Consider the following 72089-nt stretch of genomic DNA (forward strand, 5'->3'; position numbering starts at 1 on the left):
TTGATTAAGCAAGAGCAGAAGCCGATTTTAGTTCAGCCCACTAATCAGTCCTCATGCGTGTGACATGGTCACAAGGCAGCCAAATTTCATCTTAACCTACTCAGTGATGCACTTATGTTAACATGGCAGGGAAGTCATTGTTTGTTGTGCGGTCCTCAGTCATGGATTCATTAAGTAGAATGCATACGTGTCCAGAATTTTGTTCAGCACATTCATGGTGGAAGTGAGAACAAATCTAAATGAAAAAGTAGTGTTTAGAATTATGGCAAAGTCATATATTTCGTGTCATGGTGCTATATGATTTGAATGAATAAGACCCCAACGGCAGTCTGCAAAGTGGCGTCAGTGACAATCACTCCGATTGCCGTCAGCCAGGAAATGCAAATCAGTGCATGAGATGGATACATTTGTAAAATGGTATACAAATTATTTCAGTTCTTTAAACCAAGCATTGCTTCCTTGCGGTCATCACCAGACAACTGCCTCACACTTTCACACGGGCTGTGATGAGTTGGGGGTCCATCTTGAAAAGTGTGTTGAGATATATTGACCTCTTGAGGAGAGTTGCGCAACATTTAAGGTAACCAGAACCACTCTGATAATCGTAGAAATGTTCCTGTGGATTACAGTAAACACATAAAGTTAGTAATGAACATTATTTGGAGAATGCACAGTTCTTGTGAAGTATCACATCCTACAATGGCAGCAGACTAATGCCTTAGTATTCAAATTGGTTCAATTTAGGGTTGTTTTTTTGAATGAGTTGGACTGTACATAACCTGTTAGTCCACTGTTAATTCTTTCAAGGTCAAACCAGATCATATATTACACATGAATAGCGACCAAAGTCCAGTTGTGAGCATTATAACCCTTTAGTTACTCTTTAAAAGTGCTGGAGTTTAAACTTTTTTGAATACTAGGCAATCAGTAACACCAACGTCTACGCTGTTACCGAATGTCCAATCGCATGTGACGTGCTGATGAAGTCATGCTGTACTCTCCACTCTCCTCTGTGATGTTAGGCAGCTTTGCACCAAGTGGAGGAGACAACGAAGGTGACAAAGAGATGAGGAGAACGCAAGAATGTGAACAAAATGAACAAGAAGTTCAAGCAGAACAAAAGATGGGAAGAGAGAGGGAGGAAAAGATTCTCAAGAAAGATACGTATGGATCCCTTTTATCTACAGCTCTAAAGGGGCTGGGTTGTGATGGAGGAATTAAAAGAAGGGATGCCTTGAAATGCAAATGAATCTGCTGCTAATCAAAGCAATAAGATTAGCCTTCCAAATTGAGAAGAAAGGCTCCATTATCTAGGCCGAGTGTCATGTTTAATAACGTGGAACGGCATGGTAATTCACCACTGATGCAACTGGAGCCTTCCATTGTGTGCGTGTGTTTGTGTGTATGTGTGTTAGAGAATTGGGTGTGGTTTATGTGTGTGTGAGTGTAAAAGGAAGACATAAAAGATAAAACACAGTAACACGTGTCCAAGTGTACAACTGAGCGTCCGTGGCAATTTTCTGTGGGTGTGACTTGGGAAAGTTTTGTGCTCGGCTGCAATACAAAGAGATGGCAGCAGTGATTATGTGATAGTATGAGCTTAGTAATAATGTAATATCGCTCAATCTCTCTCTCTCTCTCTCTCTGTCTGACTCTCTCACACACACACACACCCCCACACACACACACATGCACACATGAACAAACACTTTATGAATCTTACAGTGGCGGTGTGGCTATGGCTAATGTTGTTTTTGGCGGCCTGTTTTAGTTTTAGCTAGTCTTTGTGTCATTCATTCATTCATTCTCTTCATTCAGTCTTTACGTGAAACCGGTCCATGTCCGTAAAAGTTTGGATATTGCTGTACCGTGCTGAAAAATATCAATGAAGTCATTGATTAATCGACTTCAACAACACTTTCATCACATTATGGTTGCCTAAAAATGATTTTTTAGTTGTTCGACCTCTACTGTACATGCAAAAGGTCACATTATATCTCAGTATTATATTATATATCATTCAAAGATCCAGTGTACCTCTTCCAGAAAGCCAACTTCTGAATTTTCTTTGTTGTTTTTGTCTTTCTGCAGCCAGCCTGAACATGTGCTAATAAGAGAGGAAGAATGCGAGAAGGCGAGAATAAGAATAGCTATTGACCACATTCAAAGAAGTAAGACTTCTGCATCACAATAAATGTCCCCTTTCTTGGGCCATGTGGGGGCATTATGGGTAAGGTATTTTTTGGGGCTACCAGGAACTTGACCAGAGTTAAAAGAAAAAAAAAAAGAAGAATGATGACTTAGGAGGTACGTTTTGAAATCAGGTGTTCTTAGTATGTTGTTTTCATCAATGTCATGTCTTCTATGCAAGACTTAAATGGAATTCATAAGAGGTCAACAGTTAACAATTTGATTATTTTGTCACTAGATTCAAAGAGGTGTTGAGTTTGTGGGCAAGAATGAAAATCTTGTTGCGGTTAAGACTGAGACACACAGGCAGCATAGTGACAGAGGATGACAAAAACATTTTTAGCAACTGTTGTATAGCATACATTTTTTTTTTTTAAATCTTAATTTATTTCTTCAAGAGCTTTGGTCTGTTCATGCAGCAACCTTTGTGCACTTTCCACACTGACAATTTAAATAATGTCAAGAGATGGAAACAATTAAAAGAAAAACAAATCAGATTCATTGATTACCGGTAATCGAAAACAAATTATTATGTCATGTCATGTCATCTTCCAAACCGCTTATCCTATATAGGGTCGCGGGGAGTTGCTGGAGCCTATCCCAGCCGTCAATGGGAGAAGGCAGACTACACCCCGAACTGGTCGCCAGCCAGTCGCAGGGCACACATAGACACTGTCACTGAGCGGGAATCGATCCCACGCTGCCCGCACACAACTCGGGCGTGTGTACCACTACACTATCAGCGGACGTACAAATTATTATTATTATTAAAATAATTGTTAGACGTATTTTTGCTTTTAGATGTATTTTTCCATTTGTATGACGGTTAAGATCTTCTTAAAAATGTTTTATGGTTTTCTAAGGGGACATATTTTGGAAAATTTGCTTTTTAAATGACTGTATACAAACAGTCTGTAGGTTGCTTGACATCCCATCCATCCATCCATTATCTGTACCGCTTCTCCTCACAAGGGTCGCGGGGCGTGCTGGAGCCTATCCCAGCTGTCTTTGGGCAGTAGGCGGGGGACACCCTGAACTGGTTGCCAGCCAATCGCAGGGCACACAGAGACAAACATCCGCACTCACAATCACACCTAGGGGCAATTTTAGAGTATCCAATCAACTTACCATGCATGTTTTTGGAATGTGGGAGGAAACCGGAGTGCCCGGAGAAAACCCACGCAGGCACGGGGAGAACATGCAAACTCCACACAGGGAGGCCGGAGCCGGGATCGAACCCACGACCTCTGAACTGTGAGGCGGACGTGCTAACCAGTCGACCACCGTGCCGCCCGCTTGACATCCCATTAAGTGTTAAACAGCCAAGTTCAACGGTTCAACTATTCAGTAACCGTGGATTGGTTGATAAAAAATAATAATAACGTAACATAACAATAACATTAAAAAAAAAACATAAAACCGTATTATAATACAGTAATCCCTCGTCACTTCACGGTTCGAGTTTTGTGGCCTCAGTGCATGGCGGGTTTTCAAAAAGTATTCGTCGAAAAATAGAAATGAAAAATGCAGCCATATCGGCAGCCATATTACAGAAAGACGCATTGTTTCAAATAGATGTGTTGACCTGGAGGCTTTGTACATACCCGCGGGCACTGATCGCAGCCTCTCGCTAGTCTTGTCCACGCTAACAAACGAACAGCACTTTTGAATAACGTTCGGTTCGGAAACTCATAATGTTATTCAAATGTGCCATTCAGTTAGCCAGAGCCAAGCCGGATAAATGGAGAGTAAACAGCTGTGTTCAGAAGCCGTGAGCGGGGGGCGCTCAGCCGCCCGGCAGGCATGACAAGGATGACGAAACATCGACAAATAAAATGTTAAAGTGTTTGTTAGTTTTGTCTTATTTGTCTTAAAACAGCTTACCTTAAAGTGAAAGTCAACCATAGCATATTTTTTTCAAGAATATGTTCCCAGCAGGCCCACTAGTTGAAACGCGGCATTCTGATTCATTTTGCGTTCGTGGAATAAGTGTTAAGCAGTAAAATGCACTCGTTTTTAGCCATCTCTGGGGGCGGCCATTTTGTCTTCTGTTGACTGAAATTGACATCACAATTGCTCACAACAACCTATCAAGGCTGACCTGTTTTCTGGATCTGAGCCGTGATTGGTCATTGCTAGCAGTTGTGATGCCATTTTCAGTCGACAGAAGACAAAATGGCCGCAGCCAGAGATGGCTAAAAAAGAGAGGATTAACACTTATGTTTCAACTAGTGGGCTTGCATAGAACATATTCCTGGAAAAAATAGTTGACTTCCTCTCTAACTAGAATACTGTGTTGCATTTTATCCAAAGGACCTTGCTGATGATATTGTGCAAAGAGAAAGTTAAGCCATGATTACTTCCGGCGACTGAGCTTTTATTTTGTTTTAAAAGAAAAAGAAAGAGAAAGAAAAAGACGACAACAAAGAAGAAGGAGGTACTGACACTTTCCCTTTGTACAACAACGATGACAAGCCTTTAAAACTTCATTACACCAAGATTCTACCTTTGGATTTTAGGATAAAAATTACTTTGACGTAGGTATTAGCTAAAGTTTCGTGACAGTTGTCCACTGCCGGGGTTGTAGCGCACCTTCCTCTCACAACCTGCAGCTTGGTATTCATTCTTCATTTGGCATTTTTAAAGTTAAATTTGTTGCATAACAAGTATTTAGAAGGGTGCGAACCTCATCGGGCGGTTGGCAAGGGCATAATAGAGGCGTAAATCCCCACAAAATAAAACTTTAATATAAATATAATATAAAAGTTAAATAACAATAATAACAATAAGTCAACCTCTACTTCACATTTTTTCACCTATTGCGGGGGGTTCTGGTCCCCATGAACCGCGATAAATGAGGGATTATTGTACTATCATGTCGAGGGAAAGCAGAGTTTTGTTGGATGTGCAGATTAGTGCTAGCTTCTGATAAGCAGCATAAACTTGACTGCTCAGTAAAGATGACGACGCCACCACATATTACTTGATGGGTGCAAATTGGTGGCTTGGTGACGAAGTGTAGCCTCCGCAAGCGAAAATACAAACCATGCTGTCTTATAGATGCTTGCGAGATCTTCGCAGTCATTTTTTTACAATTCAGAGTTCAAAATACAGCCACCTCAAGTGCCGCCCCTAATCACCATTGGTCCAGCAGTATATGGACGTGACCAATTGATTGCTCTCATTAAACAGGGCAGCCCTCTCAAAACGGGCTAATTACAGCAAGACAGAAAACATGTCAAGTGTGAGATAATTCTTTATGCTTGGTGTATTTTCATGACGACATGTCACAAACATATAAAGACTACTGTGAATGCTTTTGAGTGTGGAAAAAATGTCTCCTTTATGATGGCAATATTTACATTATGGGAAAACGATTTAAAAATCCAAACAAATCGGAGATCAGAGGCTATTGGAGTTCTCACTCATGAAGGATGTAACTAGATGAAACTTGACATCCCAATAATTCAGACATTGGCCCTACAGCAGAATTAGGATCATAATCATTTCCTTGTACTTCTTTATTATATCTTTCAACATGCAATTATCTGCAGTAATCTCTCTGTACTTTGCCCCAAAAAGCAACAACAAAGTTTGTCCACATCATAGCAGAACCAAACAGATACTCTGAAATGAAAGTGCAAAAATAGCTCATAAGGCAAGTCATCATATGTGCTAATATAGTAGTCTATCACATCTAATTTGACCGTGACAATTGATGGCTGAAAATACTTCACATGGCAGCACCTTTCACTTTGAAAGGCTGACAGGGAGAGCTGCCTCCGTTACACAGGCAACACGCCTGTATATCCATTAAAGGCAGAGACAGAAATAGGCCACAGAAGCTGCCAACAGTGAGCATTCTGTTGTTGTTATCGCTACCGTTTCTCAATCCATCCTGACAGGCCTCCTCTCCTTTGAGGAAGGAAGCAGCAGTCACTGTTAAGCATGAAGCCCTCTCTCTCTCAGGCCCGCCTCCGCCCCTCGTCCAGGGAGCCAAATTATGCCTGCATTAATATTGCATATTGCACAAGACTCACAGAGAAGCCACATGTGTATGAGCCCTTTGTCTTCACGTCAAATGAAATATGCTCGGCAATCATCAGAGGTTGAGCGCGAGCCAACGAGAGGAGGGGTGACAGCAGGAGGGGAGGGCGACAAGGGTGAAGGCTGGAGGCTTGAGGAAAGGCTACAAGGAAGGAGGAGGAGGGCTGCCTGGAGACAAGTGGGCTCTTAAGGGGTAAAATAATGGAGGATGAGATGAGAGGACGGAAGAGTGAAATAAAAGTGCCGTAAGAGACAAGGGGAGGGCAATGATGAGTCGTACAACATGGCATCGAGTGGAATAGTAGAAAAAGGTTGAAAACAGTTGAACCCATAAATGTTGGCGTGGCTCCAAAGGGGCCAAAAGGGATCCTGGACTTGTGATGATAACACATTTTAATTTTGAAAATGAAGAGCAGCCAGCTAACAGTAACGTTAGAGCTTCTGACTCACTTGTTGCTAGCGATTGTCAACAATACATGCTCAGAGGAACAATGGCCAGACTGCTGGTCAAATGACCAAATAAGGTATTAATTAATTAAATAATAAATTATGTATTATATATTGTATATTCATTAATTAATTAATTAACTTAATGATCTGCTGCTACCCACCACCTAATTTACCTGGCAACAGTCGAATAAGGGGACTAATAACAACAACAAACCTGTAATTATTAAGAAGTCTTTACAAAAAAAAATGATAAAATAGGGCACCTCAAGGCATGCTGGGTAGGTTTTCAAACTACACAAGGGCGGCATATTAGTTTGCATTCGGAGCCTCATCAATTCTCAAAGAATGCCAGGACTGAGAAACACATACATTTCAGTTTTTCCCATAGTTGAATGGCGGAGACTGACCCAAAAAGCTTCGCTGGATTGATTACGTCACCTAACTGCATCGAGCCTTGGCTGACTACTACTACTACGGCTAAACAACACATTGTTTTTCGCTCCTAAATCAGTAATCGGAGCCTCCATGATGGTGAATAAGATACACTTCTTACAAGTATCGTTCGCATGGAGGGATTATGATGAGTAATTAATAAAGGGAAAGATGAAGTCATGCTAATTGCTAGGCTAACCTAATGTTATCATGAAATCGAGGAAGGTTGAAGTTATATTGACACATTTTGACGGAAAAGTCCAACTTCCCACCTTCATCGAATGCAGCATTAACCTACTCGGATCGTCCCAGTTCCGGACTCAAAGCATTCGAGGAGAATGCCAATGACAAAGATGGCTGATTCTGATCAATTGTTTGTCGTTCTCATTCATCACAACACATTTTGCAAGATAGGTGGGTAGTTAGTTAGGTAGTTAGTTAGTTAGTTAGTTAGATAGATAGATAGATAGATAGATAGATAGATAGATAGATAGATAGATAGATAGATAGATAGATAGATAGATAGATAGATAGATTAGCAAAACTCTATACCAATGGTCAGTGTGTGTTATTTTTACAATTTACAGAACAATCTTAAGTGTTGAGAATGGCTTGCACTCTTTGACAATTTAATGTTAATGGTTGAACAAGCATACTGCCCGTAGACAGCTGGGATAGGCTCCAGGAGAGCTCCTATTGAGGATAAGCGGTACAGATAATGGATGGATGGATGGCTGCACAAAACGTGGTTTCTTTGGTATACTGGAATGTGATGTTTGTGGAAATAAAAAAGATTCTGCCCGACATCAGCAATTCTTTATCCACTACAAAAAATTACTAATATTACAGCATCTTATTGAGTCACTTCTTCTTCGATCGTGTCTGCATGACTGTAGCATTATACTGTACTGCCTACTGGTGGCCAAGGCTGGCACATCATCATCCTGGAAGGGGGAGTCCCCCTTAAGCAGCCCTTTGTCAAGGTTTCAATTTTCTTTCCTTTTTTTTTTTTGTCTTTCTTTACCTCCTGTGGGGTTAAGATCAGGGGATGTCATTAATATTTGTCAAGTGTGGACATTTGAAGCCCTTTGAGACTCTTTTGTGATTAAAGGTTATAAATAATTTGATTTGACTTGACACACCAGACGGAGCAGCACAATAAATTGGATGGCAGAAGTAAATCATGATGCACAAATGAAGTCTTTACGATCTAAGAATGTTATTACTCCGTGTTTTCATGAAGCACAATATTATGACGTGCTTTTATTTCTTAACGCAAACATGCAGTAAAGATATTTCCATTCATTTTAGTGGAAAAAGATGCTTTGAGATATGACTGTTTTGAGTTACGAGGATGGTCATGGAACTAATCAAATGTATGTCTCAAGGCACCACTGTATTTTGCACATCGAGTGCCAAGACCACACCGTTAATTCAAAAGAAATAATAGACCTCCAAAATTAAAACATCTTCAAGGGTTTATATTAGGCGCCACGAAGAGCTTCTTGCGTGTTAATCCCATGCACACTCACGCAACGCACATGCACACAAACACGCACCCATGCACGCACACTTGAGAATGAGCAACTAGCAGGTTGGCTGAGTGATTAACACTAGTTGGTCTGTGGTCGAGTGTGCTCCTGACGTACTGAGATTGCTGCAGCCTCTTGTTCACACTCATTGTATGAAACAACATAGTGGCTCACCTTCGAGCGCACTTGTCAGCCTCTTATTGCCAAACCTCTTTCACTATCGGCAATTATGTCTGCACGCATGTGTGTATGTCCTAGTTTAAAAGTGTGTATCCCATCGCCCTCTCACTGGCTCTCATGTTAGCTGTGGCAGCTTGCAAGCACTTGTCACCTCCCTCAAACCTGATTATTAATTATAGCCTGTCTGTTTCTGACCAAAACACTGCTGCCAAGGAGACAGACACAACACCATTCAATAAGAACCATCCTAGAATATAAAAAAGTTCCTCACATCAAGGTGATGGACTGTATCTTTTTCTCTATAGGCTACATGTCTGTAACATTTTAAGTGACATCATCTTCAGTTCGAGTGGTCTTGCTCTTGGTAACCTGCTTGCCGTCATATGAAAAGTAACACAACACATTATAATGAACCCCAACATCTGGCTACAAAAGCGTAAAGTGATCAAAGTGAGAGCGCCAGAAAGTCAGTCATGCCTGAGTTGCACAGAGGCACTCAGCAGTGATCAGCCTGGAGCAGCGCCTGCAGCAAGGCTCTCTTTCAATGGGCTTCTTTATGCTTGCAAGCGTGAGTGTGTGTATGTGTGCGCAAGTGCGTGTGTGCGTGTGTGTGTTGACCATTTAGACACTTGTGCTCGGATGAAGAGCATATTATACACTTTCAAGCAGCAGAAATATGGCTTGTAATGTTGCACAGGTGTGTCCTGTGAAATAATAGCACTGGCCATACAGTGTACTACACATACTGGTGCCTTATAATTCATCATTATACATTATATCACTGTCAATAATATCATACTTCCCACTTTGCACAAATTGTACAAAATACAGACGGTAGCATGAATATAACTTACCATACTCTGTTCCAACATGCAACACCATAACCAGGAGTGGAGCTAAGGCCTTGTCACTCTCTGGCCACCCCCAGACCTAGGGGAACCTTACGATATAAGTGATTTTTTTGCCATTTTCACATGGATGCAGTATTCTTAGGCCATTGATTGTTTTTTATATTAACTTCATATTTAATTAAATGTGCAATTGACCTGAATGCAAACTCTAAAATAGTCTGTTTTAAGTAATCTGAGTCATTATTTTCACACCATAGCAAGCAAACAACATTGCCGAGAAGTAATTGTATACTATCCACTTTAGCTGGGCTATACGTAGATATATATCACAAAGACGATAGAATTTTTTCATTCTACTCTCACGTCTATCATCATTTCTCATCCGCAGCAAACGGTGTGTAATACGAACATCTGAGGATGCTTTATTTGATGGCCTAAAGCTTTCACTTATCAATCTTATGCCACCCAGCTGCGACCAGTTGGCAAACTACACAACAACATAGTGAAGTGAACCATATAAGGGCGGCACGGTAGTCGACTGGTTGACATGTCCGCCTCGCGGTGCAGAGATTATGGGTTTGAATCCGGCTCCGACCTTTCTGTGTGGAGTTTGCATGTTCTCCCTGTACCTGTATGGGTTTCCTACGGGTATTCTGGTTTCCTCCCACATTCACAAAACATGCACAATAGGTTAATTGAGCACTTGTCCCTAGGTGTGATTGTGAGTGTGTTCGGGGTGTACCCTGCCTTCTGCCCGAAGACGGCTGGGATAAGCTCCCACGATCCTCGTGAGGATAAAGTGGCTCAGATCATGAATGGATCATATACATTAGGGGTCTTAAATTCTGTTCCTCGAGGGCCCATGTCCTGCCTGTTTTCCATCCCTCCCTGCTGCAACACACCTGATTCAAATGATCAGGACCATCAATCGGCTTTTCAGCAGACATTGCTGAAAAAAAGATGTGTGAACATATTTTGTTCTTATTTAAAACAGCATTTTTGTCATACATCTCTTGAAGGAAGTGCACGGTCCTCCGTGCCCCCCAGTAGCAATGATTGATTCTGAATTCTGGACCCCTCCACCCTTTAAGTTGCCCACCCCTGGTCTAAACGTAGCTACTTCTAAACAAGGGATGTATCAATTATCAACCCATATGAGAAATAAGACTGGACTGTTTAGAGGTTTGATGTGTGACCTCCCCCCAAATTAATTGGTCATTGTTGGTGGGTGCAGCTCAGCTCCTCCACTGACGATTGGACCATCTGTTTTCTTTTCAGAAACCTGAGTGCTGTTGTCAGTACCACGGCTGATATGTGTATACTTTTGAGGTCTGCAGAGTATTATATTTTCAAAATTACATAACAGCAGAGGTTGTTTTTTTTAAGAAATCAATTTAGCTTTGCTCATAAACAGGAAAATAAAGTTTACTGCTTTACACAACGCGGAGTTAAGTTAAATAAAAAATGGTTGATTCTATACAAAAAGAAAAAAAATTGTTCATTTATTATGTTGTTATATTCTTATTGTTTCATAAAATTCTTGCATCCGATTAACCTGCAACAAAACCCCCAAAATTCCTCCACCAAGTTAGAAAGTTCAAATGAAGTTTGGAATTTAAACAGAAGAATATCCAACTGTAAATTTGATAAGGACACACAAATATATCAGGATATAACTTAAAGTTTATGCCCATTACATAAAAGATTCCCCGGACAATGGATAAAAAAAACAAAGAAAACAAACAAACAAAAAAAAACAATCCTGAACAGTCACAGCATGTGACAGTGCTGCCATCTATTGGTTATCTCGCCTCGCGCATGCTCTCGTCCCTCCTTTTGTGCTTCAATTGAGTTTTAAAATTTGAGTCTTTTTAGCATTGTGGACATTACAGACACCAAAGAACATTAGCCTATAATGATGGCTGCATACACTTGACATTTTCATTCATTTACATTTGCATTCTTGTTTATTTGAAAAATTACCCTAGTACAGATACCCAGTCGTCACTGATAGTGTAGTGGTACATACGCCCGAGTAGTGTGCGAGCAGCGTGGGATCGATTCCCGCTCAGTGTGCCCTGCTACTGGCTGGCGACCAGTTCGGGGTGTAATCTGCCTTCGCCCGTTGACAGCTGGGATTAGGCTCCAGCACCTCCCCGTGACCCTGTATAGGATAAGCGGTTTGGAAGATGACACAAAAAATGAGATACCTAGGCATCTGAAAAACTATTTAAAACTTTGTTGAGCCCTTTACAATTTCATAAATATATTTCATTTGAATTGTATATTTTATTTGAATAATTTTGAATAAATTTTAGTATTTGATCAAACGTTTTTCAAATACAAAGTAAAGTGTGACACTTATAAAGCACCTTGAGTAGTACATTGATAATAAGAAATCTCAACAATGCATTCACATTCTGATCTCAATTTATTTTACGTGACCATTCTCATATAGGGGAACATGCATTCCTTAAAAGTGCACAACCGACACTGAGTTAAAACACAAAGACACTGAAGCATAATCAAACATAACTTGACCACTGGCTAAACCAAAAAGAAATCATTCAAACATCATTGTTGTCAGTGATCTTATTGCACACAATATATAAGTTTTCACAGTTGAGAAACACTTATTTCTGACTACAAATTAATTCATTCTCACCCCTGTTTTGTTGGATGTCTAAGTGTTATTGTCCAAGTTCCACAAGCATATTCAGTGCCATCTTCCTGGTTCTACAAGCACTTTCACATTCCTCTACCATTCCCCGAAAGTGACAGAAAAACATTATACAACCTGCCATACAATATATGATCCTACCATTTGTGGGAAAAAAATAACACAAACAGAATAAACACAGTATATTGTATTAGGCCTATACACTTTATGTCAAGAAAGTATTTGGTCATACTTTTTTTTTTTTTTAATTCCTAGTCATTCCCAAGTGTAAAAACAGACACCGGAAAACTTGGCATCACACATAATGTGAATAAAATACAGCTGCCTGTAATTATATTGTATAGCAGGCCAGCAGGTGGTTTCATGTGTACATGAAGCTTTGTGAAAAAAAACAAAAAACAAAAAACCATTCGGCTCAAGTGGTTCGATGCCTCTTCTCACCATTACAATTTATGGCCATAGGTGAGGGTTTGGAATGTAGACCTTCCAGTAAATCAAGACCATCACCTTTGGACTCATCTGATTCTCATTCCAACTGCTTCGCACTCAGCTACGAACTGCGTGCGGCATGACTTTAAGATCGTGGCTTGATTAATCTGACACAAACACATCATCAGCAAAAACAGAGACGTCATGCTGAGGTCATCAAACAGGAACTCTCGACACCTTGACTGTGTCTATAAATTCTGTCTGTTAACAGAAGGGCAACCTTAGCGGAATCCATAGGCACTGTCCCCGATGTCCACGCGAAGTTGCAGATGTGTGTCAACCAAGAGAGCCACACAACATCCTGACTCGGTTTATTCAACCCCAGAAATAGGAAACCGCACCTCAGTGTCCCCAATCTCTGCTTTCTCATTGGAAAATGTTTTGGTGGGATTGAGCCACATCTCCACTATACACCGTGTTGTGCACTGCTTCCCTGCCCTGAGATGCAGGCTGATGGTCAGAATTTCCTCACTGCTGTCTGGAGGTCCTTCGCTCTGGCCTCACCAAACTCCTCACAAGCCAAAGTTTTTGCCCAAAGCTGCATTCCGCTTGGCCTTCCATCAGGACCCATCAGCTGCTGCCTGAGTCCCACTGGCCAAAAAGGCATGATAAGAGCCCTCCTTCTGTTTGACGGCATGCAAAATATTACTACCTAAACTGCATCTGAATTAAAATGAGAAACTCATTTGTAAAGATTTGGGCTTTGGAACTGTAGAGTTGTGGTTTGATTAACGCTAATGTCTGCTCCTTGATTATTGTGAACGTGCACTTGAGTAAGTCACCGATGATGATGATGATGATGATGACCTAGTTCACCAATGCCAAGGCCAGCATAAGGCCTTTCACCAATTTCACCATTCCTGATACTGTACTCCTAAATAGCAGCCTATTATTGACCATTTCTCACCTAATTGTCCCTCCATCTTGTGCATACAATCAAGATCATTTTAAGTCCAATAGTTGTCCGGCCCAAAATGTTTTAAACTCCATTTGTCCATCTTTACTTTCAATTATCAATTGATCACTGATTTCTGGTTGTACCCAATCCCAATCTCAAGCAAGCAGTTGATCAACTACTTCCACAGGGTCCTTAGCAGAGATGCGTACTTTACCCTATTTTGCCGGTCCATCCTCTGTCCGCGACCCGGGCACGCTTCCCGCATCGTCCCTCTGTCCTTATTCATTAAATAATTGTCTATCCGTCCATCCTAGTCCTATGAAAGCAGTTCCGTCCTTACATTCCGTCAGTCCGCCCCCTAAAAAAAAACTCCAGAGGTTTCATAATTCATAAACATTATTTAAAGCTCATTAGCTGGCTAATTTGCTGTTCACATCCACTTACCGACTGGGAGCATCTTGTGAGTGGATTGAATTGTTTACAACTGTGTTAACCAAGATGCAGTAGTAGTTTAGCTGTGTAAACTTTTTGGGACGGTCCGTTTCTTCTCCGCTTGAAGCAGAGTAAAGTCACTCCCTCCCACATACAAACACGGTGAACACGCACTAGACAAACGGCACGTTGTGATATTTCACATTTGGTCAGTGAAATGGGTGTAATCCATGGTATTACATGTGTTGAACCACTAGAGGGCAGACTATGTCTGTGAGTACACTGTTACTGCAGAGAATGCACATGAAAAAGAAAACAAAAAGGACTCAACAGTGTTGTTACGGACAGTCACTAAAGGCGGCTCCGTGGAAACGCAGAAGAGAGCAGTGGTCTTTTTTTTTTTTTAAAGTACCCAACACAACACATAAGTCGGTACTTGACTCAGTTAGGCGTGATTACGGGGACGGACAAAAACACACTTCTGTCCTTCTGTCCGTCCTTTAAAAAAAAAAAAAAATTCTCATCCTCCGTCTCCAAAATGGGCGTCCGTCCGTGATGGACCATTCTGTCTCTGGGATGGAATGACCATCTCTGATCCTCTGTTTATGACACAGTTCTGCTCCTACAAATTTGCAGATAAGTCCGAACGTGTTTTAGTCACAAGATGCTACTGCAACAGTAAGGTGATAATCACATTAAATTTGTATTTGTATGAAGAAACATGAATATAAAACAATAAAATGGAAAACTGTAAGTCGTTTATCGGAAATGTCATAAACCTTTAATTTTCTACTACCTGCGACCCACTTTTGGGTCCCGACCCGCCGGTTGAGACTCACTGGTGCAGAAAAACTCACCACTTTATGGCTCTGCCATCAGTTTCCAATACACTGTTGGCTTATTGAGGTAGTAGGAAAGTTGTTCCTCAGTCACTACAGGTCAATCTGGCCAGTCCTTATCACTCGACTGTCTGGTACAGGTGTTAGTCCATTAAAGTCTTTCTCCTTTATTCAAGTTCAGCTTGAACTCAACTCAAATACATGCATGTAAACAAAAAATACCAGTACGTGTCACTCAAATCTATGACTAAATTACAACCATAAATAAGGCTAAATAATTAAATGAAATGCTAACGATGCCTGCCATAAAACAAAACACACAAACAGCAACTGACACTATCAATGCTAACATAGTAGTGTATAAAATCACTATCGATTTTTTTCCCCTAATTGTAACAAACCAGTTAGTCACCATGTTGAAAATGTGCACAATTTTCAAACAATTTAATTCTGTTCTAAAAATGTTTACTAATGACGGGACATTGTGATTTAGGAACATTGTTGAAGTGATCATTTGAGGATGTAAACACTTGCAGAGAAGGTGTTGAATATTGTTTCATATTTATGTTTCTTATTTATTGTGCGAAATCATCAGCGTCTTCACATTGATGAATATTGGCCTAAGAATATGATTGAAGGTTATTTGAGCAAATTTGTTATTTCAGAAGTGTGTTTGAGACCGGTACGACCCTTCGCATGAATCAGAATCCAAGAAGTAGCTGTCGGTTTCAAAAAGGTTGGTGACCCCTGCTCTCGGTGCTTCCTCTCAGAGATGTCATCAGCAAATGTGAAGGCTTCTCATACCACTTACGCACGTACACAGATAACCATCAGATTAAATTATATTTTAGCTCTAAGCGAATGGTTAAAATATGCAAGTGCGCTGCATGAATGAGTGGAATTCAGGGCAAATAGCTCACAGCATGATTCAGTTGAATGAAGAGTAGTGAAAAGTATTGTTTAATCAGACAGCTTTTTTTTGTGGGTGTAGGAGTTAAACACAAACCGTTTTAAATTTTATAAGCATTTAAACCTTGCCGGTCGAAGTTAAAACACAGACACATTTTGTGAGTGTTTAACACAAACATTTATTGCCTTTGCATCTTTAGTTTCTGACCTCGTCTTTGTTGATTTTGTATATTTGTATATTATTCATGGATGAAACAACAATGATATGCACTGTAAAAGGTTTTGCCCTTTGTGGGGATTGTTTTTAGACACGCCAGAATATAATTTGAGTTAACATATAAAACTCCTGAGATGAACTGTTGGATAGTACACTTACTCTCGCCCGTTCTTGCCTTCAATATAAAAGTCCTTTTCTCTCACACCTTACATTTCCTTTGGTCGGAGGTCTTTGATGTGAGGTAGCTATGGTAGTAAAAATGGCTGAAGAGTGCAATGAGGCTGAGAGCGTAGGCAAACACAATCAAGTTCAAGGTGTCCGGGTAGTCACAGTCGGCGAACAAGTTGTAAACGGTGTGAAGGGTTACCAGAAAAAACTGAAGCTGTAAATAGAGAGAGAAAACAAGGGTAAGGCGTGAGATCACAAAAAAAGTCACAAATCAAATCAAATCACTCACAGAGGTATAGATGGGATTCTTATCAATACAGACCAATTACATTATTTCCTGTTGGATCCCTAATGCAATCCTAGTGCAATACTGGTCTTAAAACGCTTAAGTGTGACACCTGTGCACTTGTGCAGTATTATAGTATTTTTTTTTAATTACCATATTATTTTTCAGGTGTGTGTGTGGCAGGGGGAGGAGGTATATTCATCAACATCAACATCAACATCCCCATATTGCAGTGTACACAAATGGGGTACAGGAGGGATCAAAATATGGCTTTGGGACAAAAATTACCATTTCAGATCATTTAGCTTTGCTTGTAGACCAGAAAATAATGTTTGCTGCTATACACAATGTAAAGATAACTGATCCATATATATATATATATGTATATATATATATATATATATATATATATATATATATATATATATATATATATATATATATATATATATATATGGCCCAGTCCCTATGCAATAGAATGGATTAATTTCTAATGATTGATGCAAAAATGGACATGTCCAAAATAAGCGCACCATCCAGTGGTCCTCGTGAAACACAAAAATGTCCACATATGCAGGCACAGCATTAGGTCATGAAATTGTGCAGCCAACTGTCAGTGAAGACTATTTGCGGGTCACCACTGAGGTCAGCATAATTACTGTTATATAATGGCAATGGCTCTCCACACTGACCTATATGATGTAGCCATACACAAGAGAAACAACAGCAGTCAGCATTATAAAAGACAACAGATGGTCCAGGAGTTAGTGGAGAAGCTGAGCTACAACTGTGACTACTACCAGAACAATGACCAACTAATCAGGAGTTCGTCACACATCAAGCTCCAAGACAAACAGTACACATCATTATCGAAAAGACGCTTGTTTTACATGTGGGCAGCTACTTGAGGAACTATAGACTACATTTTCTTTGTGCAACGAACTCCAAAATGATCTCAGTTTTGTGTTTACTGCTGGAGAGCTGATGCAGTTTCAACACTGTAGTGTGTAGAGCGGAGCACAGCACATGAGGACGATGAAACATTTGCTCAACGACTACATAAAAGGTGTCTTTTTATTTTAAAATTGCTTACTTTAATCAGAATCCCACATCACATTGTAGCCCAAGGCAGTGTTTCCCAACCAAGGGTGCGCGTACCCCTAGTGGTATGTGAGCAAGTTGCAGGGGGTACGTGGAAACAAGTAATAATTTATTTCAATACCCTGTGGCACATCCGTGCCAAAATCACAACAGCCGCATGGTAACTCAAGTGTCTCATTAAAGCTCAGATGACGGATGAAATGAAAGTAAAACTGCTAATATAGTGGGTATAGTTTTTAAAAAATGTTTATACGGCAGGTTAATTCTTTACTTTGATATTTTTTTATTTATATTACTTATTTATTTTCAAGAATTAAATGTTCAAATTAAGGAAAGAAATAAGATGGTTTTCATTAAATACTCAATTATGTTACATTTGATTTTTTGGAAATTCATCGACATCTGACAGTTTCCAATAGGAGCCAAAAAGGAGCAGGCGTAGGCTACTTGCCATAACTGGAAAGTAAGTACGTGTATGGACTTGTTTACCGCAGTTGAACCAAGATAGCAATTGTTTCAACAAAAGCCAACTGAATGGCTGGTGAAGTTCATGAATTTTTTTTTCATTAATGTCAGAGAAGGAGATGCTCATAACATTACATGTTATATTTAATGTTTATCAGCACTTTTTGAGGAATTTGGGGGATTTAAATGATTATTTTTTCCAATTCATTTTTGCTATGGCGGGGTCAACTGTAGAGTAAATATACGAGTTGTTTAAATAGATATATTGCTCCATCTTCTGAAGTAGTGAACGATTTTTTTTTTCAAAACTCCTGATCACAGATTGACCCCAAAAATGCTGATCGCGTACAGCCTACTTTGCATCAAGAATTCCTGTCTCTTGCATCCCGTCACACCTTTATTCTCTTTGTCAACAGTATGTTAACAATTCCTATCACACAACAATCACGCTTGTATCATCTCCCCATTGTAGACCAAACATTTTTGAAATACCACTCACACACTTTTTCTTACTTCTCACATCTCCTTCTCACAATCTGACTAAAACATAGGAGTATATTTGCCCTCCTCATATTACAAGATATCCTCAACAATTGTTATCATTTTCCGAGGTTGTATATATTTTTAAATATATTTTATTTAAAAAAAAAAAAAAAAAAACGTTTTGCAACCCTATCTAAGGCTGTTTGAAACACTCAGTCACCCCTACGACATGACCTGGGCAGGACTGTTTGACAAAAAACAATACTCATCCGAACAAATACCTACTTGAACAAGTATATATTCGAACAAATACCCATTTTGAAACTCACTCACTGAACCCTGTGACCCTTGTGGTATTTACTACAACACACACAAGAAACATAAACTGTGCTCAGGTTGCTATCCTGCTATGTTAGCCTAACAACTGTTAGCAGGTTAGCATTTTAGCTATTCTCTTTCACAACAGTACCTGACCATAGCGCACAAAGTAAAATCCTTATTGACCGGTCCTTGTACAGTATTTTCTGAACTCACAATGTTATCTTGAGATATGATAGCATATACCAACTATAAGCGTTTTAACCAGAGTCAATCAAAATTAGACCGATACAACACTTTTTGATGAGGCCAAAGTTCAAAATAGTTCTACAAACGCAACTGACAATAAATCCTTCACAAATGTGGGTTTTGGAAATCAAAATCAGCATCAGAATTTTTTTGGTTTAATATGCCATTGAGTTTACTCTATTTACTGATCTACAGCAACCAATTTTATCCAGTTAATTTAGTAGCCTACCATTGTGATGCCGCAATAAACATATGGAGCAAAGATCATAACATTTTAAAGCATACACACAAGGACATTATTACTAACCAGCTGTAGGATGGTGAGATAGGGTTTCCACCAAAGATATTTTGTCATACTTGGTCCAAATGCTGCGAGACCATAGTAGAAATACATTGCCACATGAACCAGGGAGTTGACAAGGCCACTCATGAAAGCTGTGGGCACATATGACACAAGGAGTATACATGTGTACGCTTAATATTATGTCAGCTTTGTGCAATTTTATGTACTCACATTGGCCACCTGGCGTGTACTTTAAGCCCACCCAGCAGTTCAAGATCATGGTGCTGTGATGGTAGACATGCAGGAAGGTCAGCTGCCTGTTCTTTTTCCTCAGGATGAAAAATATCTGATTTCAGGAAATAGACAATGTACCATTTGCATAAATAGACGCTGACAAAGGTTCCTTTCATTTAATTGCGGTCAATACATTTGAACCATCTGACTGTCATACTTACTGTGTCGCAGAACTCGATATATTTGGAGATGTAAAACAGCCAGCATACTCTGGCCATCTGCACAACATGGTCAGACACATGTTTTAGTTCATTAGAAATAATTTGAAAATCTGTATGTAATGAAATAACGGAAGTGGTGTGGTATTTAGGCTAGAGTATTACCCTCAAGGCTAGTGGACTGCTGCTGTAGTCAACTGGCTGGCACAGCAGACTATAATTTGCCATCCAAGAAGATACTGTAAACTGCAAAGACAGAACTTGCCTTTCAACTCACTATCACATCTTCCTTACAAAAGGACATTCAACACGTACATGTTATGTTTTTGTAAAACTTCAACATAAGCAGAAAATGGATCAACATGGGTAAAGTGACAATATATAGATTATGATATATAGTATGATATCAATAATAAAGCGGCAGAAACAAAGGTTATGCCGCAATGTCAGCGCTGTTGAATGTCATGAATGCCATGTTATCATCAGAGTTAAAGGGGACTATATAATTTGATTGACTAGTTTGTAAGTAGCCCCTTTAAATCAGTGTACAACATCTTACATTTGTACAACAGTTTAGAATATTAAAAAGCATGGCAGACGTGGTGTCAAACATTTCTCATGCATTTGCGGGTAAACTGAGAGCGGGCACACCTCCACTAGTTGTGGTAAATATTCCCCTGTAGTTTCAGCAGAACTCCTGAAGCCCAAGGTAACAAGTCAGCACATGGCTTTGGTGAGGGGTTGTGTCAGCTATGAGTGCCCTCACGTGCACGGGAATTTTTTTCACAACTCGTTAGTCACACCTTCTTTCTCTGATTGGTTGTTTTTCTTTGGGCACTGTGATTTTATCATGTGGGGAAAGTCGATTTAAAGAGATAAGTATTTCAGTTGATTAGGGTTTATTATTGTATGTCATAGAAGGAAGAGTAGAGGCTGCAGGCAGTCAATATTTTTCAGATAGCGTTAAGTTCTGTGGGCTTTCAGGGAGAGAATGAGATCCAAGAAGGGACCAAGGTTCTTAACTGTAGGAAAGGGGATGATAAAAATTTAGCCTTCCAAGACCAAATCCAAATCTGAACCTGAGCATGAACAGCGCTATTTCTTTTTTGAAATTATCATTGTAACAGTACCTCAGTAACAAACACACATTCACGTGTTTCAATGCTTTTGCACACATGAAAAGTGGTGGTTTCAAACAAAAGTTGTGAGTTGTGTTCGATCCAGATATAAATACATGCAGATGAAAGTTTAAATGTTCATCTCTTGTCCCGTATTCACCCTTATAATGTCAAACCCAATTCGTTTTGTCTACAGCAAAAATAAAGGAAGTGACCAAACTCTTTCTAATACTTTGGAGCAGGGAGTGTATTTGTTATTTGTGTCTTTTGCTCCACACCCACTGTCTGGATTTGCCTATGTGTCCATTTTTGTTGAGAATTAAGAATAAGTAGATAAAAGTTGTAACATATGAGTACCTCATAGAACATGTAGGCAGAAAGGCAGACCATAGTGAAATTGTAAACTATCAAGACAAGTTTGAGGTTGATGGGCTCCTTCCTTGCCATGAGCTTTGGCCCGGCCCAAACGATGAACAGGTAGCACATAATTATATAGCTGACAGGCACAGGGGAGTAGACCAGCAGCCAGTTTTCGATCCGCTTATCTAGACAGAGAAAAAGTACATCAAGAACATTTGCCAACAATATATTTGTGGCAAAAGGAAATTATAGTGAAAGCATACCTCCATTTTCCAGACATTCCTGGTAATATATATAGGCTTTTTGCCAAATGGTGAGCCCCTGGAAACCCTGAATTTGAATAGGAATCAAAAAGACATTATGCTACAAAGTAAGCAACCAATTAACACAATGAAATGAAGAAGTAAAAAGTAAATATTTGGAACAGGATGTCCTGTAAATATACCAGGCTACATGCTGTATTTGATATATTGTCCAAGTAGGTCTTTGGACAATGAACATAAAATGTTCTCAACACAACTGTGCTGCCATCTATTGTTTGGGTCATCTCTCACATGCTCTTTTCTCTCAGTTTGTGTTTTAAACGAAGCCTGCTCCATCAACCATATATATATATATATATATATATATATATATATTAGGGATGGGAATTTCGACTACTTTGCCCACTGACTAGTCTCAAATTTTATGTGCGACTAGTCGACTAGTTTATAAGCAAGAAAACTTGAAATTTAATACAGTGAATTCAGTTTAAAATGCAAATGTTTTGTGTTTTTACAGTAGAGTCTATTTTAGCCCAAACATTCAGGACAGTTTGTTAATTTAAATTCTATTGATGTAACAACAACTGACTGAATAAAAGTGAACAATTAAAAGAGAAATACATTTCTGATACATTTGCCAATGCAATGCATGGCATTTATTATGAATAATGTAATGAGTAATGGTACCGACTCCCAGTCCAGCAGGGTCTCATTCGCCAAATGTTAGGTGCATTATCATGCACACAGGCGACGGCTATATTTTCTAGTGCCCATGTACCCATCACACTCCGCAGGAGAGCAGCCAAGTTATCAGCTGTGTGTCTTTCCTCCAAGGCCCATGAAGCACACAGGTGCGGAGATGTCCTCCGTCCACATTCGTTATACACGTTAAATCATGTAAGATTTGATGGCAATGGACGTCCATCCGTCTGTAGTTATAGCATTGGCCACATATCTGACGCACTCAAACGCTCGTAGTATCTACTCTTTCATTTGGTTAGGGCTACTCTCGAGTTGGGGCGTTACTGTTTTGCGACTTGGCACCACGTACTTAGGCTCGATATACAGAATTCATTTTTCGAACCGTTTGCCCTCAACAAAAGAAAGCGGCAGCAAATTAGTTGGGTAATCTTTGCTGTGCGGTGAACATCGCAGCGCCTGGCTGGAACAAACGCTCTCATGCTCGTCTGCCTGGCCCCGCCGCCATCGACCTGCTGGTTCACATCGAGATTTACTTTGGATGTGGTTTCTCATCGCTCCGGGAGAGTGGTTGTAAGCGAGTTTATGCTTACAAAGCCTACAGACGAACTTGTTGTCATCTACTAATATTTCATCATAATTAATCGCATTTTTCAGTTTACTTGTAATAATCGCACCTTTGATTTATTGTAAAAAAATCCCTTGATTTTTCTGTCCCATTATTTTCTTGAATTTAAACACCCTTCATATGAATAAGAGGATTGATTTTCTTATGCAAATACTTTAGTAAAGGGAAGTCAACCCAAACATATTATTTTTCAAGAATATGCTCTATGCAAGCCCACTAGTTGAAACAAGGCATTCTGATAAATATTGCGTTTGTGGAATAAGAGTTAATCCATCTGTTTTTAACCATCACTGGGGTCGGCCATTTTGTCATGTCATGTCATGACGTTTGTCAACTGAAAATGACACCACACTGTTGCTCAGGGCTCAGGTGACGACCAATCACAGCTCACCTGTTTTCTGAAACTGAGCCATGATTGGTCATTATTTGAGCCCTCGGGGGTCATTTTCAGTCGACATAAGTGATAAAATAGCCGATCCCTGAGATGGCTAGATTTTGCTGCTTGACTCATATTCCACAAAAACAATATTAATCAGAATGCCTTGTTTCAACTAGGGGGCTTGCATAGAACATATTCTTGAAAAAAAATGTTTGGGTTGACTCCCCCTTCAATTGAAAAAACAAGCATTGGATTCAAGTCGCACAAACAGCTCCTCAGCACTTTCAAACACACACGCACACGCACACGCACGCCCCTACACACGCGTCCGTGCACGCACACACGTACGTTGGTACGGCGCATTTCCTGAGCGAAGACGAAACGATAGAGAGAGGTGAATTAGAGCGAGGCTGTTCACATCTGAATAAAGACGCAACAAAACACTGTCCTGCCATGTCGGCTCTCTTCAGCAAGGAATACGCCAGAAGAAATACATAAAGTCAAACCTATATTGTAACCCGCCATACCACGGCCTCCGAAGTTAAGGAAGAACAACTTTTAAGGGTTACACTACTATACTATTAATTGTTACTCCAGTCAATTAAGAGGCAATCGGTTCATGATTTAATTGATAACTTTCTTACTGTAAGCCATACAAAAATTGTAAAACACCTGTCCCTAACGTTCCACTGCATAATTTATACTGAATTATTATAACACAAACTGAGAAATGAAACAAAACTAACCCATAACCCTGCTATTTATGAAAAGTGGAAGAAAACCCACAGGACATCTACTACAATGAGGTGAGAGTTAAGATGTAGACCAAATATATTACCTAGAGAATTGTTCATAAAGCATACATACCGAACTATACCCTCAGCTGCCATCAAATAGTTTTTTTTTATCTATCTATCTATTTTATTGTGAGGCTTTTACTGTTAAGCAAGAGGACCTACCTCCATTCAGGCGGTGACTATTTTATTTTACTCTTCAGCTGCAGCACCAGTCAAACTCATGTTTCATTTCTAACGTCTGCATCTGTACTGTGGAAATCCAACTTGTCATTGAAGCATTTCCTGTTTTGCAACAATAACGCTGACATATTGCCTCCTAGCGACAGCTCCAGCTAGCTAGTTTTCAACTGTTCCAGTACATAATAATGCACCAATCTTACATACCTGAGACATTATGCCAGGTGCTTTCATGGGGAAGGCGTGGACATGTTTTTTCACATTAATTAGAGATGCAAAACAGTGCCACTCCCCCCTCCAAGTATCAAAATAATGTAACTTAGATATTATTATGAATTATAAATAATATTAAACATACTTGACCAATCAAAACGATTCTGAATCTGAATACCACTCATTGTCAATCCAAACTGAAGAATTTGTGGTAAAGCTCTGACCGTTTTTTTTTTTTCACAAGCCATTCAACAAAGTAAGTGTAGTACATATTTGTGAAGTAGGTGGAAGAACTTGATATGAGTCAGCAAACCGCCCATACAGGAATGTCCAGGCCCACACGGGAATCCCATTGTCGTACATGTCAGACTCATCACATCAGAATTAGGTCTTAAATTCACACTTTTTAAATTACAATTGTTCAACTTCAACTGAAATGTCAGTTACCTCAGGGGTCATTGTTTGTTCATGTTTTGGTCAGTTCTGCTACTTTGAAGCCACATCAATAATACTATGAAAATCATCTGATAGGCTATCGCCACAAAATCTGTGCAACCTGAAAGATGGAACACTATTGTTCTGTAAGGAACAGCTCTAAATGTATTTATATTTCAAAACAATTTTACTCATAGAAATAATGGAAACATTAATTCTATTCTGCCCTGTGGTCGACTTGCAAGTAATCCAGGTTATAGTCCCTCCGCAACCTTGATAATAGAAAATATATTTATTTAGAAAAAAACTAAAAGTAAGGGACCACAATATAAAATTGTGGCAACAGATTAGGCAAGCAGAACCACTGCATATCAATTTATTAGATTCCTGAGACAACTACTTCAGACACAAACTCTGTTTGTCCGCCCTCCTTCCAGGTTTGGAGAGGGGGCTCGGTGACGATGACCCAATTGGATATCGCTGAGATCTGGACAAGATCTGAGGTGGACCACCTACTTGGTGGCGCTGCTAGGAATATTTCTTCATTGGACAGAATTTCTCAGCGCAGAATTTCTCAGAGAGGGTTCGGTTTGGTGGCCTCCGTATTGCATCTCTGCTTCTTGCAGATGATGTGGTACTCTTGGCTTCTTCAAGCAGCGATCTTCAACTTCCACTGGAGTGGTTCGCAGCCAAGTGTGAAGCGGTTGGGTTAAAAATAAGCCCCTCCGAATCTGAGACAATGATCCTCAGTCGGAAAAGGGTGGAATTCCCAATTCCGGTCAGGGATGACATCCTGCCGCAAGAGCAGGAGTTCAAGTATCTTGGGGCCTTGTTCACAAGTGAGGGGAGGATGGAGCAGAAGATCAAAAGGCGGATCGGTGCAGCGTCTACAGGATAATCCGAACACTGTATGGACCCGTCGCGGTGAAGAGGAGGTTGAGCCGAAAGAATGATAATGTATACTGTATGTCTCTATCAAGGCTTTGGCAGTACACGTTTTTTATGGTCTTAAGATGAAAACGTTTTGGAAACCCTACTTTGGTTAAATCCACCAACAACTTTAGGCCTTGTGTACATTTGCTTTTAATTCCATTATAGCATGATAAAGCCTTAATGTACATTGAGATCCATGAAAGAAGAAGAAAAACACAGATTAATAATCAACAACAATGCGCAACTAATAACTTCTCTTAAAATCTCGAGATAAATAAGCCTCATAGAAAAATTACAACCTGTAGTGACGACAACGTTTTGATCCTATTTGCTTACAGCACTCTTGAGTTTTGCTGGGTAAATTACTTCAGACGCTTGAAAAGATGAATGTCCAGATGAGTGTTGAGATTGAAATACAAAATATTGAGTTATTGTCCATATTCCTTTGACTTGAATGTGCTGTTGTATGCCATCAAAATAATAAAGACAAATAAAAGGTCAAAAACCTCGATTTGAAAACAAACAAAACAGCCATGTGTCAAACAATTCCAATAGTGTTCCAAATCAAGCCAATTAGTCAGGTCAAATCAAGTCAAGTCAAGGTCTAAAGACTGTGTGCTTCCCAGGCAAAAAAAAAAACACCTCCTGCTAGGGCGGGCACTTCCTTTTAAAGGTAAAGGACCTCCTCACCTCTAGAGGGAGCACACTAAACAGAAATTATTACACAGAACAAATGAGAACTTTATGTCAAACAGAATACATAGAAATTGGCTCCTACACAACCCATTCATCTGGTATCCCAGGTTGCATTCAGAATTCGCAACTCCAATGAAGCAAATTAATTAAAGAAGTAACAACACCAACGTCATTGAAACTGCATGTGTGTGTGTTGTAAAATTAAACGTCAGCATTACTATAGGTAATTAGTCACTAATGAAGCACATGACAGACAGAAGGTTTAAACACGAAACACCACTGCAATGCACTGCATCCTCTGGTTTTGTCGTAGAAACAGCAGCTGTCATTCCGAAGCGTCTCTCCTCACACATCCGTCTCCAGCTTCCTGTAGCCAGGTTTGAGACTATAGACTTCATTAAGAGGAGCACACAGGGAGGAACGGAAGCAATTGTTCCCACACACTGGCAGAGGATACGAGCAGAGACAGCACAATCTGTCCAAAGCTTCACATCAGCCGAGCGGATCAATTTTCCGTTTATTTTCCCTATATTAACCAAAACCAAAACAACTTGTTGTCCTAATGATCATTTACAGTATGAAGACTGTGGTTTGAGGGCTGATGAGAGTGAGAGTGATGATGCTGCTGAGGGTGATGAAGATGACTGAGGCTTTGAGTTGCATTATGGTCCTGCTGATGATGTGACTGATTCCGGTGGTGATGATGATGATGATGATGACGGTCATGATGCTGAGTATGATGATGCTGGTGTATATGTATTTTTTTAGGAGTCTTTGTTATCATTTCGGAATCCTCTGTATCCACTTGATTTTTGGGTGATGCTGTGGTGTGGTTTGCCAGTGTATCATTCTTTGTGATGACACCATTCTCTGTTGTAAAATTAGCCTGGGGAAGATGGGGGGAAAAAAAACATGAACTATTGATGTGGTCTCTCAGCCGCATAATTTGGTTTTCAACTAAATAAAATGACTAAAAATATTAGAAACACTGCTCAGTATGATGCAGTGGAATTCCACACAGCTTCAAACTGTTGATACCGCTCTTCTAGAATATCTTATTAGATTTTTCAGTACTCAATGCAACACTGAACGATACTTGAAATCATTGTTTTTAATATGCACAGTACATCAACCTGTCACAACATGATGGCCATTCCTATTGTATTGGATCTTATATTGGAATGGACCAGAAGACATCATAAACACATTTGTTTCAATTATTTCACAGTTTCAATGTATTTGGTGTGTAACAATACCACATTTGCATATACTGTATGTGATCACTCACAGAGCAGTTACAGATGTTTTTATGGTAGGTGGCTCTGATGGCAGCCTCAACATAGGGGTAGTGCAGGAAGCTGTACGGCAGCACAATATGGAATGTGAGGAGACCACACCTGGGCAGGACATGAAGAGACAGAAGAATGAACTTTTGGACATTCGGAGCAAAACACTATATAAGAACATTTCATGTGTTTTTGAATCTCAAGTGTGTGGTCCAGTGAAAGACTTTCTTAGTTCTGAGCAGGCTGAGTTACCTGTCATAGATTAGGAAGTCATCTTTGTCACCCTCCAGCACCTCCCACACGTCGTTTTGAAAGGGAGTCTGCTGATAAACTGGAACATCAGGAGGCGCTTTTCTCTTCAGCTCCCAGTACATTGCTCTGGACAGAGGGTCTCGCTCATTAACTATCATGAAGGAAACCTCTGTGAAGTTGCTGCGGTTCAGCTTGTCACGCAGGCCTCGGATTCTAAAAATGGAGAAAGAGGAATGAGAGGCTCATTTTAGTTTGATTGTGAAACTACACCCCGAACTGGTCGCCACTGTCACTGAGCGGGAATCGATCCCACGCTGCCCGCACACAACTCAGGCGTGTGTACCACTACACTATCAGTGGACTCTATTGAATATTAATTGGTTCTTACTTGGAGGCCTGAGTGAGACAAAACTGTCAGCTTGCCTTCAGTAGTGCCACCACCACCACACTTCCTAGCAATGCCTGCATGGGTGCCTGTCCTTTTATATCCCAGTAGGGGGCAGGTTTGCAGATCCTGGTGCCTGCGTCCTCCCCCTCCACCAAAAGACTGGCTTGGGGGGCCAACAGCAGACCCGGCAAGGCCGCACATGTCCACAGCAGCAGGTGAGAGAACATTGTCCTCTCTGGATGTGGAAACAGATCCACCTGAGAAAGCATTTGCAGCATATTGCAGGGAATGCTGTTTCTTAACTGTGAATTGATCATCACTGATTTAGAACAGTAGCTGAAATCACACGTTTGGTTGATAGACTGCAATGGAAAGCATCATGATTGAATAATTTGAAACATTTTTTAATAATAATAACATAATTATTGTACATCATTATAAAAAGTAGGATTAGCATTTACAAAATAAATGTATTATATATATATTTTTTTAAGTCCAACCATAACAGCTCACCTCTGTTGAATCCTTGCTGTCCTTTTGACCTAAGCAGATACTTATACCTCTGCTGTTTTTGAAGCTTCTGGGGTGGACTCTTCCCCCAAAAATCAAACAAAGAGGTGGAGTAAAACACTGTCTGTAAACAGCGTAACATGTGTGTAGTTAAAGTGTTTTATCAAGTCCAAGGTCCTTGCCACTCACAAGTTTAAAAGTTACTTCTGTACAGTAAAACCTAAAAATAACAAATCCTCGTTCTGATCTTTAGCTTTGATTACCGGTATATGTGACAGACATCTAGCATACAGAAAAGTACTGAGGAGGATAATTTAACATTCATTTACTTGATGCATTAACCGCTCTATAATAACACAGATAAACAATCATTTGTTGTCTTCCTTAACTTTGATGACAGTGGAGGCAAGAGTATTGATGGAGTTTACTAGTTGTGCTTTGGAGGTGAGTCTCGACGAGTGACGACGAAAAGTGGGTCATGGACCCATTTTGTGTGGCTCGCGGACAAATAGTAAAAAATGACATGGATTCGGACTAAAAGAGACTAAGACGAAAGTCAAAGTGAACTGGACACTCGCAGGGGTTTTTGCCACAGTTTTCACTGGGACTCTGCAACTGGTTTTGCGGCAGTTCAAAATATGAATCGCATGATGTGGTGACATTGCAAATTGTAGCTCATTAAATGCATAGAATCTTTCACACAGACAAAAAAAAAAAACGATTTTGTGTTTAAAGCGAGTGAGACACAACTGCCCACCGGCCAGAACCAAGACCTAAAAATACAGCAGATTATAAACAGTACAAAAAAATTGTGTTTACAACAATACTTAAGCATATTTACAAATGTGTATGTACCCAGTGATGAAATAAGTGAAGCTGCTGGTAAACATTTTTGAGAGGTGTGCGCACGTTGCTGTCTATTTAAGTAAATGGGTCCTTCCACTTGAATGAGAGCAAGTCCCGTCTTTCAATATATCTCCCAATTTTGTCTTATCGTAGACGATGTCTTCTTTCTGTAGCAAGAGGGTCTGAGGAATGGTTCCACTGTAACTGCCAGGCCTCGAAAAACTTTAATGGAAAAGCAAACACGCAAGGTAGAACCAGGCTGTCTCGAGGTAAAACCAGTACAATGGAAAATGGGCATAATTTACTCTGTCATCAAATACAGTGTAGCTCAGCCTCTGGCAAGTCATGGTGAGCAATGTGCTTTTGGTGGAAACTCATTTTAAAGAGCTTTTGAAAAGATAAGGTGTTGTCACAGGCCTTTTAAAACAAAGAACAAGTTCTTTATTGTTCTTACTGTAACATCTAAAAAACGTGGTTGCAACTATGCAACAAAAGAAAAATGAGGGTATCAGATTAGTACCAGTGCTCTACATTTTTTTTTTTTTGCGCAAATCCAACTTTGGACTGTGAATGCGTGGAGATTGAGGCAAACTCTCCATGTGACTCAAAACTCACACAATGTGATCTTTGGAACGAAGCAAGAGGCCAAAATCAATGACAATCAGCGCCAGAAGATCAAAGCGACAAACACTGTGCAAAGAGTTGCTGTGGTTTTTTTAAAGTACTGTAAATAGTACCTACATAATAATACATTTATCCAACCCATAGTTATTTTGAGACTTGCTTGTCAGCATTAGACTTAATTGTCTGTAGTTCTGCTCAGTTAACAAAAACAACTTGTCACTATTTCAACTGTGTTAATGCTAAGTACCCACACAATCACATTTCAAATGTGCTGCAGTGGTGCTAAATCTTTGTAGGTTTTATCATTTTACTCGTCTCATACTTCATAAGCAACATCTTACAAAAACACAAGGAACAATGTATCCAGTATCTACAGTATAATGCTTGTCTTCATTAGGGTCACAGATAGCAGACTTGGATGAAAGGTGGGCAACGCCTTGGACTGGTCACCAGTCAATCGTGAGGCACGCACAGGCTAACATTTGCACTCACATTTACTGTATACCTAAGGGCAATTTAGTCTCAGCTGACCTAATGTGCATGTGCATCCATGGTTAAATTAATTTTGTCAAAATGCTTGATTGGTGGATGCCATGGATGTTAGCCTCTGTGATATTTATAGGGGACACTACAACTCACTGCAAAGTTGAGGAGGCTAGTTAAAATAAATCAATTAAAATAATGTTAAAACCTTTTCAGTAATCTTTATTTTGCGGTAAACTTTTTGCTTCCATATTTAAGTGGGTCACAGTCAGGTCTACATAGTGGGACGTGGACACAATACTCATCTTTTTGGATCCAAGCACCATAACGACAGATTTGAAATAAAACTAGCAAGGATGTGCTTAAACTTCAGACTTTCAGCTCTAAGTTGAGTGTATTCAGATCCAAATCAGGTAAATGGTACAAAAATTACAGAAATTTGCATCTATGCCTCCCAGTTTTTAAGAGACCAAATTACACTTTTTAATACTTGGCTGTAAATCCTTTGCAGTCAATTACAGCCTGAAGGTTGTAATGCAAAGACATCGCAAGAACACTGGATTTAACTGACAGGCCTTTACTGCTTCTATTTTCAGTTCCTGCTTGTTGTTGGGGCATTTTCCCTTCAGTAAGTGAAATACATGCTCAATTGGATTTAGGTCAGGTGATTGACTGTCATTTTGCAGAGCTTGGCCATCCGTCCTTGGGCCGGCCGGATCCTCCGGTCCGGCCGGATGCCCATTTTTGGGGCGGACGGGTGGGGGGTGACAAATTTTAAAAAATGGCTGGACTAAGCATGGCCGAAAGTGAATTTCAGTCCGGCTCACTAATCCAATCATGGCTCATCGTAGGAAAATAGGTGAGCTGTGATTGGTCGTTCCCTGAGAAACTGTGAAATAATTTTCAGTCGACAGAAAGTGACAAAATGTCTTCCCCCTGAGATGAATAAAAACTGGTGGATTATGCTGCCTAACTCATATTCCACTAACAAGATTAATCAGAATTCCATGTTTGGACTAGTGAAGGCGCATAGAACATTTAGTTGCAAATAATTTTAGGGGGTTGACTTCCACTTTGGAAAAAAACCTCTTGCTTTCGCAGTATGCTTCGGATCATCGCCCTTCTGCACTGTGAAACAGCGGCCAATGAGTTTTGAATTATTTGGCTGGATATGAGCAGTTAATATTGCCCAAAGCACTTCAGAATCCATCCTGATGATTTAGTCAGCAGTCACATCATCGATACATACCAGGGAACTAATTCCATTGGCAGCATACATACCCATGTCATGGCACCACGACCACCACGCTTCACTGATGAAGTGCTATATTGTGGATCATGAGCAGTTTCTTTCCTTCTCCATACTATTCTCTTCCCAACACTCTGGTACAAGTTGGATATTTGTCTCATAGCATGCTGCTGTTACTCTGCCAGTAGCTGGTGACACCAACAAGACCAGTGTGGAAACACAACTAAACCATGCTGGCCTATGTTTTTTTTTTTTTTTTTAGCAAGCTTACGATGGCTTGCATCACAGATAGTGACAGCTCGGTGGATCTCATCTTGAGCATTGATGGCAACAAATTCCAAATGCAAACAGTACACTTGAAAGGAACTCCAGACCTTCGATCTGTTCCTTCTACATGATTGTGAGGGAATAACACACACCTGGCTATAGAACATCTGAGCAGCCAGTTGTCCCATTGCTTTTGATCCCTTAAAAGTGGAAGGCACATACAGCTTGTTATAGTTCCTGTATCCTTGACCTGATTTGGATGAAAGTATCCTCACATTTAATATTGTTGGTTTCATTTCAAATCCATTGTGGTGGTGCTTGGAGCCAAAAAGATGAGAATTGTGCGATTGTCCCAGTATTTATGGAGTGTCTTGCACTTTTAAAGCGGAAGCCAACCCAAACATATTTTTTTTCAATAATATGTTCCCAGCAGGCCCACTAGTTAAAACACATCATTGATTAATTTTGCATTTGCGGAAAATAAGTTAAGCAGCAAAATACACTCGTTTTTAGCCATCTCTGGGGGCGGCCATTTTGTCTTCTGAAAATGACATCACAACTGCTCACAACGACCAATCACGGCTGAGCTGTTTTCTGAATCTGAGCCGTGATTGGTCGTTGTGAGTAGATATGTCATTTTCAGTCAACAGAAGACAACATGGCCACCCCCGGAGATGGCTAAAAACATGTGGATTAACACTTATTCCACAAACGCAATATTTATCAGAATACCCTGTTTCAACTAGTGGGCTTGCATAGAACATATTCTTGAAAAAAATATGTTTGGGTTGACTTCCGCTTTAAGTCTCTAGTCTATAAATTGTGCTTGATATTGTCAGTACCATCTGTATTTAATTTAGGTCATAGTTTCCCCGCTTTTCTAAAACCTCTTTTATGAAATTACAGTAGGTGTTCTTATGTGCACTACGCTGTTCTTGGGCAGATTTTTTGGTGCTACACTTTAGAGTTAAGAATGACATTTCTGGTAATGTTTTGTATACCGTATTTTCCGGACTATAACTCGCGTTTCCCCCCCAGTTTGGCCGGGGGTGCGATTTATACTCCGGAGTGACTTGTGTGTGAAATTATTACCTGTATATCATTCACATGTTATTTTAACCCACATAAAGAACATAAAGTTAAATCCTAAAAGCTATTAAAATGCATGAATAATTTAAATGGTTAAAATCTAATATTGTGTTAAATAAGTAATTAAAATAGTATGATAAAAAGACAATTTGACTGTCTATCAATCCATTTATACAAAATAGTGTACTGTTCCGTTAAAAGGCGCCGTGCCTGGCAGTGCATGGTCTTGCACCATCAGCCAGCCACACAGACACACGCACGCACGAGAGCGGAGGAGAAAACAGATAATTATGACCGAATACAAAAATACTTTTGGAAACTTGGAAACATTCTACATGGTCGGTGATAAATAAAATACTTATTTAATTGATCTACGACCGTTTTGGTGAGTAAAGTTATCTTACCGTAACTTTCTTGTAATGCTACATGTGTGGCTGTTAGCTAAATGTTACCATTGTAGCTCGGTGGAAATGATGTGTACTAAGCGCACAATTTTATTAATTTGATTTATATGGACACATTTATTTGCGTTACGCAACAGAGACAACTTGGATTCCGAGAGGGGGTGGAGGGGGGGGCGATTTATACTCCAGTGCGATTTATATATGTTTTTTTCTTCTGGATTATGCATTTTATGGCTGGTGCAACTTGTACTTCGGAGCGACGTATAGTCCAGAAAATACGATATGCCCCCCCCCCAAAAAATAATAAAAACTTTGGAAGCATACAAATGTACATACAAAGTATCATACCATTTAACCATACTAAAAAATATGTAAACATCTACATGCTTATATGCTATTGCAGGATTTGTTGAAGCATTTTTCTTACCGAAACAACAGCACCGTTATGCAATAATTTCTGGATTGTTGTGGTCCATCAAGTGAATTCCATTAGCTTGTACAATTCACTTGTAACAAACATTTTTTGTTCATTGAGGGCTCTTTTGGTTTTCTACACAAAAATTGTGACACGAAAACATGTAGTTTGTGTTTGGTCTGCTAGTGGTCACATGGCTCAGTCTGATGTAGGTTGAAGTTTCTTAACAAAGCTCAGCATCTTTTGCATAAAGACGTGTTAACTGCATGCTCTTGCATCTCATCTCCGTAAAGGGCACCCTTGATTAAATATTGCAAAAAATGGTGTCAAATTACAAAAAAACAAATCCTTCACTTGATGTGAGATCTCTCTTATGGTTAAAGAGTCACGCAAACAGCACAGGTCAGGACAAGACACCAAGAAGGTCTTCCTCATCATTGTCGCCAACATCTTCTGTTGGGCTATCGCAGGTGGTCATGAGTCCCAGGCCCAGCTCTGCCAGTTCCTCACAGCTCATGTCAGTCGTTACCATGATCTTGGTTTCTAGGCGGTTACACAGAGTCCGGTAGGAGGGTAACGGGTATCCCAGCTCTCTCAGGTACTCGTAGCCTTTGGTGCCCACAGCGCTTCGAATCTTTCTGGCCTTCAGGATAGTCTCCGGAGACCAGACGGCTCGGCGAGACCGTTTGGTGAGGGACAGAGCGCGGATCTGGTCCTCATACAGAAAGTTCTGGAGTCCCTTCTCAATACGGTCGAGTCTGTAGAGACGTTTCTTCATCTCCTCTGCCTGACGCACATAAAGCAATAAGTGTTGAGATTGTAAAAACATACTCATCTTTGTTTGAGTCATTATTGCACCTCCTTCATTTTTGGATCATTAAACAATCATTTCAAATAAGAACACTCAAAGATGTTTTGCTCATTTTTGTCACCTGAAAATAAGGGGGCTACAATTGTAGATCTTCATAAAGTGTCATCCAGTTACAGTACACCAAATTATCAACTGACAATATGTTAAATTGGATTTTCCACATAGAGATGCTTGCTGCCAGTCTGGAACAGATCTGAACAAAACTTTGGAAAGCAAGCTCCTGCAAATACTTTGTGACATACAACTTCAGGGTTTTTCCTGCGTTCAAAATTGCGAGGCAGCCGCCTCCAGCTGATTTGGTGCCCGCCTCCAGCCTGAGCGATTGATATTGCTCAACACAGCACGATTGATGTCTGCGGCAGCAATGTATTTTAACTGCAACGTTCGCTACGATGGAGGCGCTCGTGAGCCGCTTGCGGCTCTTTGCCCGGTTTCATGCTGTTCTTGAAGCCCCTTTTGCTCTGAACTTGCAGCGCGCCGATGTCGTGGTGTATGTGGTAGGGGCGGCACCACACAATGCTGGGCGACGCTGCGCGCACTAGGACGTCTGCCATGATGGCAAAAAATGGCATGAAAATATCAATTTTGTCTCCGCTTGATTTTCCTTTTAAAAATGAGCAAAGACTGAGCTTTCTTTTGTAATGAAAGATACATTTTATAAACCAGTGGGAAAAGCATCACTTTTAACTTCCTGGTTGGCTGCTACCTCAGCACTTCCAAATATGGGCACACTGATGCGTGTATGATAAGAATTTGTCCAAACAGAACGACTGAAGACATTACATTCAGCAAGCGAGGTATCAGGTACATGCCATCTCACGCAAGCATTTTGACGGAAATCAGATGGAGGGAAAAAAAACATTGAGTAGTGTTGCCTAGCACGTTCACTTTCAAAATGTGAGGGAAATAAAAATCTGAGCATCACAAAAATATGAAGTTCAACACAGGACATTTTAACAGTTGAATGTAATGGCAACCCCAATAAAAAAAACAAACCACAACAAAAAACCAAAACATTTATGTGCGCCCATATGTATAACGTGGCTCTTTGCAGTAACACTAACAATTGTGGCTCTAGTTTTAATAAATGAATGGTTTGTTTAACATGATAATAGTCATTCTTATGGGAACTCTTAAAGTATGTTCCGTATAAAGGAAAGTGAGTCAGTTGAATTTACAGAATACATGCACGTCATAGCGCAGGGTCAGGTTGGTACCACCTCTGCCTCAATTTGAGCTAAGAAAACCCTGAACTTGAATTAAAATGTTACTTTTTGCTCATTTTTACACAGTATTTCAAAGCTTTCCTCTAGAACACCAGACCTGATTTATATTTTTTAATAGAATCAATTTACAGTATATTCTAACATATGATCAGTGCAGTTGTTTTTTTTCAAAGTCAAACTTTTTTTCATAGTTAAGCTGGTCCTGCGATTTATACTCAGGTGTGACTCAAGAAATCCCCATTTCCTATGGCACGTTCGGAAATTCACTCTGGAGCCTTAACAGCACTCTGAGTGTGAGTGTGTGTGTGTGGGTGTGTGTGTGTGTGTGTTCAAAAAGCCACTCCCATTAATTTCTAAACACAGCCTATGTTTTACACCAGGCTAGGACTGCCATGAAACCGGCCAAAGAGGTGCCGCTCACGGTTTCATGCAGCTCCTGAAGACCTCTTCGAAAATGAGCTTAGCTGGGCGCAGCGCGCCGTCAACCCCATTATTGTGTATGTGGTGAGGGGTGGGGAGCACGGAATGGTGCGGGAAACATTCCTTGCTATTGTCCTGGTCTTGTTTCGCTGCAAAATAATGAGCCGTTCTTCGTAAAATATAATTCTACTCGGCAGTGTGGCATTTCAGCACCACCAAGTCCCAGCTTTAACTGTTCTTGGTCTCTATTTTTGTAAAATAAATGTCACCCCCAAAACAAGGCATTTTGGGACTGGTGGTACTCCGGAGTGACTTAGTCTTCGAAAAATACAGAACTCTTTATAAATAAATGGCTAGTTGTAACATGCTCTTTTTATCACTGTTGTTTATTTTAGTCAATGTTTGATGCTGATACCGCTTTCAGCAGCCTTTTATCCAAAGGCAAATTTGCCTGACAGGACCATAAAGTGTACATCTAATGTGCGGAATCTCACCAGAATTCAATTTGGAAACACTTGAAAGAATATCATACCATTATAACTTGGAATGGTGGATGTGTTAATGCAAACTGTTTAGTTGAAATTATTTATTGCTCAAGGCAGTATAGTGGGGCATTTAGTTGGCACGTCTGCTGTACAGTTACAGATTCTGAGCTCCAACTTCATTTTGGGAGTATGCAAATTCTCTGGACGCTTTGTGGATTTAATCTGGTTTTACTGCCATATTGCCAAAACACTTTTGTTTAATTGAAGACTCCAAATTGTCAACAGGTGTGAATGTGAGTATGAAGACGCGTGGTTTGTATATACTGTATGTGCTCTGCGACTGACTGGCAACCAGACCTTTTATACCCATTCTACAAGTGGCCAGTTATTTTAAGCACTTTCTCACCTCCTTCTGTAATCTTATGGTGTGCTGCATCTCTTTTTCCAGCTGTTTTTTGAGGAGGTGACATTGTGTGCAGGACTGCTGGCCCATAGCTGTTCTATCTCCATCCTCCTCTTCCAGGCCGAGCAGTGGAGTGCGTCTAGCGTAGCCATGGTCACCAACATTCAGCTCCTTCTCCACTGTGGGCAGAACATAACTATTCTATAGAGTACCATATTACCTTATTCTTCTGGTCACATGGATACATGTACTATGCATCTGATGAAATGTCCTCCCAGTAAAGAAAAGCTAAAACATAATCATTTGTCTGTGATGCCAAGACATTATTAACCAGTATTCTTAGAGGTAGAAACAGGATGTCATTCATGATATGTTTTCCTTTTTCTTGCGCATTCTGTTGCAACACTAAATAAAAAAAATTGAACAGCCATTCATGAGACAACAGCTGCCAACCTCAGCAAGGGGAGCAAACCCTAGTAGAAGAACATCAGAGAAGAAGAGTTATATCCAGAAGTGAAGTACTGGAAGTGGATTACATTTCAAGCAGTTATAGTCCAGTGGTATCCCAATACTATTGGTTAGTGTCCCAATACATCAGTGGTGGGCAATTCATTTTGCAAAGGGGCCACATGAGAAACTGGAACACTTACCGAGGGCCTAGCACCTCAACTTTGTCTATATTATTTTTCATGTATTTCAAAAGAGCATATTGTCTTCTTTCAATAAATTGCTACACGTGTAAATATGGTATGTATTGTTGCAATGAGAAAATACCTATTTTAAACAAAATGATAAGATTTATAAAAAATAAATTACATATTTACACTAAAAAATGTAACATTTTTGTGCACCAACTCATATAAGCCGTTGCTAGCCAGTTCTCCCAGATAAGTGGGAAGTACAGTGATATAAGATGATACAGTGATGATACACCCAATACGTACAGTATCTGAAACTATATTCGCGTACAGTATTATCAGGCCAAACCCTCTTGGCCCTCTTACCTCCACTGTGCAGAAAACAAGAATTATGTAGTGGCTAAAATTGGAGCTTGAAGCCTGTTTCTGCAATGCACAAGTGCAGAATGAATGGGGCAATCGGCGCCAACATCCTTTCAAATAACCAATCTCTCTTCTCTCTTTGTATTATAATATAGCATGGCAATCACGCGCAATTGTTTGTGGTTCAATAAAAAAAATAAAAAATACTGTAAATTTGATGCACACAGAGCGTAGTTTACCAGGAATAATACCAGGTGTCCCACTTATCCTAATTTAGTGAGTTGGTGTGTGTGCTAGAGACAATCAGCAGGTGTGAGAGTGTTGATGACTATAAGGTTGTTGTTTTTTACATTCATTTAATTTAGGCAATTGCATTTTTACAGTGAACCACAAGGAGGTATGCAATTGCAGTTAGAACTATACTACACACAGTGTGCCAGGATCAAAAGACAAACTATTTCAATGTAGTTGTAGATGGAGAGTAGCGTTTACCTAGCTCAGGTTTCAAGGGCAGCAGAATGAATGGAGTAGTAACTGCAGGATAAGGAGGGTCTCCAGCACTGAAGAGAGTTGGGATGGCATTGGGCTTCAATTTCTTTCCTCCAGCTGGGGACTTAGCCAACTCCTCAAACTGACTCTGCTCAAAATGGTCCTACATTATTTAGAGGATTATGCAGAAATTATAAGATAAGAAAAGATGTTGTTTATGGGGAAAAACACAACAGTGAATGCAAAGATCAAGTGTAGCTGGTTAAATAAAATACAAAATTTAGGCACACATACAGTACATGGGAAATATACGACTCATCAGATTACAAAACAGAATTTATTTATTTTTTTAATCACTATACCTCAATGTTAATTACTCTTACCGGTATTATTGTTTTTCCATCTAGATTTTGATAGATATTGTACTCACTTGACACAGTCTCGAGTGTGGAGTTGGTTCAAAGTCACGTCGGCAATTGACAACCCATTTCTTCTTCCTGACAGGGTCTTTGGGGAATCTATACAGCTGTTTCCCTATGCTGGTTGAATTGGAACAGTTAGGAGCCGAGCATCCACCCATTGTACACGGAAAAAACACCGGCGTCAATATTACTATTATTTTTTAAATTTGTTATGCTGACAGACAAGCTCCGTAGAGGTAATCATTGCTTTGTGCAAACCAAACTGCACGTTTTCATCGTAAAAAAAAAATATATATCTATCAAACGTTAGCTCAGTCACATAACGTTGCTGGTCGGCAAATTAAGATCCTAAAATCCCAAATATTCGTATCCAACTAAATGTTTCTGACTTTGTTTGAGCCAAAATGGCGACGTCCGCTTTGCCAGTTGGCCATGTGACGGCATGTGGATGTCCGCATCAAACGCCTGAAATAAACAAACAAAAAAAACAAAACACGGAACGAACTTCAAATTAAGCGGTGGACAGCATATGTATTTTTATATTATATATAGATATAATATAAAATACTATATGTTATATTGTGATGTATAAGGAATTATATTGACATCCTAGATAATATTTGAGAATAAGCCACTACCTGTGAAACAGGCGGTATGGTCAACGCTCTACGCGTCTGAAACCGTAGGACCCGTGGAGCACGTTGTGCTCGTGTTTACATGTCGATTTCTACCTTCAGTCGACATTCATTAATTGTTTGTTATGCCTGTAGGAAGAGTTATTATTACAATGTCAATACAATGCGTTATATGTATATCATTAGAAAGCAGTTTAGAATGAAACCAGTTGATAATTTGTTAAGCTACCGCAAGTAAATGCACGCACCGCAACATTCCTTTTCGTTGTCCGCTAGTTTTTACTTTTGAAAAAGTCAAAATGACATCCTCATTTGTCGTTCCCGTTATTGATGTTCAGAATGGCAATTTCAAAGAACTTTGGCCTGCTATGGTGGTGGCTATTAAAACATCTTCATTCGTTGCTGTTGATACGGTACGTGACTGATTACTACAGTAGTGCATAGTCTAAAATAAGATGAAATATTTCGTTTCGTGGTCACTTGTGGGATTTAAAGATTCAACAGATGGCCCATGCCCTAATTGTTGCAAGTTATTGTTGTAGGAGCTGAGTGGCCTTGGAAATAGAACATCATTGCTTGCAGAGTGAGTAAAAATCTTCTGACCTGTAGTAATTCATAGAAAGCTCTTTTTTTTTTTTTTTACCCTTCTTCAATATATTGTCTTGTCTATTGTGGTTAAGGTCTATAGAAGACAGGTATAAAGCCATTTGTCATGCAGCCCGCTCTCGCTCCATCCTCTCCTTGGGAATTGCCTGCTACAAGAAGTTCAGCGATAAGGTGCAACAAGATGACGTATTTTCCAATTTCTTTGAATTTTAGACATACTGTACGTGTATATCTTACATGTAAAATGCAGAACAGCACATTCTAAGTCGACTGGAGCTCTTTAGTTATGTTGAAACCTTTAAAACTTGCCCGTCTTACTTTTTATCCAGGCTGCAGACACGTACCTGGTCCAGGTGTATAACTTGACCTTGCTATGTTCAGAGGAGTACATCATAGAGCCCCAGTCAGTGCAGTTCCTCGTACAACATGGATTTGACTTCAACAAGCAGTATGCAGGAGGGATACCGTATCACAAGGGTAATGACAAGGTATGTGATGGTCTCATTTGCACTTGTTGAATTTTCGTTACGTAACTCTTCTCACCTATCATCTTGTTGTCATTCAACTACATGCGGTTGAGCCAAGCATTACCTTTGAAATTGTGGTGAGCAGCCTGAACAACACGAAATACACAACTCACATAGTGTGTTTAATTTTTTTTTTTTTTCAACCTCGTGAGGTGAAAAAGATCAAGCATGTTAGCTACTCACCTCAAGGTCTCTTGAGACGGAAAACACAAAAATCACACACCTTTAGCCAAATCATAATTATATTTCAAATGAAATGAATTGTTCAGCCTTAATTCTGAGGTTTCCTTTCTTTTTCTTTTTTTTTTTGCAAGGGAGGATCAGACAACCAGGGTGTTCATATCCGAGCCTTATTTACTGAACTACTACGTGCAAGAAAACCTCTGGTTCTCCACAATGGCCTCATTGATATTGCTTTTCTCTACCAGGTAGGAGACATTTACATTCACAATTTCATCCAGTCTTGTTTTTTGATGCTACATTCACTTGAGAGCCTCCTTAAACAAATGAGAAACAGGTAGTATATGCATGGTTGTTGCCCTAAACTCTTGGGCTGCTTTTTTCAGGATTTAATGACTACTTTTTTTTTTTTGAGCCAAAGATTTCATAATTAATTGTATCTTTTTCATTTATTTATTTATTTTTATTTTTTTCAGAATTTCTATGCGCATCTGCCAGATCGTTTAGCCACCTTCACAGCCGACCTCTCGGAGATGTTTCCTGCAGGCATCTTTGACACTAAATATGTCACAGAATTTGATCTCCGCTTCAGTGCCTCATACCTGGAGTACGCCTACAAGAAATGGTGTGTATTTTCGTACTGTATGTTTATGCTCAACAAACATCTTGCTTTGAGAAAGAAATGGAAAGGATGATATAAATGTTCTCCTCATTTGACTTTGTACCCGCGTTTCTCTGCTCCTTCCAGTAAGTTGGATAACAGTCGAAATGAGGCCTCTGATGGGACTGGTCGCCACGTCTACCTGGAGTTCTGTCAGTATGCTGGCGCCATGTCCCACTATGTGGACCACAGAATCTGTCCAACTGGGGCCCCTCATGCAATGCAGGCTGACATCTGCCAGTCCTTCTCGGTCAGTTCCACCTAAACTTTGATCACATTTATTTTAGTCTAAGTGAGTAATAAAGCTCTGGAAATGATTATTGGTTTCAAGGAAAAGGGAATCGGAATTGGTAGATTAGGCCTCTTGGCCTATATGATGAGATAGATGATTTGAGCCAAGCTGTGACCTTAGTTTTGCTTTCACTTGGCTTCCCTTCTCTATGACCTCCTTGGCACATTTATTAGTTGATTTTATAGAGTCACACATAGTCACTTGGGCTAGGCAGAGTTGCTCCCCTTGTGGGTGGGCGGCCAAGAGTATAAGAGTAGAAATCCTGCAGGAGGTGGTTTATGATAGCAGCCAGAGTAAACATTGAAGAAAGGAAATTAATTCTAAAATGCTAATGGAAGTATGAAAACACAGTTGAAGTGCAAATACCAAGAGAATTGTTTCGTAATATGTGCGAGTCCATTGTTTTGGGTTGTCGGATGTCACGTATACAACAAGCGGTGACAAAACAATAAATGGTGTGTAAATTGTATTACCTTTTGAAAATTAAAGGGATTTTATTTAGCAATTTACTATTACTTAAAGTGTGCATACATTTTTGGGGCACCCTTTATATGTATAAACACACACACATACAATATAAGCAGGAAGTACTCTCATGGGCGCTCTTCCCCAAGGAGCACAGGGAGGCATGGGTAGATGTCATAGTACACATGTACTGTGTTTTGCAACAATGCTTAACCCTATTTATAATTTCATTTTTAGAAATAGGAAGCTTGTGGTAAAAATGTAGACGAGCAGCGCACATCTCGCTGGTTCATCCAAGAGAATCAGAGCCAGCCCTGTCTTTCAATATCCCTTTTTTTGTCTTTATTTTTTGGTCTTCTCCACCAAGCCAAAACAACTGATTAGAAATAAATAGTTTACTTTGAACCCTTACTCACTGAGGTTCTACAGCCATATATGAAATGAAAGTCACTTGCTAAAAAAACAAAACATATGTTCAGTCATCATCACAGTGGGAGACTTTTATTAGCTCAAAATGGTGACCAGCCGAGACAAAACATGACATCTTGTCACCACCACAAGTTTTATGAACTCATTTAATAGTGGCTACGTTTTATTAATAATCCCTATCATGATTAAATAAAAGCAAAAAGTGACAATGTTTACTATTACTATTGTGTCTGTGGTATGTTCCTGATTAAACGCAGATTATGATGGTTTTTAAATTGTATTTGTTTATTTATTTATTTTTACGCAGTCAGGAAATTCATCTTTTCTATGTCATCAGCTATCCTGTCCTAAACGTTTCTGTATTGGTTTGTCTGGCAGGCGTTCGGTTGGTGTTCAAAGGGCACCAAGTGTCCTTTGTCTCACGACACAGACCTGATCATTCTCCAAGATGATAAATCTAAGGATGACAAAAAGAAAAAGAGGAAGCGTCAAAAGAAGAAAAAGAAAGGAGAGGTAGAGGAAGACTCCTCCAATTTGGAAAGTGCTCCCCAAAACAAAATGCCCCATTTGGAATTGAATCCAGAGAAGGGCCATCAAGGGTGTTTGCAAACTGCAAATTTGATCGAGAGTAATACAAACACCCAACTGCTTGATGGAGAAAACATGAAAACAGATAGCGAAGAGAACAAATCATGTGAGGACAACACAGAGTCCACAAACAATGAAATGACAGGAAAAAGTGAAAACAAGGCAGATTCGGGCACACACCGAGCTGGGTTTGATGCCTTCATGACTGGATACATATTTGCCTACTCATGCACCCTGATGAAGGAAGAAGTAGATGTAAGCGCAGAGGAGCAGACATGGCTTCCCCCCTCCTTCAATAAGGTCTACCTCAGTGGCAAGGCAACACCACTCAACATAGTCAAAAGCACCTTCTCCAAGTCATCCAAGGCCCATATGCAAAAGATGGAAATGGTTTGGGGGAAAAAGCAGAGGACGGAGAATTAAAGACTACAATCAAACTGTCAAAGGGCCTTGGAAATAGTGTTATTTTGAAAGAGAGGAATGCTTATTAATTCATTTTCATGTTTTAATTGTACTTATTTTAGAATTATTAATCTGAAACAACCTGCTGAAAATAAAGAAATTCAGTTCTCTTGAAATTCAGTTCACAGTTCTCGTCAATTACATCCATCCATCCATTATTCAAACCGGCGACCGCTTATCCTCACATTATCCCAGTAATTCTGTAGCAGTGATTTTTTTTTTTTGCACATAGCAACACGATGTATCCCATCAAGGACAAGTACAGTACTGACGTAAATGCTTGTGGTTGTATTTTTTTAGTGGTGAAGATGAGAGGCGTTGTTCGTCTGGTTAAATACACAATTGGAAACTGAATTATAGTTTTCATAATGGTGTGATGCATTTCTACACCATTTTTTACTCATTCATAATCTCAGTAAAACTGTATTCTATTCCAGCCTGTTCATGCATAGGTACATCAATGATCATCACTGCCACTTTTCAAAGTTTCTTTGCTTTTCATCTGCCTATAATGTGTACCCTATGAGGTGGTGGCAATTTATATGTATATCTTTGAGATTCACATTGTTTCATCTTAGATGGCCTTTAAAAAGTAATGGGAAAATCCATCCAATTGTCCTGAGTCTTTGCCTTAGTTTAAAAACAACAACAAAAAATCATTATGGTAAGAAGTCTGTTTCAGCCGTTGGAATTGGTGGATTTTTTTGTTTTTCACAATTCAGATGTCGTTTTCGCACATTTTTTTAAATCTATTGAGTAATTTGGGGGTATTTTCTGAAGGGAGTGCGGCCTGTAAAGGCCACTTGGCTTCATTCCCTCGTTGCACTGTTTTTAAATTGTGCTAAATAAACAAAACAAACACCAATGCATACCACAACAGCATACATAAAAAAAACCAATATGTCAATGACTCAAATGGTTCCAACATATAAACATCAGCATTTTTTATACAGGTACAAGTTGTATTTTTGACCGAGTCCATCAAACAAGAGCGCGTCCTGTACAGGAGGGGGCAGTATTCTATTGCCAGGGTTTACACAAGCTGCCGTTTAAGACGCCAAAAAGAAGAGAAAACATCCGGCATGAGAACGTTGCACTATGTACGTCGACAGCACTTTCAGTGTCAGTCCTCAGATAAATTGTATTGTACTGTGTATGTTATCATACTCGTGTGGCTTAATAAATTCCTCACTAGAATCAATCTTCTAGTCACATAAAGCAAACTGACTTCTGCGAACTAAAATGGCAAACGATGAAATCGACTACAATATTGTGTTTCCAGATGAAGCGACCACTGGTGAGCATTGTTCATTGTACCCGACACCTGTACTGTATTACGCCATCTAGTTAGCCTAGCTACGTGCTAAATTTCTACGTATCAGCGCAAATGGCAATCTCCCATATACGATGCTAGCTAGGTTTATATTTGCTTGGTTTGGGCAAGCGAAGTGGTATCATTAACTGCTACTTTTCCCCCTTTTCCAGAACGACACTGGCAGGGAACAAAAGAGCCTGTTGTGATATTATTGGGATGGGCAGGCTGCAAAGACAAACACCTCACAAAGTACAGCTCCATCTACAATGAACAGGTCAAACGTTTAATTTTCATTTGCTTTATCTGTGTATTTTAAAATTAACTGACTTTATTTTTTTTATTCCAATATAGGGATGTGTCACTATCCGTTACACAGCTCCTCTCAAGACTGTATTTATCTCAGAGTCATTTGGATATAAGGAACTTAAACGTACAGCCCTCAAGTTGCTGGAGATCCTCTATGACTATGAGGTGGAGCAGAGTCCCATTTTCTTCCACGTATTCAGTAATGGTGGCTTTATGCTGTACAGATATATTGTGGAGCTTTTGCACACGGACGAACAGTTTAGTTCACTGTGTGTAATTGGTGCCGTTGTGGACAGTGCTCCTGGTAGTGGGAATGTCATTGGTGCAGTGCGGGCACTGGCAGCCACTTTGGGGCCTAAAATAAGTCCTGTATTGAAGTACCTCCTGCTAGCACTCTTTGCAGTGACTGTTTTCCTGTTGCGAATCGTGCTGTACCCTTTGACGAAGTATGTGCACAAGAACCACTATGATGCAGTGCAAGAGAGGCCACCTGCCTGGCCCCATTTCTTCCTCTACTCTCAAGCTGATCAGGTGATCAGGCCAAGAGATGTCAGGCTCTTTGCAGACACCCTCAAGATCAAAGGCATTCCAGTGGACAGTTACGATTTTGTCTCCAGCATCCATGTGAGTCATTTCCGAGAATATCCGGAGCAGTATACATGCAAGTGCCGCAATTTCCTGATTGCCTGTATGAAGGACACAGATGGGACACACATAAGAAAGAGACACCGGGTTCAGGATCAGTGAAGCATGTACAAATGAAATTGGTGTTTAGTATGCTGGAAACTGAGGTTCTTGCAAAATTCTCCAGGTATTTAACATAGCATTGTTCGTTTTGGTTAATCAGACGTGTACCACAATTGAATTCAAATGTCTGTAAAGTTGCAGTGATTTTTAACACATGCCATCTCAAATGTTTTTTCTTTTAATAACACATAAAACAGGTAGTAATTCACACTGTATGAATGGGACTTAAGATAATATAAATTGTATTTGTGTTTGATATGTAATGCCATGTTGATTAATGGTACTGTAGTAGTGACAAAACCTAATTGTAGTGGATATTGGAGCATACGCCTACAGCATTTAATCTTTGAGAAGTATTTGTGAATTTCATTTAGTTTATTTGTCCTCAAAACATTAGCAGAAAATGTTGTAATGTCAAATGTGGAGTAAAAAAAGGAATAACACATTAACGCAGATGCCAATGTCAAAAAGGAAATGACAATTGATTTGATACTTCCAAAAGCTGTTGATGAGATTCAAGATTGACTTCAAAGAAACTTGATAAGCAATGCAGGCAGTGGATTTAAAGTCTAAACACCCCTGTTCAAATGACATTTTAAAAAAAATATATAAAGGAATTAAAACCAAGATTAATAATTTTAAACCATTTCCACCATTGTGACCTATAACAGAGAAAACAATTGATTAAAAAAATATTTTTGAGACAGGAAATAGAAATAAACAACTTAAGTAATGCAGCGGCACAAATGTACATATACCTTATAAGTGGAACGTAGGTGTTTTCATAATTAAGCCATCATGTTCAAACTCATGTTAAATGGGAATCGGCACACAACCGCCATTCAGAGTGCCTCTGATTAACGCCAAATCAAACTAAATTGTTAATTTGCAATTTCCAAATTCCATCCACCTTGTCTAAGGTGCCACTTCCAGCTGAGGAAAACCAAACCCAAGCATGATGCTGCCGCTGCCATGCTTCACTCTAATGCTGCTTCACAATAAACATATCTTTTGGAATCATGGCCAAAAAGTTCCATCTTGGTTTTATCGTATCTTAAAACATTTCATCACGTGTTTGACAGATTCGATTTTTTTTAAACCATGGTTGAACTTGAGTGAATTACTTTTTTGTATCCACTGCATATGTCCTCCACAAATGTCTTCTTCCCAACTAATGTGCCTTCGTTGAATCAGACTGCTAATAAAACATCCCAACCAAAACTGCTTGTACAGTAAATCATTGCAGTCTGCCATTTTCTGTCAATACAATGTAATTATTTTTAGTAGTTGAATTTATAACGTAATAGATTCACTGCTCACTGAAGCAATGTTTCATGGTATATTTTGTTGCTTTTAAATTTCAATAGATTCTAGCTTCTAGTTTACAAACCAGGCAATAATTATACCGAGTATGTCTAATGGAGATTTACAGATTTGTAAGCAATAGTTTGGTTTCATGGTTAGAAAAGAGCATCATGGACACCATTTGCTCAGAGAATGCTGATGGGAAGCACAGATAAGGTCAGAAGGAGCTACATGGTGTCCTGAAGAGGCGGAAATCTGGAGTGGCAGAGGAGTAATGGACACTTGTCCGGGACATGTTTGAGAACAGTAAAGACAGTGCTGCTAAGCCCTGGCTGCAAAGTCAACGCGTTTGAGTCCGCCCAAATGAATTCTCGACATTGTGGGAGAAGGGTAAAGGAGCGGGTACTTGAAGGATGCAGTTGGTGGAGGAACGTTTCAGAAGTGATCTGTGACACTGACAGAAAAGCACCAGCTAAGGTAAAATGAAAGGTTTATAGATTGGTATATGAGACCAACTATGCTGTGGAGACAGTAGCCGTGACCAAGAAGCAGAGCTGGAAGTGGCAGCGTTGGAGATCTGTCAGAGATTTGTTTGGGAGTGACAATTAAGGATGGACAGAATCAGGAATGAGCTTGACTCGGCCTATATTGTAGAGCAGGGGTGGGGCACTCTAGTTCCTTGAAACCCATATCCTGCCTGTTTTGGACCTCTTACAACAAACCTGATTCAAATGATCAGCTCATCAGCATGCTCAGTAGAAGTCTGAAACGATCCTGATCATTTGAGTCAGGTGTGTTGTAATAGGGAGGGATCCAAAACAGGCAGGGGGCTCTCGAGGAACCGGAATTCCCTGTTGTAGGCTATGCTTCGCCTCTTTAATTTAGCTACTAAAATAAAATGTTTTCTTTCAGTAACATTTAAGTTCCGTAGATAAGCCATTAAGTTTGTAAATGCCTACTTTATCAATATTAAATCCCATAATTTGAAATATGGAAAGGTTTCAACATTGACTGATGTTGATACTAATTACAAATGTAATTTTCTGTTGTGGCCAAATCTTTTGTAGGAATCTGTTAAAACAATCTTTTTGTATCCATGTTCTGTGTGCTGCCTTGGATTCATATTGACAAATTAAACGTGTTAGCACTTAAGATCTGACTGAGGAATGTCAAGAAAAAGTATCTGCGTTTGTGCATTATGAGGAAAGCAAAAAAAGGAAGAGACCTTCTAAGCATTTGCCCTCCTCTCTTGAGAGTCGTGAGAAGTCAGAGAGCGTTGAAGAGCCTGCCATTGAATGGGTCCAGCAGGGATGCCTGTTGAATGTTGATGTCATGTCAGATTTATTTGGGAAGGTGAGTGGCTGGCATTTGTCTGCATCAGACCTATCCCGGTACTTCATGAATCATGTGGAACTGCATAGAGGATGTTCTCCCCGTGCCTGCGTGGGTTTTCTCCGGGTACTCCGGGTTCCTCCCACATTCCAAAAACATGCATGGTAGGTTGATTGGACCCTCTAAATTGCCCCTAGGTGTGATTGTGAGTGCGGATGTTTGTCTCTGTGTGCCCTGCGATTGGCTGGCAACCAGTTCAGGGTGTCCCCCGCCTACTGCCCGAAGACAGCTGGGATAGGCTCCAGCACGCCCCGCGACCCTTGTGAGGATAAGCGGTATCGATAATGGATGGATGGATGGTGAATGTAAAGTCAAAGTCAGACACTGGCCAACACTAACAGAATTGCAAAAAATGAAAGTAAAAGTAAAACCCCCCAGAAAAACAAAGCAGAAAAAAGTAACTATTTGTTTGTCCAGCTTTTCATTAGTTAACAGGCTAGAGACATGCTTAGTTTATGGAAGATTATAACCACAGGACAAGTGCCATTCTAATTCTTGAGGGGTGGCTGCTCTACTGATTAAATAGAAAATTCATATGTAAGTACATTTGTCCAACTTCTCACTAAAATGCAATTGATTATTCTATGGACCATGCACCACCGCTCTACAAAAATGTTTTTTTTCTCCCAATAATCTTGCAAACTGTATATGTCCTACTGTCTGCACTGTTAACAATACTATGTCAAAATGACTGCTGTGAAAAAGTTTAAAACAGAATCAGAAGTGGTGGACTGAAAGTAAAGTGAAAATAAAAATGTTTTAAATTCGACACAATTCTCTGCATATCATGGTAGTCCTCAAAGCACAAAATACACTTTGGAATTAAAATAATGACACAGAGCTATTTTCTAAATTGTGGCATTCTGTGAAGAAGCGTTTTTTTTTTTTTTTTGGGGTGGGGGGGGGATTGTAGGCATAGCTTGGCTTGTGGTAAAAATGGGCAAAGTAACGTGGAGTTGCGAAAACCACTGATGAGAGAATGCGCTCAAGTTTTCACATAGTGGGGGAGGGCCGCCTCATGCCACAACCCCAAGTGAGTCCCCGAGCTTTGTTTTAGCCACAACCAAGAAACGTGGAAAACAAATTGTGAAGAAGAGTTTAACACTATACTATATATATATATATATACACATATATGCTGGTGAAACAAGTCAGTCAAACACTGTTTGTAATACTATCAAGCAGCCAGTTAGTGTAACATCAGACCTTATGCAGACGCCATCCTTACAGTACCACTTTCCTTCCTGAGGAGGGCAGCATTGACTCACACTTCATTCACATCCTTCCGTAGCTTCTCAAAGAACATATCCCCGTCACCTACAGTGTCCTAGGCTTCAGCAAGGCTCTGCAGATCAGTACCACACAACACATTTTATGTTTGCACCGCTTTGACACAGAGTACACATGGGCTCATGCCTCAAATTTGCTGAATATATTGCACTGTACCTAAAATTCCTAAAGAGTCTTTTGCAACTGGTATACACAGAGGGCACAAAATAGTTCACGATGGATGGTTGGATGGATGGATGAAAAGACGAGGTAAAAAGGAGGCCTTGATAGAGGAAATTACCCCACAAAGTTAATGAAGTCTCACAAGCTGATGAGGAGAAAATTGCTGCGAACGAGGTCAGCGCTTTCTCTTTAGCCTTTCCCTCTTTTACAGAAAATGGCTGCAGTCAAGAACCATACTTTTAGAGGACACAGAGCACTCCAGCACAGCAATGGAATTGTGTGTGTGTGTGTGTGTTGGGTGCACCAAGATTAATAGTAGTAAGCGGTAGCACTCAGCAACTATTTCTTTTTTCTATTCTGACAATCGCATGCAATATACACAGACCGATTTAGTTTGATTGACTTCATTCACAATTTAAAATTTTTTTTTTCAATATTTTTTCAAAAATCGATACTATTGGCCAGTCCACACCTGTGGGTGTTATTTTTTATTATTATTGTTATTTACTAATTTTTAAAAAGTAAATGATTGACCAATCTAAAGTGTTGAAAATGGCTTGCTCACTTTGATGATGCAATGTTAATGATTGAATAAACATGCCGTTTTTGGTGTCTCTTGAAAAGTTTCGGCCAGACACCAGGGATATGATAATTATAGTGACTGCGTTAAAACGGGCGTGTTCCCTTTCCAGTTGGGTTGCTCACCAATTCCACCAAGATTAGCAGAGCTTTCGAAAGACGTCATTCTGGCTTTTTAGTTTAATGTCACTCCCAATAAGAAATGCTTGTATTTATGCACATGGTGACATTTGGGATGATGCTCTGTGAACCTTCCTTCTAGATCAATGGATCGGATGGGCACTATTTTATCTGACAGTTGCACACACACACTATCAAACAATATCAGATGGCAAAACTCTGATCTCCTTCCCTGTCTGGTTATTTGTAATGAATTTCAACAAAGATTGACATTTTGATTTCAAATCTGACTTGCTATGACTTTTTGGCCAATGATAATAATAATGAAAAAAAATCTCTACATTTTCTCTTCACTGTAGTTTCAAATCATGTCACAGGAACATCCAATATATGTGGCGTGTTGGATACAGCATAATATTGAGTATAAATCAAGAAATACTGTACTCATAAAGGCAAGCTTTTTTTGTTGTTGTAGCCTACTAAAACATGGTAATACAATTGCTCTCAAAGGGATCTCGTCAAATGTGTACCGGTACGTCTGGAAAAGGTTACAAATACTGATCGTAAACATTGTCAATAAGTGGAGAAAATATAAAACTGCCAAGACATTGATACTACCAAGAGGAACACATTCTTGAATGTATTAACATCTCACTATCCATAGTGATAAATATTTACACTTTTACATTATAGTGAAGAAAGCTTTGCCTCTGGAACAGATTGTTCTTATTTATTATTTCCAATGAGGAAATTGACACATCCAAATAAAGTATAGATCAACCAGTACCTCAGAAGCATTTATCTTTACCCGTAGAGGTTGCTTTAAACCAATCAACTCTGGCACATGACAAAGATATTTTTTTGGAATGGTCTAACCCTTGCTTTTGACCTGAAACCAACAGAAAATCTCTGGGGTGACCTGAATGGCCTGTATGTGCCTTCACAGTCGTTCATAATTGGAGTGCCTTTGAGAAGAAGAGTGGCCTGAAATCGGCATTAGGGTGCCGATCGATTTATCGCTGAATACTCAAAATTAAAACCAAAGGTGATGTTGTGATGTCAAATATTATTTAGTAGCAGTGTGGCATATTATTTTCTTTTATTGTTGACATCTATTCTATCATGGTTTTATTGATTTTTTTTCTCAGCATCACTCAAATGTGGTTTACTTACAGGGGGGTGTCCACTTTTTGGACCCACTGTATAATGTTAGAAAATCAACTTTTTTCACGTCAGTGATGTTACCATTATATCCACTTTCTTAAAGCTAAGCAAGCCCTTTACATACTTATCTCCCCTTCCATGCACAAACCACACGCTAGCTCACACTCAGGCGTGTCCCATTGAGTTTACCGTGTGATACACACCGTTTGGAGAACCTGGCCTTTCCTCGCCAACGGGCGCCACAGGATTGGCCTTGTGATCAGGTAGAGTGGAAAGCAGTTGACAAGTAACTCAAGTCAACCCCTAATGAGCAAAGAATCCCATAGAAGCCACATTTAAGACAGCATGGGGGCATGGACACATGGAAACCCACAAAAAGAAGCTTTGGCTTCATGAGCACACACACCCTTCAGTAGGTCGAAATCCAGAAGACCAAAGTCTTCTCCGCCTTTGAGTAACTTTAAAAGGTCTCCTGGTGTTTTGGATTGAAGAAAGAAGAGGAAATTGATGTGTGTAGCCTGAGAAGGGAATCCGTTTTTGGAGCAAGCAGGGAGGTGTCCTCACAATCTCCCCTGGTCTATCTCATCCCCTCAGCCCTCTACTTAAGACCAAAAGAGGCAAGCGAGGCGATGGAATGTTCGATAAAGAGAGAGCGAAAAGGCAGGGAGCCGTGGAGAGAGAGGAAGATGGAGAGTATGAGGAGCAGCCGTGTAGCAGCCCTCAGCATGTGTGCAGCAGGCTGCCTTTCGCAGCCTATTCAAAGCCAGCGTGCGCACGTGTGTGTGTGTTCCTTCACAGATGTCCTTGAACAGAACCCCCTCGGCTGTGCGGATCCCTGCTGCCACTAGAGAACATTTGACAAGCAGCAGGCTCTTGTTAGAGCGCTGTCAAATTAGAGGTGTGCGTGTGTAGGTATGTGTGTGTGTCTTGAGTAAATGTCTGTGTGAATGTGTGTTTTTTAGCCTCTACACTGAGCACTGTCAAATTAAAAGTACCAAACAAAATGTGCATGTCATAGACAGACCAGTGTATGCTGCTGGTGGTGAGCCTCATGCTTCTTTGTCTATTTGCTTGTAGGTGAATGTTTGGGAACGCATGCGTTACATACACCTTTTTTTTTTTTTTTTTTTACGCGCCGCTTTCATGTCTTTGCCTCACAAAAATATGTTGGAAGAATACACAAGCTCACACACAAACACGCCTACTAACAACCTGTCAGGGGATTGCTTGACTGGAATTTTAAGGTTACAAAGCTATTCAAACATATTTAATAAACATGTCAGATATACCGGTAGTTAATTTCATTAAATTATTTGAGATAGAAATGAGTTAAAATAGTAGGGCAGCAGATATAGATAACTCTTCCATTCAAGACACTGCATGCAAATGTGTGCGTGCGCAAATTTTTAGACAAGAGAAAATAGTGCAAAACTGCTTTAAAAACGGTCACTTTTTTAAAAAAAATTTACATTTAGACATTCGTGGGTTCGATCCCGGCTCCGGCCTCCCTGTGTGGAGTTTGCATGTTCTCCCCGTGCCTGCGTGGGTTTTCTCCGGGCACTCCGGTTTCCTCCCACATTCCAAAAACATGCATGGTAAGTTGATTGGATACTCTAAATTGCCCCTCGGTGTGATTGTGAGTGCGGATGTTTGTCTCTGTGTGCCCTGCGATTGGCTGGCAACCAGTTCAGGGTGTCCCCCGCCTACTGCCCAAAGACAGCTGGGATAGGCTCCAGCACGCCCCGCGACCCTTGTGAGGAGAAGCGGTACAGATAATGGATGGATGGACATTTAGACATGTATGCATACCACAAACAGAAAAATAAATGTAGTAAATAAAAGCTTGTCTGTTTCTGCCTTATAACTCCACATACCCAACCACGAGGCAGCTCTTTTCATAGCCAAACAGCAAGTGATAGCAAAGATTCAAAGATCCAAAGAATAACGCGGGTTTGTGGTTTGGTGGTGGGGGGTTTACGAGGTTAAATATGATTTGAGCCTTTGGAAGAATGTCTGTATCATTAGAAGTCAGTCAAACTAAACAGGGATAAAGCATCCAACCCAAGCAACCTAAGTATCAGGATTCGTATTGTATTGAGACAAGTGTATCGGGCTAAATCATATTTCGGTTCGGTTCGGTTTCTTGGAAACTTCGGTTTGGTATACCGGTATTTTCGGTACAAAAAAACCCCAGATTTAAAAAAAAAAAAAATGTTTCTTTTGAAAAGATGACAAGTAAATGGTACATTTTTTTGAAAAAATAAATAAAAGCGAACCATTCGGTGATATTCTAAGGAATTACACCAGAATAAAAAATACATTAACAATAAAGCTCTCTTGATTTTGTAAATTATTAAGACACTGAAATCTTTAAATACTCAGCAGCAACAGCCTATGACTATGACACATCCAAGTATTCAAGTTAAAGACAAGTTGTCATTACAGTACATATATACATTTTTTGTGATGGAAAAAAAAATACATACAATAACAGTTACAATGATTGCTAACTATATTAAAACTCTTTTTATAATGAAAAAAATACAGTAACTTTGAAAAGTCTTTATGAAATTGTATACACTTTTTAGGCTGTTGAACAGCATTTTGTAACGAATTGGGTTATCTGTGTTGTGGTCAGATGTGTGTGTTGCTGAGTTGTTGTTTTTTTAATATGAACAACAATATATATAAACAATACAGAATACAAGGGATGTACAGTCTACTTAACAAATATTAGAACATTAAATAATGAAAAGAAAAGAAAAACAGAAAAGGCTCAAGGTTACTTCCTTAGTATAAGTCACAGTCTTTCCATAATCTTCTGGCCCGAATAGCTTTGGGGTTCAAAGAAAAACTAACATCATCCAAATACATTGACAATAATATTTTAAATACAGCTAAATTTGGTCGTTGATTTACAAATTTTACACAGTGAATATGAAACTTTGCTAAAATTAAGAGAAGATTGACAACATACATCTTATCTATACTCAGTTTGTCAAAATTAGACAGTCCAAAAATAACATGTCTGAAATGTATTATCATAGAGGGTTCAATTTTACAATTGATAAAATTATTCAAATCCGTCCAAAAGATATGGGTGTAAGTACAGTCCCAAAACAAATGGGATATTGTTTCCTCATCATTTAAACAAGAAGAACATGTTGAATCAATGTTAATTTTATATTACTGCAGCTGTATTTTAACAGGGTAACATTGATGAAGTATTTTGAAGGTAACTTCTCTCACTTTGTTTCTAATTAAATATTTCTTAGGCATAAGCCAGGTGAATTTCCAATCTATGTCTTCATATAAATTATTCCAGTAAAAAACTGCTGCAGGTTTGGAAACAAAATCCCTTTGAAAGATTTTCCTTATACAAAAATGTGATGCTTCGGCACTTAATAGTGAGCATTTATTACCAATAAACAAACCTTTCGGATTAAAATTTGGAATGCAACAATTTGTACCTTTAGGGGCAGAAAGCAACAATCTTCGAGAACCATCAGGTATTGCATCAAATACAATAGAGTATTCACGAGGCGTAACAGGTATACCGTAAGCAGAGCAAAATTCTTCAAATGTAAACGACTAACCCTCTTCATTCACTGACTGACTAACAATATATTATCATCAACCCATCCCTCAATATATAAAGTTGTATTCTTAAATCTAATATCCTGATTATTCCAAATATATGTTGCTGAGTTGTTATTTTTCCGAGGTTCATGAATGCATCGTACGGCAAGCAAGCGGAGAAAGAAGAGCGCGAGCAGTTGTACTTGGATTAATAAAAACGTGATAATTAAATGACGTCTGACTACGTTCCTGGAAGACGCTACAATATGATAAATCTCGCTATTTAACTTTGACGTTTTTGCTCCCTTGTCTAAGAAACATTCACAGTCGGATGAGGCCGTGCATGTTAGACGTGCTATCTGCAACATAGCCGCCAACAAAGCTCCCAATCTGTAGCAATGTCGGCACACATCTTTGGGACTCCTCCATGTACCTTTCCCGATTGGCGATTTTAACAGGAAAGCCAGAATGTTCCCAAACAGGAGACCGTAGTGTACGGGGGGACCTTTGAGCTCTGGCTCTTTTCTGGCTCTCTCATTTGTGCCGCTACTCTCCTCTCCCGCGTGCAACAGTCAGTAGCGCTGCAACTCGCGCTGATAATAAGTGGACCGAACTGAACGCAAGTGGACCGAACCGAACATGCCATACCGAAACGTATTAATACACCCACGTGTACCGTTACACCCCTAGTATATACTGTATATATTATGTAGTACTATAGATAGAGTATTACTGTGTCCATTTTGTCATGAATGTAATGCTCTAGTCAGGCAAGCACGATTATGTACATTGTGTTTTCTCAAGAGGGTATTTGTGTAATAGTATTAATAGGCTAAAGAGGCTAATGTTACTTTGCCTTCATTAAGACAAAATGTTATGATTTATGCAGTTGCCGGCTGACTAATATCCTTAGAAGTTTTTCCCCCTTATCTTGTAGCTGGTAGGTCGATTCATCTTCAAGAGTGATGAGGGGAGGTTGCTCTCTATGCAAAACGCATTAAAGCTAAATGAGGAGTCTATTACTCAAATCTGGCTGATAATCCGTTAGCTAAAGACCCCTGGCCGCTAACTAAGAAGATTAAGATATGTCATTGCAACTGCCACTGGGTTGACAACTGTACACTACTTACATCCTCAGACACAAACACGCATGCACAGATGCGCACACAGACAATGGCACCTTGAACATCCCTACATGCATTTCGACTTTTTGTCGCTTTGTTAATCCCACAGTCGCGCGTGCGCACACATACACAGGTACACACTCCTTCCACACCCCGCCACTTATCTACATATAGTGCCTCCTTGCCAGTTACACTTCATAGAATTAATTCTCTACTCTCCACCCACTCTTTATTTGCTGTTTATTGTGTGTGTGCGCGTGCCTGTTTGTCTGTGTGAGAAAAAGAGGCATGCACAGGGGACTCATGAAGAGGCCATGTTTGTATGAACATGGGCAATTCATCATGCCTTGATTAACATACAAGCTCATCCTCCCTCTTGTTCTCGCTGTGCTTTCGGTCATGTGGTGATAATTACAAATAATTTATTCCTTCTGGTTAATTGTCTCATATTTTTTAACACAGAGGCACATTTTTAACAGAGGCCCCAAAGCACTGCTGTTATACGAGTCACATTTTCAAGTTACGTGCTCTGAACGACATCACATCACCTTATCCATGTAAAATGGTTGACCAATTCTTACATTGTGAGATCAGGAGCAAGTTTTGTTCAATGCGTGAGGCTATTTGTATGCCGTCCTCGGCGATACAATATCTGTGACGATCAGTCATGCAGCATGCAAACTAATCACAATATTGACATTTTGCACCGACTCTAATGTTATCATCTGAAACACTAGTGACTGCGCCAGCTGGTGCCTCCACTGTGAACTAATGCAACAAAGGAAAAGCTAGGGGGGAATAAACCTTGAGGTCGAAACAGAATCATGCACCGCAGCTGCTTCACTCAAGCTAATGGACCTACACGGACCTCCAGTTTAATCCTGCACCCACCACTAGAACCAGGGGACCATGCATGAGGAAGGAAGCCTTTTCACTTGGAAAAAAAAAGGGCAAAATATACTGTCCAGAATGAGGCGACTATCAAAGACAGATTACTTTCTAACTTGTCAGTCTTTTTATAGATTATTCACATATGCATTTAGACATTCAAATCACACAGTTTTACATTTGTGATAAGGGAAACATGACCAGCATCCCTCTGTTAAATTTTCAAGATGAATTGATCCAAGGGGTGGCAACACTTACTGTATATCAAATCATTTATCATCATTCTAACCAGAAGTAACACAAGCAATACTACAGTAGACATTGGAAATTATTGCAGCTGCAAAATGTTGTCACCTTTAAGTGTGCTCATGTAAAGGGCCTGCATTGAAGAAAGATTAAGGTCCAAATGGTTGCAAGTTCAAGACGTACTATGGACCAGATTGATGGGGACCAAAAAGGTCATGTTGAGGTGTTCTTTGGAACACGAGTGATTTGATTCTGTTTCTATACTTTTCTCTTCCCATCTGGTGCCATCTCTCGGGCTCAGAATAAAAGTTGTTTACCTTTTACATTTGCGATGTACGTTTCAGAAAGATGTTTACATTGCGTTTGTGTGTACTGAATGTGAATGGATAGATGCGCAAAGTCAAGATATATGCGCTAGGTCCACCGTTAATATTTCCCCACATGGTGCCCAACTACTACCTGTACAATGTTTTCACTTTGATTTAGCATTTTTCTTCATTGTGCTCTAAATTGTGAAGGATAAATAGAGTTTTGTCCATCTTCCAATCATCAGTGCAATTTACAGTGAGTAATGTTTTTTGATAATCCATCCATCCATTATCGATACCGCTTATCCTCACAAGGGTCGCGGGGCCTGCTGGAGCCTATCCCAGCTGTCTTCGGGCAGTAGGCGGGGGACACCATGAATTGGTTGCCAGCCAATCGCAGTTTTTGATAATCTATAATCATATTATATTCAATAATAATGAGGGTTTTAAATAACAAAACCTTTTCAGAAATACTTTTCAAAAAGTTACAATACTAAAAGTAATGTTTTTCTGAACGCTGTTGCCATTTTGGATCAACTCATGTGTGGTGTGAAGCCCGGCTGAAGACAATACATGGTCCAGGTCAGACATCAGTGTCCCCATCGTGCCAGACCTTGGAGCGCGTTGACCTGTGCTGGGCCTGTCTTGTTCCCAATGGCCGTTTGTTCCTAATTAATAGACTCAAGCCCGTTCTGTCATGCTGAATGGAACACAAACGATATGCATTAAACATGACCATACCTCCTTATAGCCTACTGCCAAAGACACGAAGACTAAAAGATGGAGAGAGGTTTAATATTTTCTACAGTATTGTCAACCATTTTGTGAGGGTAAGGGAAAGAACAATTTATTTTTTTACAAAGTGTACTCTGCAACTGCATTAGTGGATTTGACATAGAAAAAGCTCAATTTTAAAATTGGACACCCAAAAGAGCAGCGTTTATGCATTTATAAATGCATTTATAAACATGACACCAATGTAAAAACAAAAGAAAAAACCCAACCCCTGTGACTTCTGATTGGGTGTTGAAAGGCTCTCAAAAGATCGGTGTGGCTCTTTGAGAGTCCTTGGTGGCCCTCACTGGACATACTCAGGCACAAACGCACGTGCACGCACACACGTGAGCACATACGTACGCTTTCTGGGCAGCAGAAGTGAATGTATAAATTGCCATTATCTGAGCTGCCTACAGTGGCAGTGGCACCCCCACCAAGATCACCTCAGCTGACAAAAGTTAATTTGCACTAATGATGTTTTACTCCTCTCATTATCTTAAATCATCGTCCTTTCCTCCCCCTTCCATCTTGCACAGAAAGCAGAGGAGAAATGCAAATAGAAAGGTTAAAAAAAAGCAGCAAAGGAAGAGAACCGCAGAGAAAGTGTATGAGTATGTTGAAAAAATATCCGGAAAGCAGTCAGCAGTTTGTAACTGGCATTGTTGTGGTTGAAGCTGATGTTCTCTAAACAGCTTTCTGCCCGTGCACTCTTAAATATTTCAAAGCACGGTATAATTACCAAAGCTACTCAAGATCCTTTTTGATTACCAGATGGAGATGCTCACCCTCCCTCAAGTGTTTTTACTGTACAAGCTGCCGAAGAGTTGTATTTATGTTGCAGGCTTAAGTGGTGGACTTTGTAACGATAACAGAGTTGAAGTCTAACTAGTATAGAGTGTTTAATGATTTAATTAACTTTTTATAACGCAAATTGGAATATTATAGTTCCATGTGTGGAATAAGCTAATGGATATTTTATTGTACTATATTGAAAGTAGACCCAAATGATGCTTCAGAACTTTATAGAAAGCACATTAAGAGTTTTAAACATGGTAACTAACAGCCAGCATAATAGCTGCATTCCATATAATTGTTATTGTGTATCATCCAGACAAGACTCACTCATTAGCATAGTTACTTGTGAATTGACATTAGCAACTATGAAAACAATTTTATGTTATGGACCGGTCATATCATGCTCCCTGTTATGATCAAATTCAGTTCACATTTTTTCAGGCAGTAGTGAAAAAATCCCTCCCCCTGTACGTGATTGGGCCATCCACTTTGACCAGTATGAATTAAGATGGGGGTGAGAATAATGCACATCATTATTGCTGCAATAGGGACAGCAGGAATGGAGCTACTGCTGTTGCTCCAGCTACTGCTTCTGTCTTGCCCAAACCTGACACCTTGAACCGAATAATCGGTAGAAAATGGATGGTAATGGATTAAATTCACAATGAACCATATGGGAAAATTCCACAATCGAACCAGATTTCCTCAAGGGGACAACATGGGAAATTGAGTTTTTGATTGCTTGTATACAAATAATTGGGTCTTTTGTTTGCCTATCCACTAATCAGGTGTGTCTGGCGTGCTCCTCTGTAGCACGGGGGCCCCACAGGGAACTGTCTTGGCTCCCTTCCTGTTCACCCTCTACACCTCGGACTTCAACTACAACACCCCTACCTGTCACCTGCAGAAGTTCTCTGACGACTCTGCGATTGTTGGCCTCATCACAGGCGGAGATGATCGGGAGTACAGAGAACTTACTCAAGGTTTTGTGGACTGGTGCCAGCAGAACCGCCTCCTGATCAATGCGGGGAAATCCTAAGAAATGGTGGTGGATTTCGGTAGGCGCCAGCACTCTTCACCTGCACCAGTGAATATCCGGGGAACAGATGTTGAGAGAGTCTCAATTTACAAGTACCTGGGTGTTCACCTGAACAATAAACTGGACTGGTGCGACAACACAGACGCCCTCTATAGGAAGAGTCAGAACAGACTCCTCCTACACAGGAGACTGAGGTCTTTTGGGGTGCAGGGGACACTCCTCAAGAACTTTTATGACTCTGTGGTTGCATCGGTCATCTTCCAGGGAGTGGTCACCTGGGCAGGCGGCATCTCGGCCCGGGACAGGAAGCGGCTGGACAAACTGGTCAAGAGGGCCGGCTCTGTCCTGGGCTGCTCCCTGGACTCTGTGGACTCGGTGGGGGACAGGAGGATGTTGGCCAAGCTGTCATCAATGCTGGGCAACCCGGACCACCCCCTCCAGGGCACCCTAACAGTACTCCACAGCACCTTCAGTGACAGACTGTTACACCCTCGCTGTGCAAAGGAGAGATTCCGCCGTTCCTTCTTGTCTGCTGCTGTCAGACTCTTTAACAAGAACATTGTGTAGTCTCTACAAACTGGCGGACATTAGTGTAATTGTGCAGTCCTGCACCTGAGCTCATATCCTGCAATACCCAATATTCCCCACTACTGTAATACCGTGCAATACTCAACATTCCCCACTACTGTTAGTCTAGTTTTATTTTTATCCAATGCTTTTCCTTACATTTCACTACAGCACTGCAGCACTGTCACTTACTTAGAGTATTTTTCCTCTGTACTATGTACAGGCCAAAATGAGTGTTCCTCATACTTTTTATGTAGTTGTATGTTGGTGTGTATATACATGTGTATATACACATATTACTGCGTATATTTACATAGGTTTGATCCCGAATGTTTGCCGTCAATGTTATACATTAATGACTACACTATGCCGCCGTCCCGGTGTGACCTATATCTTTGCTGCTTTAACAATGAAAATTTCCCCACTGTGGGATCAATAAAGGCATTCTTATCTTATCTTATCTTATCTTATTACACAGTGAAGTAAATATGTTATCTGCCTATTTATGAAAATATGTTTGTCATCGAATCCTTCTGTGCTTCCCCACCACAATTATGTGACAGTAGTCACATAATAACCAACCGCATATTAACCTTATCCACCCATGACTTACTTTCACTTGATTATGTTACTTCATATATGTTAGCAAAATCAAAGTAACGTATTTGCCACAAGCCCTCAAAGGAAACACATAACAATAAAACACACTACCTACTTACGGACGGAGGAAGGGTACCCCAGCTGTAGGCGGTAGGCCATAAACTGACCGCAAAGTTTTAGTAAAATGTCCAGATCTGATTATACGTTTAAAAAACGGCGACCCAGTTAATTTGACGGTTCTACCGCTTTTCGCACGTTGCACTGGGACGGCAAAGCCGGGTTTCCATGGCAACCAGAAGTTGCATTGAGAAATACTGCTGGTCACCATGATCGACTTAAAAAAAAAAAAAGAGTAGAGGAGGCATTACATCTGCTTCAAAATATTGAGGAGTCTGAGCAGGGGCGATTTTAGGTTCAGAGCTTTGGGGGTGCTGAGCACCCAAGAGTGTCTGGCAGTGTCTGGTATTTTCTAATTTTCACATTAATGCTGAAACCACATTCACGTAAAAATAAGAAAAAAAGAAAAAAATGGACAGTGTTAATACGGGACAATTGGCAACCATAAAACACACACATAGCTTACACACACGCAACAATTAAGCTAGGCTGATCATTGATGCATTCGATTCAATGCAGCTAAAATGAAGACTAATATCTGTTGATGATAACAGTCATCCCGGTCCGTCTTGGACTTGATTCAGCCCAGAAATAGTCGTTGAAAATTGGGCTGTGGTTGGGTCATCCAAATGTGTCCAAATTTAGTCCAAAAATATAGTCGTTGAAAACTGGGTTGTGTTTAGCCCGACCAATGTGGTCCAAATTTAGTCCAAAAATAGTCGTTGATAATTGTGTTGTGTTTAGCCCATCCAATGTGGTCCAAATTTAGTCCAAAAATAATAATTGAAAACTGGGTTGTGTTTAGCCAATCCAATGTGGTCCAAATTTAGCCCAAAAATAGTTGTTGAAAACTGGGTTGTGTTATAGCCCGTCCAATGTGGCCCAAATTTAGTCCAAAAATAGTCGTTGAAAACTGGGTTGTGTTATAGCCCATCCAATGTGGTCCAAATTTAGCCCAAAAATAGTCGTTTGAATTTGGGTTGTGTCTAGCCGCCTTTGTTGTTGTATTATTGTTCTTTTTTTTATGAGGAAAGTTCTTTGTTACAGTTTTAGCTGTTGTGAAATGCGCTATATAAATAAAGTTGTATTGCTTTTAATGCTGCATGATGTTAAGAAACTATCCATCCATCCATCCATTATCGATACCACTTATCCTCACAAGGGTCGCGGGGCGTGCTGGAGCCTATCCCAGCTGACTTGGGGCAGTGGGCAGGGGACACCCTGAATTGGTTGCCAGCCAATCGCAGGGCACACAGAGACAAACATCCGCACTCACAATCACACCTAGGGGCAATTTAGAGAGTCCAATCAACTTACCAAGCATGTTTTTGTAATGTGGGATTAAACCGGAGTACCCGGAGAAAACCCACGCAGTCACGGGGAGAACATGCAAACTCCACACAGGGAGGCCGGAGCCGGGATCGAACCCACGACGTCTGAACTGTGAGACAGACGTGCTAACCAGTCGATCACCGTGCCGCCACGTTAAGAAACTATTGTCTTGAAAATGTTCTTCTCAATAATTTTTGTTTGCTATCGGAATTGGCATTTATTAAAGATATTTAAAATATATGTCACTCCTGTGCACCACTTTGAATGGGGATGGACTTCCTGGCCGGCAGCCAATCAGAGTGATTGTCACTGACACACTTTGCAGACTGACGTTGGTGTCTTATTCATTCAATTCATATCTAAAAAGCACCATGACACAAAATATATGAATTTGACACAATTCTAAACACTACTTTTTAATTCAGATTTGTTCTCACTTCCACTATGAATGTGCTGAACAAAATTCTGGACATGTATGCATTCTACTTTATGAAACCATGACTGAGCACCGCACAACAAACAATGACCTCCCTGCCATGCTAACATACACATCTCACTGAATAGGTTGAGATTGGCTGCCTCGTGACCATGTCACATACATGAGGGCCAGTTAGTAGGCCAGACTACAATCCACATCTGCCCTTACTTGTGTCTGGCCCTGGGATGGACTGCCCAGCTCTATTTTACACTTTTCAACCAAATTTGTAAAAGGATGAATTTTTGAAGATGTCTTTTCAACGACATGAAAATGACATCTTTTCACTTTTAATTTCATATAAATTCATTCATTTGTATGACCCAATTTACATTAAATATACTCACAACAGAATTTTAATAAACCAAGTACCTTTATTAGACACTTGGGGAACAAGTAATAATCATTTTAATCGATGACGTCATTGCCAGAGTGCAGAAAAGTGCAATCCGTCAAAATGACTGCTCTGGTAGTTCTATTAGTATGTGATATGAATGTGTGTTTGGCCAACCAGCCAGTTGTCAAAGTGTCCAAATGAATGCAACGTTCAATCACAGTGAGATGCTCCACTATACAGACCAGGTGGTTGGGTCTTGTCAAATTTGTAATGTCTGAGTGTCCACTACCTCCATGTGACAAACTATGGAACTGAATGCCAGAATTAAATGTTTGTATGTGTGGGCACTGAAAATGAATTTCCTACTTTCAGGAAAATGAACATCTTCATGACAATACGACATTCGTTTTGAATTGAAATTTTGTAATTTAATATATTTAAGGTAGTGAGGCATGGGGTATTTTTTCACCACACTGTATAGCGTTGGCATGACCACTCATTTGTGTCAATCTAAGCACTCAATATTGTTAACACTACAGTTTGTTGCTCTAACACACTATTGGGTGTTGAACAAAGTTGAATGCTCATTGATCATCATCAAACAGTTTAAAATTCATCTAAATTTTTAATTAATTTAATTTAGTTTGATTGTTTTATTGTTGATAAGCGGTATCGATAATGGATGGATGGATGTTTTATTGTTTTTATTATTTCCTGTACAGTAACCGGTAATATAGTTTTTTTGGGCAACATTGATTGGATTAATTATATTTTTCTTTCACAATCAAACATTTGTGTTTAATGCATTCATATTTACACCACATAATCATGTGGAAAAAAAAAACATCTTTCCTGTTTTGAGTGAAATATGTTGGATGATAAGAATATTAAAGAAAATAATTTGTGTGTATAAGCAATTCATTTTGGAGGGATTTATTCTCTTCTTTGACAATTTACGATTTTACAGAGTGCATAAGGCCTTGAAGGAGGTTTTCTGGTTGTTGTCTGAGTTACCATCATTTTGATCGTCATCCATTTCAAGGAGCTTGATGGATGTTAACATGTGCACAGTTGCTTTTATGTCCTTAGTGACATAAGCAATCATTCAGCACCACACACACACACGCACACAAGCGCACACATCTACTGTGATGCCGGGAGCATGCCATGTGAGTGATGATCACTCGCTATGAAGGGGTGAGGGATCAGGAAGTAGCTTTCGTGATGGATCAAAAGGTTACATGGCAACCAGGCGAGGAGCTTCCTGCACGACAGAAACATTCTTCAAAAGGACAGCGGCCAAAGAGATCAGTCCTCCAAATAGACAGCGTCCAGTATCTAGGCTGATGTGTTTGCTTCATCTTAAGACATCCTGTCTGTCTGAGTCTTCATCTTCATCCCTTTCGCCCTGATCTGCCCCTGATGCTCTCCGCAAAGGGTGATTCCGCTTTATTTCAACCTGACACATTTCCCATAAACGTCATTCTGCTTTTTCGGTCATGCTAACTTTTCATGTGTCACCTCCATTTACATGTTTGAAAAAATGTCATTTCACTGTATATATGAAGCATTTTTAAGGCTGTTCTCTGAGTATCAGGCTGACATGCAAAACTACTTTAATCTACACTTAAAATTCAATCTAATAAAACCTCAAATAAAAACTAATTTAAATACACTTCCGTGTCATGTCTGCGTATGCAAGACATGGATATTTGGTTAAAATTAAATAATTGGCTGCGGGGGAGAAATTGCTGAAAGGACACCTCAAAGAAACATTTATTTATTTTTTGTAATTTTCTTTTTTTATTTTATTCGGAGCAGTACTTGAACCATGATGCAATAGTTCAACAATGTTCAAGTTACGGTGAGCTACTGCCTGCCCACTTCTTTTTCTGTGGCTGAACCATACATATGAAGCATTTTCACATGTTTCAAAGTGATCGATCGCTGTAAATCACATTTTCCATGATTTAAAACGAGACTTTATAGTGATCTGATTGAGTGGATCGAAATCGGTCGATATTTGACATTTTATGCAAAATCGCTGTTCTACTGTAATATCATAATTTGTGCTATCTAACAATGACGTCATTGATTGGGTCCATAATATAAGACATTAATTACAGCAAACACGACTTCATTTACCCCGGAGTCATTCTGTGTTGCTATAATGTATATGTGAGCCCAAAAACTGGTGGGAGCGGAAATATTTTGCACTGGGAGCTAGAAATTCTGCCTCTGTGCCCTCAATCATCTAATCACAAAGCAATAGTGTTAGTATAGTTTTCCTTTATTTTTTTTACTGGTAACAAGTCAGAAAACCATTTGGTTTACAGTCAAAAAAGAACTAGCTACAGTATATGTGTTATTCATTTAATTTTCACATCCCTTTAATTCAAAATAGTGTTTATCACGCAGCATATATGCATACGCTGAGCGATACCCTTATGCTCTTTAAAAAGATGGCCATAAATTGATTCAATCACTTTAAATGATTCAACTTTCCCTGTAGTTTACTCATTTGCAACAAGACATTAACAAGCACAAATCAATTCACACTGGTTTTCTCATTAAAATTAGCAAGTCAAACAAAGACAAATGCGAAAGGAGTTACATTTTTTGTTACAATGGAATGGCAGTAGGTCATCAAGAGGTGATAAGAAGGTTGCAAGTTAAGTGATTGTATAACATCATACTGTTCTTTTTGCTTTGTACCAGTGAGGACTGCACTGTGGCCTCCGGGAAGGTATGGAATCGCACGGCCCAAACATAATAAAGGTAATTTACTACCGAAGCAAATTCCTTAGCTCTGGGCTTCCACTCCATGTTAAACAGCCATCTGACCTTTAGTGTCTGATTTCATAAAGAGGGACAAAATCAGATTAGGCCCGGACAGGAAAGGTCAAATGCACTAGACTTGTGGTGGGAATATTGCCGCTAGCCGGCTGGAGATACACAGTGTGAGCACAGCTTTGTGGAGTGCTACCCCGTGCATGCCCGAGTGTGTGTATATACTGCATGGGTGTGTGGCAGTGGTGGGTGTACTGACGGCAGTTAGCCCCTGTGGCCTCTGGAGCCGTTAGCAGAAAGGGCAACATATCTGACATGGGTGCCGTGCTCCCTTTTTATGGCCCAGTGACCACACATGCTGACACACATAAACACGTGCACAATGACTGATGTGGCTGTGGCTGCACTTGCTAGCACTTTGAGGAGATCTCATCCTGGAAGGTTTGTGCAAGATCTTTGCTATTGAAGGTGGTTGCTATGAATGATGAGAATTTTAACAATCTTTGTTGTCGTTTTTGTGATGTAAATATGCGGATAAAGGGCGTTCTAAAGAACACCATGTTGGCCAATTGTCAACCGAGAAAGGTTTTTGTCACAGCCGCATATCTTGCCCCCAAAGACACTGTTGCTTTGTGATTGGTCCGCACCTCCAATGGTGCAAATCAGCGTGCTCGGGACAAGATGGATTGTGAACAAAATGGAGGCACATATACAATGTGTTGTAATTCCTACACCCTTCACCTGATTTGGATGTAAATGCCGTAAAATTAAAGTTCCAAATCTGCACTTCAAGCACATCTTGATTTCATTTCAAATACAGTGGGCACAGAAAGTATTCAGTATTCTTGAAATGTTTCACCTTCTGTGTCATTGCAGCCATTTGCCAAAATCAAAAACGCTCATTTTATTTCTCAATAATGTACACTCAGCAACCGATCTTGACAGAAATAATCATAGATGTAGACATTTGCAAATTTATTAAAAAAGAAAAACTGAGGTTTTTCATGGCTGACCTGTTTTCTGAAGCTGAGCCATGATGGGTCGTTACCTGAGTCCTGAGCGGTTGTGATGTCATTTTCAGTCGACAGAAGTGACAAAATGGCCACCCCCTGAGATGGCTAAAAAAGGGCTGGATTTTGCTGCTTAACTTATATTCCACAAACGCAATATTAATCAGAATGCCGCATTTCAACTAGTGGGCTTGCTGGGAATATAGTCTTGAAAAAATGTGTTTGGGTTGATTTCCCCTTTAAAGCAACACTGTGTCATATGTCAGTTTTTGTTGATTATGGTGGCGCCATGTGGACAAAAGTGGTAGTGTTTTGACAAAAATCAACCACATTTCCCATGCGTGCCGGCGCGTAGTGTCGTGGAATCCTGAGCCGTCCGTTATAGCGAAAGGAGGAAGTGAGTATGCCGTAAAGCAATTCAGGACATTTGTATTTTTTCGTGTGCCAGGGTTGATCCCATTCTCCTCAGAGTTGCTTTGTGCCAATAAAAACGATACAGACCCCCACAGGGCATGAAGTCCAATTCAACTACTATACTTGTAAGTCAATGTTTCATCAAAAGAGTTGTGAATTTTTTTTTTATTAAGGTCGATTTATTGCCCAGCGCTGCTTTAAATGTACATGAAAAATAATGAAATGATCGAATTATTAAGAAAATATGAACTTTTTACTGCTGCAAATGGCGTACATATGTGAAGAATCCCTTTCACTGACAATTCACTTATTAGCAGTTTTTATGCTCTTACAGTAACACCCTAAGATGGCACCAAAGCCCTGGCCAGTAGAAAAGTACTGATTGGTTTCAAGGAAGTATTGATGGAGTGACACATCAAGAATGATAGACTGAGATTTTGTATGTCGAGGATGAGCTAATGTGTGTGTGAACAAGTGCACCATGCGGTGCCTTTTTCATAACCAAATCATCTGCCAGCCATTCATTTTTAAGGATAATGTAAGATGAGCTTGAAATAATATTAACGTGCTTGTGCACCGTAGTTTGTGGTATATTATATTTACAGTTTAAAATATTATTTTGTGCCTATCCCCCACAAAATGGGGGTGGGTTTACTGTATACAGAATATGGAAGCATAGTGTGGTAGCGGAAAATCCTAAATATTGGAACACATCTCCTCTGTGGCGTTTTCTCCGGCTCCCTCCTACATAGAAAAAAGCATGGTAATTTTAAGGTTTGTCCATTGGTGTGAACGTCAGTGTGAATTGGTTGATTGGATGGCGTCCCCTCCAGGGCGTAGCCCATAGGCTCCATCTTTGTACGTGACTTTTCTAACCTTATGACACCACAACACTGAAATTGTCACTACACTGACAAAAGGCACTTGAGAACACTTATAATTCATCGCCTTTCACGAAGCAAGCTAACACCTTAACTTGGTCAAATATACAGTAATCACCAGTCATCTGAAGTCACTATATTGCCATTGTCCAGTTAATTATTCCCAAGCATCGTGCATGTTCACCACGAGCTCTTTTGTACATTTATTTTCAAATCATATGGGCACATCTTTCCAATAGCTCAATGCATTTTTGAGGTTTAATATGTAAATTACATCCTTACATACTGAACGCTACTTTAAGAACTCAACAATATGAAGTCTTTTCTGAAGGACAAAATCATAACAGAATAATGATAATTATGTGCCCATATTTCTATACACTCAGGGTGAGACGGATAACAGGATATTGTTATTATTATTAGAAAGCCACTTGCTTGCGATAAGATCTCCGAACAAATATATTAAATTAATTCTGTCTACCAACTTAGATGTAGTCCTAAATGAAGTTTCAGTAAACATACATGTTACAGACTATACAATCTGGCAATATAGAAAAGAAAACTCAAGTTTGTGTATTACAGTCAAAGAGGTATTTATTTATCAATGCTTGTTAATGCAGTATATATTCTCATGGATAAATGTGTGTGAACACTGTTGTGTGCAAATGTGTTGCAGACCTGCTAAACAAATACTTCAGTAAGTGTACGTTTCTTAACTGTGTACATGGTTGGAGTATTTGGAGTATAAGTGTGTGTTTGTCTGTATGCATACGCGACATGGTTAATGGTGATTGTGCTGCCTCACAGCCAGCCGCTGACAGTACCATGTCTGCTGAATGAAGGAGATGATGGTAACAAGCACGGGGAGGCGGTCAACACCCCCCTGTTTACAATATGGAGGTGCTAAACCTGTCGAGATCATAACTACAGCATACTGCTCTGTGTGTTTGCATGTGTGTGTGTGTGCATGTGAGAGTGCATTAATACCACCTTGTCCTCCACCACTTTGTTGTCATATGCCTCATCTCCAGGTTGCTGTGTGTGGCTTACCAGGCCCTCCAGCAGAGAGAGAGGTGGGGGATGCAGGGGGCATAGGAGTGAGAAGGGACTTTGTAGTGAGGACAAGGCAGACACATGCAGCATATGTGTGCTATAGCACTCTTAACAAATTATTCATAATGAAATCATTTTGAGTTGTTTCACCAGTTCGTTATTCTCTTATTTCGTCATAACAAATCCCACGGAGGTGTCTTTCGCTTTACCATGAGTCAACCGTGTGCATGGGTGGCGTTTTCTTTCTGCGTAGACACACGCAGTTAAATTTGCATGTTGTGGGAGTGAACACTGCTTCCCGGACATTGGAAGTTGCTGCTCTCATTCCCTTTAAATTCAGTGTAAGAGGCGCACACAGTCTACATGGCAAACGCAGACATAGCCTTTATGCAGTCCATGAAGAAAATCGAATTACATTTATAAGGAATTGCAAGAAGATCTCCAAACTAGATGATGCAAAGTTGCTGATCACAGATCACAGCTGTGAAGTGGGCACTTGGAAACCACCTTCCACCACTCCACTGACACTCGGAAGAGGAGCTTTTGGAATAATACACTGTTATCTGTCACATTTTCAAAAATTTTATTTAAATCAAATGTGTTCCTAGAACACATATGTCTGATCAATGAAGAGTTCTAAAATTTCTGAAATGTTTGCACTGGTGGTTTCACCAACTAAACAACCTAAAGTGAAAGAAAGAAAGATGGAAAGAAAGAAAGAAAGAAAGAAGGAAAGAAAGAAAGAAAGATAGA

The 72089-nt window shown here is 39.9% G+C and overlaps 5 protein-coding genes across 6 annotated transcripts; 2 read left to right on the forward strand and 3 right to left on the reverse strand.

Annotated features, from left to right (window-relative positions):
- Positions 1 to 16083: 16083 nt before the first annotated feature.
- On the reverse strand, positions 16084 to 24542 carry elovl8a (ELOVL fatty acid elongase 8a). 2 transcript variants are annotated; one of them, XM_086043388.1, is made up of 8 exons: positions 24358 to 24542; positions 21693 to 21759; positions 21427 to 21614; positions 20117 to 20197; positions 19955 to 20011; positions 19731 to 19828; positions 19524 to 19651; positions 16084 to 16528 (listed from the first exon to the last, which is right to left on the reverse strand). In XM_086043388.1, exons 1-8 carry the CDS (start codon positions 24361 to 24363, stop codon positions 16473 to 16475), a joined length of 681 nt encoding a protein of 226 aa, XP_085899514.1. In that variant the 5' UTR covers positions 24364 to 24542; the 3' UTR covers positions 16084 to 16472. The 2 variants fall into 2 exon arrangements, with proteins under 2 accessions (XP_085899514.1, XP_085899513.1); XM_086043387.1 differs by having other exon boundaries at positions 19731 to 19845; positions 24358 to 24536.
- Positions 24543 to 26085: 1543 nt separating this feature from the next.
- selenop2 (selenoprotein P2) lies at positions 26086 to 29222 on the reverse strand. The gene is made up of 5 exons (XM_086043933.1): positions 29089 to 29222; positions 28576 to 28832; positions 28188 to 28400; positions 27938 to 28046; positions 26086 to 27535 (listed from the first exon to the last, which is right to left on the reverse strand). The coding sequence occupies exons 2-5, from the start codon at positions 28800 to 28802 to the stop codon at positions 27209 to 27211; spliced, it is 876 nt and encodes a 291-aa protein (XP_085900059.1). The 5' UTR covers positions 28803 to 28832; positions 29089 to 29222; the 3' UTR covers positions 26086 to 27208.
- Positions 29223 to 34811: 5589 nt separating this feature from the next.
- LOC147140470 (THAP domain-containing protein 1) lies at positions 34812 to 40206 on the reverse strand. The gene is made up of 4 exons (XM_086043318.1): positions 39788 to 40206; positions 39361 to 39520; positions 37871 to 38046; positions 34812 to 35249 (listed from the first exon to the last, which is right to left on the reverse strand). Exons 1-4 carry the CDS (start codon positions 39935 to 39937, stop codon positions 34866 to 34868), a joined length of 870 nt encoding a protein of 289 aa, XP_085899444.1. The 5' UTR covers positions 39938 to 40206; the 3' UTR covers positions 34812 to 34865.
- A 218-nt stretch (positions 40207 to 40424) lies between these two features.
- On the forward strand, positions 40425 to 44740 carry toe1 (target of EGR1, exonuclease). Its single transcript, XM_086043137.1, has 8 exons — positions 40425 to 40827; positions 40957 to 40997; positions 41095 to 41191; positions 41350 to 41508; positions 41862 to 41975; positions 42204 to 42352; positions 42476 to 42638; positions 43953 to 44740. Exons 1-8 carry the CDS (start codon positions 40714 to 40716, stop codon positions 44583 to 44585), a joined length of 1470 nt encoding a protein of 489 aa, XP_085899263.1. The 5' UTR covers positions 40425 to 40713; the 3' UTR covers positions 44586 to 44740.
- A 938-nt stretch (positions 44741 to 45678) lies between these two features.
- Positions 45679 to 48213, forward strand: tmem53 (transmembrane protein 53). Its single transcript, XM_086044182.1, has 3 exons — positions 45679 to 45921; positions 46110 to 46213; positions 46291 to 48213. Exons 1-3 carry the CDS (start codon positions 45867 to 45869, stop codon positions 46990 to 46992), a joined length of 861 nt encoding a protein of 286 aa, XP_085900308.1. The 5' UTR covers positions 45679 to 45866; the 3' UTR covers positions 46993 to 48213.
- Positions 48214 to 72089: the final 23876 nt, after the last annotated feature.

Source organism: Filicampus tigris, chromosome 10 (assembly GCF_054856515.1).
Source record: "Filicampus tigris isolate MCC_2025a chromosome 10, RoL_Ftig_1.0, whole genome shotgun sequence".
Classification (NCBI taxonomy): domain Eukaryota; kingdom Metazoa; phylum Chordata; class Actinopteri; order Syngnathiformes; family Syngnathidae; genus Filicampus; species Filicampus tigris.

What these genes read in the sequence shown, in the direction of transcription:
- elovl8a (XM_086043387.1), bottom strand. An exon ending in CTGCCTACATGTTCTATGAG is followed by an intron (nt 20,198 to 21,426) that starts GTACTCATATGT and finishes CTGTCTTTGCAG; the next exon opens with TTTACAGTATCTTCTTGGAT. An exon ending in GTACACGCCAGGTGGCCAAT is followed by an intron (nt 19,652 to 19,730) that starts GTGAGTACATAA and finishes ATGTGCCCACAG; the next exon opens with CTTTCATGAGTGGCCTTGTC.
- LOC147140470 (XM_086043318.1), bottom strand. Translation starts at nt 39,937, where the DNA reads ATGGGTGGATGCTCGGCTCCTAACTGTTCCAATTCAACCAGCATAGGG. An exon ending in CACACTCGAGACTGTGTCAA is followed by an intron (nt 39,521 to 39,787) that starts GTGAGTACAATA and finishes TAAATAATGTAG; the next exon opens with GACCATTTTGAGCAGAGTCA. An exon ending in GCCCTTGAAACCTGAGCTAG is followed by an intron (nt 38,047 to 39,360) that starts GTAAACGCTACT and finishes TTCTGCCCACAG; the next exon opens with TGGAGAAGGAGCTGAATGTT.
- toe1 (XM_086043137.1), top strand. Translation starts at nt 40,714, where the DNA reads ATGACATCCTCATTTGTCGTTCCCGTTATTGATGTTCAGAATGGCAAT. An exon ending in ATATTGCTTTTCTCTACCAG is followed by an intron (nt 41,976 to 42,203) that starts GTAGGAGACATT and finishes TATTTTTTTCAG; the next exon opens with AATTTCTATGCGCATCTGCC. An exon ending in GAGTACGCCTACAAGAAATG is followed by an intron (nt 42,353 to 42,475) that starts GTGTGTATTTTC and finishes TGCTCCTTCCAG; the next exon opens with TAAGTTGGATAACAGTCGAA.
- tmem53 (XM_086044182.1), top strand. Translation starts at nt 45,867, where the DNA reads ATGGCAAACGATGAAATCGACTACAATATTGTGTTTCCAGATGAAGCG. An exon ending in TCCAGATGAAGCGACCACTG is followed by an intron (nt 45,922 to 46,109) that starts GTGAGCATTGTT and finishes CCCCTTTTCCAG; the next exon opens with AACGACACTGGCAGGGAACA. An exon ending in GCTCCATCTACAATGAACAG is followed by an intron (nt 46,214 to 46,290) that starts GTCAAACGTTTA and finishes ATTCCAATATAG; the next exon opens with GGATGTGTCACTATCCGTTA.